The sequence below is a fragment of the Conger conger genome, chromosome 9 (assembly GCF_963514075.1).
Source record: "Conger conger chromosome 9, fConCon1.1, whole genome shotgun sequence".
Lineage (NCBI taxonomy): Eukaryota > Metazoa > Chordata > Actinopteri > Anguilliformes > Congridae > Conger > Conger conger.
In genome coordinates this window covers 10,112,639-10,184,727 of record NC_083768.1, presented here as the reverse complement: position 1 = coordinate 10,184,727, position 72,089 = coordinate 10,112,639, and the positions used below count along the sequence as shown (strand labels likewise).

General features: G+C 43.8%; 1 protein-coding gene across 1 annotated transcript; it reads right to left on the bottom strand.

Annotated features, from left to right (window-relative positions):
• Positions 1–14,147: 14,147 nt before the first annotated feature.
• On the bottom strand, positions 14,148–70,961 carry LOC133136765 (zinc finger homeobox protein 4-like). Its single transcript, XM_061254483.1, has 10 exons — positions 70,692–70,961; positions 58,767–61,342; positions 57,925–58,427; positions 44,275–44,506; positions 27,545–27,637; positions 25,997–26,127; positions 24,816–25,016; positions 23,584–23,710; positions 18,306–23,330; positions 14,148–17,885 (listed from the first exon to the last, which is right to left on the bottom strand). The coding sequence occupies exons 2-10, from the start codon at positions 61,294–61,296 to the stop codon at positions 16,507–16,509; spliced, it is 10,221 nt and encodes a 3,406-aa protein (XP_061110467.1). The 5' UTR covers positions 61,297–61,342; positions 70,692–70,961; the 3' UTR covers positions 14,148–16,506.
• Positions 70,962–72,089: the final 1,128 nt, after the last annotated feature.

Sequence of the window (72,089 nt, the reverse complement as noted above, 5' to 3'; positions counted from 1 at the left end):
GATTGATGGCGAAAAATAATGAAGGAGCGATAGGTGGGAGAATGCCCCTTTCTGCAGCCGCTCTTTTTAGGAGATGCTGTCAGATTCAGCCGCTCCGTGACTCCTCCGTCTCCTCCTACGGAAGACCGGGAGGACAGGGTTACAGTAAAGGGCACCTCCCGTAACAAAGGGCTGTTATTCAAAATGGCTTCAGCAGTTTTAACTCCGCAATTGCCTTCTTAAAATGCATAGCTGTCTATAGATAATTGTGATTTGAAATGATATTCTGGAATTGTTAATATGACAGTGTATATCGAAACAGCCACTCATAAACTTTCACTGGTTATTGTTTTCTACTACAAGAGCCACCTCATGTAAACCGTATACTTGATTTGAATGCATTTTACCAGTAGATGGTGCTGTTTAATTAGAGTTTAATTTAATGCGTTCCAGCTAAAATTAGTAATTTTTTATTGATTGCATTACACTGCAAATTCTGCCATCCTGTTTTAGATTTTATGTGTATTGTTTGTGCGATTTGTCCCTGGACCCCGCAGTCTTTACAGTTTACATTATACCCTAAAGACTGGTGAGAAGTGGACCAGGGACAAATAGCACTACTTCATTTAGCACAGATAAATAAATAAATAAATAAATAAAAGAGCTAATTAGGCAAAAAAGTAAGAAATAGCCATGGCACAGTTCACCACCGGATTTGTAATCCATGTGCTGACTTGAAATGAGCAATTATATAAAATATAGTAGCATTGGCCATCAGGAATTAGTCTACAAGTGAACTTGAACCCATACACACTTGCTTACAAATCAAATACCACCAAACCTTTATAACTGAACAAATGGCAAATGGATTTCATAGAAAATTTTAAAATGTTAAAAGTGAATGAAATGAACAATAACACCAAATGAAAATTCATAATATTAATAGTTACAACACCGAACTTATGGAAACAATAAGATTGTGTATGATATGCAGTGTATTACACATAAACACACACACACACACACACTCACACACACACACACACATGCTCACACACACATACACACCAGACACACACATGCACACACACACACTGATCCACTGATGGTACCCATGTGTAAACCCTGACATGCAGAGCCCTGATGGACTCTGACACACACACACACACACACACACACACACATACACACCAGACACACACAAACACACACACACACCCCTTGGCTGTGACTGGATGCTCCACTGATGGTACCCATGTGTAAATCCTGACATGCAGAGCCCTGATGGACTCTGACACACACACACACACACATACACACACATACACACCAGACACACACAAACACACACACACACACCCCTTGGCTGTGACTGGATGATCCACTGATGGTACCCATGTGTAAACCCTGACATGCAGAGCCCTGATGGACTCACTGTGGTAGCAGATGAAGGGACAGCAGGACATCTGATGCAGACAGTCAAAACGGGAGACTGCCAGCTCATTAAACAATCAGGCTAGCGAAGTGAGGCTCTGTTTGCTGCGATAAGTGCGCTAATTAGCGGGTAATTAACTTAAGCAGCCTGCTAGCGCACAGCTGCACACCCCCCCACTCCACATCTGTCTCGCTCACCGTAATGGATTGGCGGCAGACAGGGCGAATACCACCAGTATCACAGGTGCTAAATCTGCGGCAACTTCAAGAGCATTCTCTCGCTCAAGACCATAAACCCCGGAATACATTCCGTCACACCAACTTCTCCTATTATCTAAAATATTTCATATATATATACTTCACGCCTCAAACTGTCTGGGTGAGTCAAACACAATAAAACAAAAATAATATTTGAAAGAAAAAAATTAGAAAAATGAATTTAATGTGGTAATACTTAGTACTTTATCTGTGTCATATGTATATATTTAAATTGCATTGAATGTAGTAATTGCTAATGCTAATTAGCATTAGTTTCATGCACAATATCATTGTGCATACAGCCAGCATGTTTGTAGGTATTGATATGGAACTTGTTCTCAGAAAGCAGGATCTACCATGTGGTATATGGTTATTAGCCAAAATGGAATTGAGCATTCATCAAAGCAATGGTTTAAATATACAGTATCTGCATATGTATGACGTACAGTAAGCACAAGAAATGTTCCAGGGGGATAAAAAGCTGACATTTGGACTGACCGCGTGTAAACACGGCAAGACAGACTAACAGACAGACTACTGTCCGAGGACCGAGGCTTTCTGACAGATGATAAGCTCCACAGCACGGAACAGCACGGCACAGCCCTATTAGATCCACAGATGGACATCATAACGGCAACATCTGCTGTGTATTCATGGAGAAATGGAACATCTGTGTCACATCCAGGGTTCACAGACACGTTAAGGGCGGTGCATGAAATTGGAAGGATGTGCTCTCTCAATCCAGTTGTTTGGAATCTCGTCGGGAGACGGAACATCGTGTACAGTTATTACTCGCACATCTGGACACAAGCAGGCACACAGACAGACAGGCAGACAGACAGACAGGCAGACAGACAGGCTGATAGACAGACAGGCAGACAGACACGGAGACAGACAGGCTGACAGACTGACAGACAGACAAGCAGGCAGACAGATAGACAAGTGGACAGACAGATAGACAAGTAGGCACACAGACAGACAGACTGACAGACAGCCACACAAACAGTTCAGCCTAAGGTACAGACCTGTGTGATCTCCCCCATTCTAACACATAATCTGACAGACATCAGACGACAGACATTAGACAGTTTATAATGTTGAGGAAAATGTCTCCTATTTTTTATATTGCCGTATCCAAGCAACCAGCGCATACATCTGGATATTGACTGGTTCCCAGTTGAGGTGAACTTTGCTTACCATTAATTTGATTTGTGATTAAAGAATCCTTCCTGGCTATAGAAAAACCCCAAAATCTTGTCACGCTATAAACACTATAAATTATTGCAGCCATAATAGAGAGGTGAATTGTGGGAATTGCTCTGCAATAGACTGGAATCATGTCCAGGAGATGGTCTTCAACACAAGCCACTGCACTGAAAAAAAAAAAAACTTGGAGCAAGCCCAGACACGGTTTTTACTTTGCTCAAAGGTACAGGATGGCCTGGTTTAGCATTCTCTGTTATAGCTTTAAACATGCTCATTGGTCTAGTGGCCCAAGCCAGATCTTTAAACTTCACTAAGGCTGATGCAATTGGCCCAGAAATGGCTGCACACTTGGGAAATGAGCTAACAGTGATTTTTGGCCGGGTCTAAATCAACATTTGTCCTCAAATTTGACTTAAAAACACATTTGAGCATTGATTCCAGGCCAGGGCATTTGCATTAGATTTCCTCTTTCTGTTCTGTGACCTGCATTGCGTTCAGAAAGTCCCACAATGCCCCAATGTACAACACGGTCTCGGGCAGCTTCTAATGGAAAGGTTGCCAAAGACGCTTCCCTGCCACAATTATCCGTGCAATAGTTTGGTTCTTTAATTTATTTGTTTATTTGACAGGGCCAATGCACATTAATTACATTTCTGTAAATGTATCAGAGTCAGCTTGGAAGGCAAATGTTCATAGTTTCTGGCTGTAGGAGGAAAGGGTACCTGGAGGAAACCCACGCAAACAAGGGGGGAACACGCAAACTCCACACAGAGAGGATCCAGGTGCTAACCGATGCACCACGGTGCCAAGCAGTCTGAGGCCGGTCCATGGGCTGGTCCTGACCCTGCAGTAAGATGCAGCTATGACCAGCGTGAAATACCAGCTACCAGCTGTTTCAAAGCCTAGCTTGAGCTGGCCAAACCATGTTGAGTATGGAACTGGTCTGAACTGGTCAACCAGCTACCAGCTGTTTCAAAGCCTAGCTTGAGCTGGCCAAACCATGTTGAGTATGGAACTGGTCTGAACTGGTCAACCAGCTACCAGCTGTGTCAAAACCTAGCTTGAGCTGGCCAAACCATGTTGAGTATGGAACTGGTCTGAACTGGTCAACCAGCTACCAGCTGTTTCAAAACCTAGCTTGAGCTGGCCAAACCATGTTGAGTATGGAACTGGTCTGAACTGGTCAACCAGCTACCAGCTTTTTCAAAACCTAGCTTGAGCTGTTTTTTTTTTTCCAGCAGGGTACCGTTGGCACGGACGAGGTCTTGCGTAGACATGGCCAAGAGAAGAAACAGTCATGAAGCGAACCCTCGTGATCAAACGGTCAAAGTCACACTGATCCAGGGGGGGTATGTGTAGAGAGTGTCACTGACTTCAGCGAAACGTTGCTCAGTTAATGCTGCGGAAACAGTGTCCGTGTGTTCGGACGCCGCACTGAGCCCTTCCCAAAGCTCCTGGCGTCTGCTCGCTCCCGAAAAGAGCAGGAGATGGGGAGCGCGGGGCCGCGGGGGGCCGCGGGGGTGGGGTATGAGCGGGGGAGCCAGCCTGTCCGAATCAGGGTGGAAATTGGGTGGAAATGAGAGCATCTAAAGAGGGAGCCATCTCGCAGCATGGAGGCACGCAGACAGGCAGTAAATCAAATCTGAAATGGACTGATAGCTCTTATCCATACAGCAGACAGAGATTGCCATCATCTTTCACAAGCTTTCATATTTGATTCACAATGAAGAGTGAAGTCAAGGGTACTGTGGACAGTCTGTGAAATCCATTTCTATTCATAGTTTTTTTTTCCACAAATTATATTTTACAGCAATATATTCATTTAGCTAATGCAGTCGACCTTTATTTTAAAACCAATCGAATCTAACTTGGCTGGTGGAAATTTTAGGCAGACATATTTGTTGCTGTTTTTAAAAATTGAGGAGAGATGGTCTGGCTTTTCAATTGTCTGAAACTAACATGTTTTACAAAATTTCATTTTATACCAGTATGTATAAAAATATATTTTCCTTCTAAAAATCTAGACTGCAAGAACATATCGAGTTCCTCTGACATTCAATTCGTAGATGACTCAATGATATCTTATTCTTCTAAATAAATACCTTACTCTAAGTATTAGTGGTGGTCATTTTCACAAGTACTATTTTCATATTTATAGTTCCTGTATGACTTTATGTTCCCTGCAATTCTGTGTTTTTTCATCTATATTTTAGAAAGGGTACAGTGCATTTTAATGGAAAACATTTATTTTCATTATTCACAAGCATGTGGTGAGGACCAAGGCAAATGATAGCATTTTTATTTTATACTGCATTACATCAAACATAATTGGAAAGCCAGTGTCATAAAGCGGCAGTCTCAGAGAGAGATCTGTCAGCCCCTTAAATAAAGAAACAGAGCGCTCTTCTCCCCTTGTGTGAGCAGTGCGTAATGATGAATTGGCAGTATTACAGGAGTTCAGTTTCATACATCGCATTGACACATCTGTCAATAATCTTCTGTGCTATGTCGCAGCTGAGAGGAAATAAATGAAATGGCTGGGATTAAAGCCAGGGTTCATCTACCTTTCACATGGGCCTGGCAGGCACACGCGCTGTCTTTTATTGTCCCCTATTTGCTAAATGTGTGTGTGTGTGGGTGTGTGTGTCTGTATGTGTGTGTGTGTGTGTGTGTGTGTGCGTGTGGGTGTGTGTGTGTGTGTGTGTGCACGTGTGGGTGTGTCTGTGTGTATGTGTGTGTGTGCTTGTGGGTGTGTGCACGCGTGTGTGTGTGTATCTGTGCTTGTGGGTGTGTGTGTTTGTGTGTGTGCGTGCGTGTGGGGGTGTGTGTGTGTGTGTGTGTATGGGGGTGTGTGTGTGTGTGCGTGTGTGCGTGTTCGTGTGTGCATATGCGTGTGTGTGTGCATGCATGTGTGATGAGTATGTAGGCATTTTTGTAGGCAGATACTTAGTGTAAAACCATGAAAAAAGATTCACTGATATCCAACTTATATTGGAATCATTCTTCAGCAATGCAAAAACATAAAATACAAAGGAGGCATATATATATATATAGGAAACATGTGCATCATTAATAGAATGTATTTTTGCTGGGTTATTGCTGCTGCATAGAGGGCATAGCTAGAGGCTACAGGATATATCTGTTTATTAAGCATGTAGAGAGCCCACAGACTGTATGCATTTCTGCAGTTTATTTAGACTCCTGAAACACAGGACTGCGCACGTTATGTTCCTCTGTCGCATGCATGCTTATCAGAACCCTGCGTGTCAGAGGTCAGTACAGTGATCACCCATCTGCATGCACAACTTTATTGTCCGTACAGGAAAACGTGTGAAGCCGAGTCTTTATTTATGGAGGTTTAATTGAAGACAGCATAAAATGATAATCCAAGAAGTAACGCATGGATGACTCCAGCAATTCAACACATAAATCATATCGCTGTCCTGACAAGTCATCGAGACAAGCATTCTGGTGATAGATGACCCATTTAACTTTGATTTTGAGAGCAAAGTACTCAATGGCACTAACTCACACTGACTAATACTTCAAATGGTGACAAGTCCACCTTTCATTGGCATGCATTCTGTAAAAAAAAAACACAACTTGCATTACAGAGCACTTACAGGAACTAATAACCGCACAATAATGAATGTTTTTCATCATCATTATTATTATTAATAATGTTCATTCATAAACACACACACACACACACACACGGGGTGTTTATGAATGTTATATGCATGGTGTTATATTGCGCTGCAGATCAAGCGAACCAATACTTAATCCATGACTTGAATGTAATGTAATAAGCGGTTTCAGTTTTTATTTTTGTAATCAAAAAAGTATACACTTGCATACTTTTTTAATGAAACCAAAACAAAGTGGTTTAGTGGGTTTTCACCTACAAAACCTGAGCTTCATATCCAGATCATTTTTAAGTAGTATAATGCAAAAAAACCTTAACCTTAATCTTAACCTTTTTCCTGTAATGTTTTATTTTTCTCTCACAGGGAAATATTAGTTTGCTTTAAGTTACCGCTTGCTTGATAAGTGAAAATGTTAGCAATATTGTATTAAATATTTAGCAAAGTAAATATATGAAAAAAAATGAAAAAAAGATTGATCTACTACATGTTTTGGTTTTTGCAGTATACGCAGTGTAAGTGCTATGTATTAAATTGCCAGGGTACAGCTCCTTTTCAATTAAACGGAACAGATTATAATGAGAAAAAAAGTTTCTCAATGCAGCTAAAAAATTTAAACTAATCACAAAAAAAGAAGTAAACTAATTATAAACTTTGCGTGCAAGATTTAGACTTTAATTTATATTACCGCTCACCAACACCCAACATCTGTATGTGACACACCTATAAAATACGCAATACTCAATAAAATTAAGGTATGATAACACATAAATCAATAATATTACTTGTCATATCAATTTAATCAATATTATGTTTAAAAAGTATTCAATAATAATACTTATATTATGTTGAGTAGATATGGTGTATGATTTATACAGTCGGAGGTGGGAGGCAACTCATTCCGAAGAGTGACTCAGTGCATTCATCTTGTGACCCATTAAACACCAATTACTGCAGTTACCTTTGGTGTAATTTAACATTGTCTACTGGGACTGTGTCTATTGGCCCAGGCAGAACTATTATGATGCTCATGCTAATATTAATATAGTGTGGAAACAGTGTGGCTTATATTTTATTTAAAGTAACGCAATACGAAACCATAATCATATAAATATTTAAGTGTATAGTGTATCACAGTATATTGTGATGGATGACAACGACCCACAAACTGTAGGGAGGAACAACCTTCTTAAAACAGTCACTGACTGATAGCTAACTAGGAAGCCCCCCCATTACAGCATGGAGAACCATTTCAAATTCATAAATTCAGTTTGAGTTGCATACGGCTTGTTAACAACACAATTAGATCTCCTTGAGATTTGTAACAGAAACCATAAACAATACAACAAGAGAAGAGTGCCTATCACTTTCAGATTTCTAATCTTTTTAGGCAAAGATGTTTCAGAGAATACAACGACTATAAAATACAGCTGTACAGCTTGTAAAAGTAATGAGCAAAGGCACGCGATTTAAATCAGTTGTAGTCCCTTTCACTGCATCAAAACAGTTTCCACGTAATCAGGAATATGGGAGCTACACATTGGTCTACCTCTCAAGTGAACTATTTCCAATTTCCTGTCTGAGATTTTGAATAATCCTCCTATTCTGCTTCAAGATATGTGAGATTATTGCCACATGCTTTCATAAAATCTTACCCAGTTTATCTTATATCTTCCAGGGTACAGACTATGCTGGGCGGAATATTACACACTTCAAAGGATTATAAAACAAAGAACATAAAAGTGTGGAATTGATTATAATTTAATTTACTTAAATGAGGTTTTTATTGTAAAGATGGATGCATGTATATACTCAATATAATGCATGCACCTGTATAAATAGAACATAAAATGTACTGAAATTTGAAGACAATATTGCATACATTTTACAATGTGTGCAATGCTTTTGTTTAATCTCTAGTATAATCAATGAAGTAAACAAAAACAACTTTACATATGACAGGATAAATATAATATTTTCAAAGACAATAATAATACAATATCATGTAATTATTAGGTAAGATATTTTTTTTCTAAATAATTAACGGTTAGAAAATAGAGTTTAGTAGAAACAAATCAACATATCAATCATTATCATCAAAAAAGATAAGAAAAACATTTTCATGACTGAATGCATGTCTTCACAATTAGTAAATTATTACAATATATTAACTGGTCAAATAAATAAGGCACATTATGGAATTGAATTGGCATTTCATTTAGCATGTTTTTATTTAAGCAAGTCTTGAGCAAGTTAGATATAAATATCTTTTAATGTTATACCCTGCTATGTACTGTACTAATGATATGCTGTACATACAGTGCTGTGCAATTTGGCAGAATTGAATCAAATCAATCTTTTTTGTGACCCCCCTCCGGCGTTAAAACTGCATCGCTTCTCTGAGATAGCCAACGCTGTCCTGCAGTTCAATAAGACAATCGGCAGGGAGGTTGTTCCAAGCATGTTGGAGAACTTGCCACAGTTCTTCTGCAGACTTTGGTTGGCCTTGCCTCTGATCTCAGAGAGCCTTGATCAAGTTTTTATGTAAATAGTAGTCAATTGTTTACAGTAATATTTCCATCCATCCATCCATTATCTGAACCTGCTTATCCTGAACAGGGTCGCAGGAGGGCTGGAGCCTATCCCAGCATACATTGGGCGAAAGGCAGGAATACACCCTGGACAGGTCACCAGTCCATCGCAGGGCACACACATCATTCACGCACACACTCATACCTACAGGCAATTTAGACTCTCCAATCAGCCTAACATGCATGTCTTTGGACTGTGGGAGGAAACCGGAGTACCCAGAGGAAACCCACGCAGACACGGGGAGAACATGCAAACTCCACACAGAGAGGCACCGGCCGACAGGGATTCGAACCCAGGACCTGCTTGCTGTGAGGCGGCAGTGCTACCCACTGCACCATCCGTGCCGCCATACAGTAATATGTTCCTTTTTTTAATTAAATACAAATATGTCTCTGTAAAATGTAATCTTTTGGAAAATGAGTATTTGGAAATCTCAAATGTGTTATTTTATACTAACACACACACACACACACACACACAAAATGTATAAATAATAAAGTCTAGGGTGTCTAAGACTTCTGCACAGTACTGTATGGTAAATGGTAAATGGCCTGCATTTATATAGTGCCTTTATCCAAATTACTGTACAATTGATGCTTCTCATTCACCCATTGACACACACACACACACTCAAACAACAATGGCAATTGGCTGCCATGCAAGGTACCAATCAGCTCGTCAGGAGCAATTGGGAGTTATGTGTCTTGCTCAGGGCCACTTCGACACACCCTGGGCGGGATCGAATTGGCAACCCTCCGACTACCAGACAACTGCTCTTAACTCCTGAGCCAATGTCCCCCTCTGTGTAGTGGGCATTCTGTCAGCTTGAACGGGCCATTTACATAAGCAAAAGACCAACATTTTCCCCCATTCTGATGTCTGGTCTGAACACAAACTGAACCTCTTGGCCATGTCAGCATGCTTGTGTGCACTGCTTTCCTGCCACAAGATTGGCCGATTAGATATTTGCATTAACAAGCCGGTGTACAGGTCTATTGAATAAAGTGGTCGCTGAGTTTATTTATGCCACTCTTCAAGCAAATAATCCGGTATAAGAGTGTGACACTAAAGAGGACATCCACAATCCTTTACCAGTGCTCAGAGACGGCACAGTGACAAGTAGCACTTGGTAACAGCATGTCTAGGGAACAATAGTCTCATACAACCTACACTAATTTACCTCCCCGCTCCTTCTGTTTATCTCCCCCGGGTGATGTTAAAACACTCAATTTGGTACTAACAGAACAATTAGTTAATTAGATACAAGTGTCAGGCAAAGCAGGAGGCGCACACTGGCACCGTGCCAATCTGCCCGAAGGAGAGGCAGAGGGGATTGTGCAAACACAAAGAGGACAGCTGCTCCAGAGTTGCCTTATCCAGCCGATGCCAAAACTCAGTAGCTTGAAGGAATTTACGAAGCGAAGATACCTTCCAGTTTTTACAGATTTTGCTATTTTTAACCACGACATCCCGACTGGATTCCGTAATGCATTATCCGTGTATGCGACGGGATGTTAATAGTTTATGTGCGATGTCCTTGTCTTATGCCAAAGAACCCGTCTGTGAATAAAACCTGTAACCTTCTGGATAAGGTTATGAATCACTGCATCCCTTCTTTCTAAGTCGATTTGAACGTCCGGAATGAGAATTGCAAAGCTATTGTCTTGTTTCAATCTTCTTTTAATACGCTGCACAGATATAGTGTATAGGGCTGATCTGCCGATTATCATTGCAATAAATCCATCAATTGTCACGCCTGCATGATTTCCAGGAAGTTTTCCAGGTCATCAGTTAATAGCTTTCAGATTCATATGCTTAATTGCATAGGCAGTGCTCATCGATAGAAGCGCCAGGCTGAAAACACTTATGACAGAGACTGAATTTGAAGGGACTGGTAGAAGAAGAAGCAGAAGGAATACGGCACTCGCACCACCTACCGAAACATCCGCAAGATCCACAAAACCATTCATCATCCCTGGAAAGTCACAATGCTATTTACAGGCAGCTATCGAGAAAAGGCTTCCAAACAGATCAAACTGCCTTTGATGAAATCACGCATTATCATTTTTGCATTTCAAGGACGTGGATATGCGGAGGCAATAATCTTTCACAGCAATTATGAAGGGTGATGTCATTGTGTGTGGCCTGTAGTGTAGTGGTTAAGGTACATGACTGGGACCCGCAAGGTCGGTGGTTCTATCCCCGGTGTAGCCACAGTAAGATCCGCACAGTCGTTGGGCCCTTGAGCAAGGCCCTTACCCCTGCATTGCTCCAGGGGAGGATTGTCTCCTGCTTAGTCTAATTAACTGTACATCGCAAAATTCATAATTGTTTCACTTTGGAATGCTGGGCTCTCAAAAATGTAAACACAGATTATCTAATAATAATTGATATTATGTTAAAGGTCCACATTACTCACTAGTTAGCCATCGAGCTTGAAAAAATACCAAAATGTCAGGAATGACATCAATGGCATTTTCAATTTGTTCAATTGTAGGCCTAATCAGTGCCTGCATATATAGATCTGGGGGAAAAAAGTCTGCAGGAACAAATGTAGGAATACTATCTGCAGAAACAGAATACATTCAGGTCTGCATTCAAAAACACATTGAAGGTACAGGTTGCAGGAATGCAATGATACTTCTTTGTTAGATAGTTCTTCTTCTTTAGAACCTATTTTTCACCAATGAGACTGCAGTTTTATCTTGTATCTTTGTACACCCATCTTATATCCAAAAGATACAAGAGCTTACCCAGGCAAACATTCACATGCCGAACTGAACATGGTGCATCTTTTCAAAGGCGTACACCTGATTCTTTTGAACCCAAGATCGACCAGCAGAGCAGTGTACCCATTGCCCCAGAGGACTGAGCTCCTTCTCCCTCTGATGTAAAAGCAATACCTGACCATGTATGGCAAAATATGAGATCCAAAAAAAACACACACATGCCCATTTTCCCTTGCTATGCTTTTGTCACACTGTGCCCTTAAGACACATTTTTAACACAGTAAGAAGAAAGCACAGCACAACAATCCTTAATTTTAACTATTTGTTTTCCAGTGATCCACATTAACGTTTCCTCTACTATGATTGTGTAGGCAAGGGAACATGTAGTTATAGAGTACTGATAAACAGCAGCAGTAGTGCATTGTGGGGTATTAGAGTACAGTCTGCCCTGCATATAATGATCTAGCAGATAATGAGTTGAGGGTTTCAGCATTCCATTTTACGGATACCTAATTCGTACGCAATTACATTTAATCTCCAGGTACTCCTACAGATGGAAATAATCTTCATGCATTCCTGCAGTTTAAACTGAATCGACAAGCTATTCAACTTTTAGTATCTATGGCAAAATTGATTGAAGAGGTACACATGTGGTTCACATTTTGCAGATATTTTTAACTCAGGCAATAATGACATTTAAACCTGGCCAACGGGAATAAAAACATTACCGGGACTTATTTTCTTTTTTTCTTTTGGGGGGGGGGGGAGGTGGGGGGCATTTTGAGAAGTAATGAAATTGACTGTCTTAATACTTTCCCACAAAAAAATCAGAACATAATATTCTTTTTTTCCCGATTTTTCCCTTTTTCTCCCAATTTAGTAGCCAATTGTAACCCGCTCTAATTCAATTTGAGTTAGATACACCGTGCACACCCTGCTCCCTGGCCAGCCGAGGAAGAGCGGCACGCCTTCTTCAAGACGTCTCATCTCTCTAAACGTGTCCGTGGTTCCAAGGCGTCCGAGGCGCTTATTGTACGGCGATCAGCTGACCCTGCCAAGACCCTCCCTCTGGAGCGGCGAGCCAATTAATGCCGCTCCACGTGAGCCGGCCAAACTTGGCTTTTGGCAGGACCGGGAATCGAACCCCGCTCCCCAGGGTGCAACTGCTGCGAACTGCAACCGCGAGTCTGCTGCGTCTTAGCCTGTTGCACCAGCGCGGCCCCATAACATTATATTCTTATTAGAAATACATTTTAACCGTTTAATTTAAAGGTAAGCATGCATATGTGGATATTTGGCATGACTTCTGGGTGCGTTTTTACATGTATGATCACAAATACGTGACTGGAATGTTCTTAACTAAACTAATGTTCATGTAACAATCACTACTGGTAACGTAAACGCAACCGAATGGAACACGGGGAAGAGGCCGCTTCCACCAAACTTTATGTCCGCTCACTAGTAGTTCTTCGTCTGAAGAATGTGGTTTATGATTATGGTTGCTTATTGACTATCTAAGACACTAAAACACCTTGATTTATGTGATTTGGACCAATATTTATAGAGAAAACGACAAATAACTGCACAACATCCCTGTGTTCGGAAGACCGTGTTAGCTCACGATGGTCTGAACACTGCCATATAAGACTGCCTGGTTCGTAGCAACAGCTTCCCCACCACAATGTCACCATGGAGCACCATTTCCATGTCACTGCATGCCGAACTGGATCGCGTATGTGTTTTTATGAAAACGGAAGGAATTACACTTTACACACACACACAAAAACACACAAGCTATAAAGTAATTTTTTTAGTTATTCGTCGTGAAAGCTGCACTGTTCGGAATATGGTGAGCTAACTTGGCGTTCGGAACACGATGAGGTTACGTTACTGAAAACAATGGGGTGCTCTAGAACACTCACGCACAACATAAAAAACCCTCTATTCTTCAAAGGGTGAAGTATCGTCGCATGTTGATCCGTGAGGAATGTGAGAGTAAGATGTTTTGGCTTGGGACAGACACGGCCCTGATTTACAAATGTTCTTTTGTTTTTTTTTATTATTATTATTATTATTACTACATTCATCACAATGATGAGAAAATATGCTCGATGAATGGTTTACAGATGAGGCTGTTCAAATGCCATCTACAATGAATGTCATTTCAATTATGGTCAACTACAGATCTATGGTGAGAGGGTGGGGGCAGTGGGGGCATTTTCGAACTATGTTAGTATTGTAATATTTGAGACTTTGGACATCACAGTAACAAAAAAGACACAGTTTCCTTGATACAAAACATCAATAACATTTTTGGTTTAATTTTATTTAAAGTTATGTAACCATGTAGGGCAGATCTTAAAAAATGAGCTTTTTCCTTCACTGCCCAGGTATGAGGAATACTTCCTGTGGCATCGTGATGAATCCCAATAATGTTCAGGAGAAAAATCCCAATTTCACTCATTCTGAAATCCATCATCTTTAGCCTGGTTCTTCCATCCACAGATAAAGGTATTTAGATGCAGGCTTACTGCCCCATGTACTGTATATACATTTATATCCTACTCATCTGACTGTCCATCGCTCTTGAGTATCAGTCATTTTGCTCTTAACACGTTTGTGCAATGTTCTCAGGGGAGCTCCACCTTGTAAGCACGGATCCGCATTCAGGGAGAAAGGCAGAAGCAGCGTTCTGACCAACTTTGGAACAAGGACGGGACCGCACCATTGTCTCTTGGAAAACCATTGAAAGTGTCTTTGGAATTCAACTCATGATGTCAAAATATCAATAAGAACATCAAAATGTTTACATAGAAAGAGGAGATAATATAAACTGGAACAGCTGTGACACTGATATTTCTACATTTCTGGAGAGAGAGAGAGAGAGAGAGAAAAAAAAAACCTGTATTGTCATCCTTTAAAAAGACAAAGGGATTTTTACTTCACCGTCTTAAGCGAGATTTTAACCTGTCAAGCAGTTTGCATTTCATGCTACCTGTTCATCTCGGAACAAGAACAAATAAAAGAAATACTTTTTTTTTTTTTTTTTGCATTTACTCATATTAATACATTTGCACACCATGCACATCCAACTACTCGTATGTACAAGTCCCACAAGCAATGTCTTCCATTGGAATGAACAAATTGTTTACCTTATAAATCAATTTGGAAATCAGATTCACATTCTTTAATTATCCACAGCAACAAAAAAAACATTCAGATAAAGCAATTTATGAATTTATGAATCCACCTTTGCTGAAGTGTGGAAATGCTGAATAAAGAAATAACAATGTAAGCTATATAATGTTTCAGCAAAATTATGTTAATACAAGTCGATTTATTATGGATAATAAAACAAAAACAGAACATCAACTGAAATGCCCAGAGTACTAGAGGACATCAATTGAAAAAAGTATAGGAAAATGTACCTCCAAGCTGACAAAATCTTTATATTTTACAAAACACTTACATTTGTATCATGTTTAAAGCAGCTTCTTTGTTTACATGAAGCAATAATGTACACCATTTTCTTTTTTCTTTTTTACTTTGTTCTTTAACAGTTTCAAGTCATACAAATCTACTTTATGTACACAATCAAGTACAAGTTTGGCTTGTTCACAGTCAAACTCTTACAGATCAAACTGCTGTTCTAAAAGGAAAAAAGTAAGAAACAAGACACCGATTAAATGACCTATTATTTATGAAAAATACATCATAAAACAAATTATATAAAGGGTAAAAACAGAATAAGTGCACTATAATCCAGGTGCAAGCAAGTACCTCAATACCATTACAATTCACAAATTAAATATAATATTAAAAGAGAACAAAGTTATCCCTTCAGATAACTGGGTGCAAGTGGGGGTAAAAATATGAAGAAAGCAGCAGACTAAGATGTTCGGTGTTAAATTAACTCACACAGAGTATGTCCTCTTGGACTACATGTGCTGCTAGAGTTGAATTAACACTGGACATTATACTGTGTGGCACGGATCACAAGTACTCTGTCCCAGAAAGGAACAAACGTGTCACGCGTATAAGACTGACGCAATATAACCTCGGGGATACGCATACTGTTCCAGCACCATTCTTAATTCCTTCAGTGGCAAAACCATATGGTCCAGTTGGGCAACATGAAAGAAAAAAAAACACACATGTTGTACATCCCAAAATGTACATGTGCCCACGTGCTCCTGGTACAATTTTACTTGTTTTGGTAAATCTTCCATTTAATCAGTGTTTATGCTGCTTTGACAGACAAAGGATACTCTGTTATGACCTGAGAATTTAAAGTTACTGAATTACACCTTGTACGTATAAGACAAATTCTCTTCAAATGTTCCAAAATATTTCTCCATACAGTACATACAGTAAGTTTTTGAAAATCAATCTGAGGTGAAATTTGCGATCACAACATTGTTTTTGGCTTGAAACAAGCTCCACAAGAGCTGTTTTTTTTGTAAATTATTCAGTACAGTACACAATAGCTTGCTTAAGCATCGGCAACCATTCTGTCCATAATAAAAATCCTACCATGTCTAACTAGTATATCATTATGGGGAAAATAAAACAATCCTGAGTCAACCATTTGGTGCTGTGATTTTTTGGGTTACAACAAACTTTGGAACTGCAGTTAAATTCTTTATTTTATACAGCTTTCACTCCTACACAGTGAACATATCCATTCTGATACTTCTGAAATTGGCACCAAGGCCAGAGGTTGCCTTAGTCTTGATGTCCAACGACTTCCCAATGTTGTCAAGCTTCTGACTCAACTGGCCGCCCAATTTGTCCGAACAGATCTCGGCGGGCAACGAGAGCCGACCCTCCGCGGTACCCCGTGCAGATGAGGTAACCGCCGGAGGGGTGGACAGGGCAGAAGGGAGAGGGGCGGAGGGCGAGAGGAACGATGCGGCGCCCATGGAGGACGCTTGGAAAAGAACACTGGGCCAGGATGCCATGGATGTGCAAGAAATAAGGGGACGGTTATTGATAGCAGACTGTGAGGTAGATGTGGTGGAGGAGCAGGCGGAACGAGGTAATAATCTAGTGTGCTCTTTGGCATCTCTCATTGCTTGTCTTGCTGCTTTATCCTTGTGAGGGCTCGATCGAACGTGGCGGCTAGCCGCGTTGTCCGTGCTAACGGTCAGATTCCGCGGCGTGCAGCTGTATTTGTTGCTAGCCTCCTTGTGAAGCGCGGCATCCCGCAAGTCAGAAAACGACTGTCCGAAGCAACAGGACGACTCCCTATGGCGCAACGCAGACTCCTTGTCGGCAAAGACCGCCCGGCACTGTTCACAGGTAAACTCACCCTTGTTTGAGGAGTTGATGAGACCATCTGGAAAGTCCACGTTTCTGGCACCCGCTTGCAACTCTTGGTCTGTGCTTTCGGCAGAAAAGCCAGTCGTATCCTCCTCTTTTGGTTGGATTCTATCGCCGGGTGTGTTCAATGGCTCGGCAGAGGCTGGTTTGTGCCGTTGCCCCTCTCGCAGCTTGTCCTGTTTCAGGGTGTCTGGGAGTGACTGCTGATACTGCTTGCACTGCTGAACCAGGGCGGCTGTCGAGAGACCGGCGATGGCCTGTGGCAAGCCCGGTCCGTACGGGAACAAGTTCTCCAGTCCGCACAGAGGCGGGAAGGATCCGCCGCCTTGAGCAAATCCGGGAAGTTGGGGAGGCAGGTACGGGACAAGCCCCGGGACAAAGTAAGGCAGGAACTGTCCGGCTAAGAAGGCTCCCGTATCCCCGGCGACAGTACCCAGAAGCCCTTGGGATTTGGCTCGTTTTGTCTGAGTTCTCTTTTCTCTTTCCCCTTCCTTCCTCTTCTTCGAATCAGAACGAGAGCCGTTTGCCTCCCTCTCCTCGTGCGGCTGTTTTAGCTGCACAGACGTCTTTGGCTTGTCCGGGTTCGGTGGCTCGGTTTGATGGCTTGTCGATGGGGTGGAGGGAATGGGAGATGGAGTGGCCGGAGTCTTGGTCGGGGTGCAGCCGAGAGACACGGCAGTAGTCGGGGTGACTGGAGAGGGGTACGCATCACCAAGAGTTCCTGGAGTGAAAATAAAAAAAGCACAATGTGTAAATATTGAATATCATCATGTAATTATTAGTGTCAATCCAATTGTTTAGATTAGAATTTGACTAAATATCTATAAAGTGCTTTGAGACATTGGTCCTCAATGAAATATGCTACACAAAAGTCAATTGAACTGACTTACAAGATCATTTGGTTACGGATCAACATGTCAACAAAATGTGACGTTACATATATTTCTTTATCTTTATACACACACACATACACTCACACACACATTGAACTGAAAGTTAAGGACTACCCTGACTGCAATATTTCATTGACAGATGTCACTGCATCGCATGATTACATGTATAGATAGGTGAGTTTATACTTGTACTTGTGTATATACTTATATCCCTAAATTATTCAGTTGTCGAGGTCATGAAAACTCACCAGGTGTGCTTGGTGGAAAACTAGGATGTTTTAAATTCCCATTTACACCAGATGGGAGACCAGTGATTCCAGAGTAACTGGTCGGCCAGCTAAGACCAAGAAGTGCATCAGTCATGGTTTGCTGCTGAGTGGCGGTACCAAGGGAATCCACTGTCCTCTTCTTGAAGCGTTCGAACTCCTGCTGTGCCATCAGCTGACGTACGGTTGTTGCCGTGAGGTGGTCCTTTTCCCGATCCACATGGCCCCTCAGTCTGTCTTGCAGTTTGTCTACGTGCAGCTTGGAAAAGATGTGCTCCCGTATGGGAAATGTAGTGGTGAACCTTGTGCCGCAGAGTGTGCATTCTGGCATCGGACCGTCGGGCGATTCCTGGCTTACCACAAACGGCTTTCCCACCGTTATTTTGAACTTCTTCTCTTTGGCACGAGCATTTTGAAACCAGACCTGCACGACCCGCTTAGCTAGTCCAATCTTGTCGCCGAGCGTCTCGCATTCATGCATGGTCGGCGTGCGGCAGTCGCTAAAGCAAGACTTGAGAACCATAACTTGCTGGTTGCTCATCTGGGTCCTGGAGCGCCTGTGGCCTGGCTTGTCTACACTTAACCTTCCATGATCCAAGGGGCTTCTGTAGCTGAAGGGGTGAGGTGAGCTCAGGTCTACCACACTCAAGGTCTCACTCTGATCTGTACTGTCATCCAGGTCATCGCCTTGGATGCTGTAACTGTGCTTGCTATCTTGAATTGAGAAATTTGCTGGGTTGACTTGAACTTCTCTGTGTAAATCATAATTTTGAAAGGGATTTGTTTTGCCTTCACCTTGCTCAATTTGTCCCCTGTGACCTGTTGATGCATCACTCGTGGCTGTGGTGACAGAAGAGGTCTCATCTAAATCTCCTTTAGATAGGTCATAGAAGACCTCTCCAAAATTATCACTTACCCCTTCGGGGTCCTCAGTTTTTTCTGTTTTTGAGCATGAAGAGCTCATGAAATACTTCAGATGTCCTTCAGCTGCTTTAGCGAGGCTTGAAGATGCAGCGGTCAGGTCAAATTCAGGAAGCTCAGATTCACTAGTTTCCATCTTAGTGAACTGGTTCTCAAAGTCATTGTGCCTGGGCAGGATCTCGGCTCCATCATTGCCTGACATCATGGAACTTAAGCACAAGCCAAAACCTGCCTCCTTAGCTTCATGCCAGTGCCTGGATCGAATATGGCTTTCAAGAGCTGACAGGGCCTTGAAGAGCGAACCACAGAAAGGACATTTTTTGTGAGACTGAGCTGCACCCAGTGCTCGAAACTGCCCCTTGCGCTCCCTGGCACGAGTGTTCTGAAACCAAACCTGCACAACTCTTTTCTTCAGGCCCACCGTGTTGGCAATGTGTTCAAGCATTTTTCGGGTTGGGTTGGAGTCAAGGAGATACTTGTCATACAAGATCTCCAGCTGTTCTGGTGCAATGGTGGTCCTAGGGCGTTTGTCCCTCTGCTGGTCTTCGATAGTATTACTGCAGTCTTTATCGCTGGAGCTGTTTTCCTCTCTGTCGTCTAATTTACGTTTCAGAGAGGCGCTACTAGGAGGTGAGGAATGGATGGAACTGTTCAGCACTGGCATTTGGGAGAAAGACCCAGAGAGTAACTGGCTTGTTATGAGTGGATTGCTTGGGTCAAAGATCATGTATGGCATTTCCAAGGATCTTTCCAGGAACTGGGAGTGAAGAAACTGGTTTTGGGTAGCTAGCAAATGCATGCGCTGGTGCTCCTGCCACAGCTCTGCAGATGGGAAGATGATTTTACACTGCTCACACTTGTAGTGTAGCATCTGAGGAAGTAAACTATTTGTCATAGTTGAGGTGGTGAGAGGAAGATGACTGGATGTGATGGCCGCAGACTGCAACCTAGTCATTAGTTCTTGGGGTATCTTCTGCCTGGCAGGTTGTGGAGTGAGCACTTGGGCCGCTCGTAGTTCTGGTATGTTAGTTAGCACTTGAGATGAAGAATCCTCAGCCTGCTTTGAATTATCAGAGGCTAATTTTGGCTGTGGGGAGGCCTTTTCAATACTGGACTGAGGTGAAGGTACTGGTGGAGAGCCTGAATCTGAAACTGTAACTCTTCCAAAGGCATGTTTGGATGAACCTGCATGTTCCAAGAGCTTTGGTATGTTTTTTAGCTGTTTGCTAACATCCACATATTCCTTATCTTGCCAATCACTGTCTGGTGCATCATCATCTTCAGCTTTGCAAGAATGAGCAATGCAACTCTCATTAACCTTTTCCTTTCTCTCACAGTCTTCAGTTGAATCAATCTGGCTTTCATACATTTTTCTTGCCTTCTCACGAGCATTTTGGAACCAGAAAATTATCACATGACTCGGCAGATTAAGAGCAGAGGAGAGCTGATCTATTTCATAGTCCTTAGGGTTAGCATTTGTTTCAAAAAAGTCCTGAAGGACTCTCATCTGATAGTCTGTGATGTGAGTTCTGGAAGACCTATTATTCTTGGCGAGATCCAGTTTGTAAAAATCCATTCCATCAAACTGGGACTCCAGTTTTACATCTTCCAGTGTTGCGATAGGCGGAATGCTGAAGTTGTAGGGGGAATCCTTGCATCGTTGTCTCTCTTTGAAGAGGGCATTGCGGAACCAGTGCTTGATAACTTTCTGGCAAAGGCCTAACTTCTCAGCCAGCTCTTGAACCTTCTCCTCCCCAGGGTAGTTGTTAATTTTGAAAGTGTCACGGAGGATTTTCAGCTGCTCATCGGTAATCCGAGTACGTGGTCGTTTGGACTCCACTTGCTGGAGAGACACGGGGTCCGGCTCCTGCTGACTACATAGTTGTGTAAGATCAGACTGAGGTGTAGGATCTGAAGAGGGAAACTGGAGCATGAGATTTGGAGGCAACCCAGCTTGCTGTGCCATCATTGACAGGAGAAGAGGCAGGTCTACAGATGTGGGAAAGTTGATTTGCGGAGACGCGACCGGCGGAGGAGGGGGCGGTGGAGTTGGTGGTGGTTGTGGAGCCTTTGGCGGTACAGGTGTCTGCATTTTCCTTATGGTGGGGGCAGGCTCCGATGGAGGTTGGGGTGAGGGAGGGGGAGGCGGAAGAGGCGGGGTGGTTGGGGGCGATGGAGGAGTCGCAGGAGACGATGGATTAATTGGATACAGTTTGTCATACGCTTCTCTATACTGCTGCGCAAACTTCTCAAGATCTCCATTTGGAAAGATCTGTTTATGCACATGCTCCTGGTGGTTCTTGAGGATCAGGATGTTGGAGAAAAGCTTTCCACATGTGCCACACACCAGCTTGTCAGCAATGGCCTCTTTTTCCGCACACTCGTTTTTCCTCTGATTCCTCTGTCTGTTCTCAATGTACTGGATCACCAGCTCGAACCCAAAATTCTCCAGCAGAGCTCTGGCAGCATTCCCCCTCGCACCCAAGATAACACGTGGAGGTAGGAAGGACGGCTCTGCTGGAACCTGCTTTTTAACATCTCCGTTATCCTCAGTCGTGACACTGTTGTGGCCTTGCTTTTTTGGCTCTTCTTTGCTCTCCGGTTCCTTTGACTGCTCTTCGGCGTCCTCAGATGTTTGGGCATCAGTTATCGCCTTGTCATTCTGCTCCACCTCGGGCTCGTTGGTCTGCTCCTGCTCCTGCTCTTTCTGCGACTGCACCTCTGAGTCACCGGGCAGCTTTTTAGTAGCCTGTTGCTGCAGCTGCTGAAACTGGCTCTGCTGAAGCCTGAGGTCCTCCAGCAGGGTCTGAGTCATTCCGGGCAGCCCCAAAATGGGGGATTGCGATGCCAGCTCTGAGTTAAGCTTCACCTCAGCACCGGGCACATAAAATGGAAAGAGGAACTGGGGTTGCTGAAAGTGTAGCAGGACACTGGGAGACATTGGGAGGGGTGGCCAGAATGCCGGGCCTAGAAGCTGAGACTGAAAGAAAGCGGCCTGTTGCGTTAGGTCGTGCTGCAGCTGTAGCTGTCCTGGGGTCAGGCACGGCTGCGGAGGGAGAAGACTGGAAATGTTTTCAGCAGGTTGTTTTCGGTTTTCTTTGGCTTTTGTCTGGTTATCTTTGGGTGTTGCGGCAGTTAAGTTTGTAGCGTCCACTGCCTCTTGGCTAACGGTGACAGGCCTTTGGGGTGTCGCCCCACGGTTTGCGTTTGAAATACTGCTTCCGGTTTCCACTTTGGAAGTCCTGGCTTTTGTCTGGTGAAGCACGGACCTCATGTGGATCTCGAGAGTTGAACTTTGGCTATAGGCAACGTTACAAACATTGCATTTGTACGGTTTGTTGTCAAACCTGTTGCTGCTTTCCTGAAGCAATGGCGACGTGGTCTCGTGCATGACCTTTTTCAGCTTGTGTAAATGCGAGACTGAATTATAGTGAACCAGGAGAATGTTCTTCTGCGTGAAGGATTCCTTGCACACAGTGCACTTGTACGGACGCGCGGGATCCAAAAACTTCTCCACGAAGAAATTTGTGCCTTTTTTCAGGGAAAAGGTTCGTTTAGATTCGAAGTTGGCCTCATCCAGGGGAGATACGCTCTCGCTTCTCGCCGGACTGTCCTTCCTTTCCTGGACCAAGTCTTTGAGCAGCTTGGGATCGAACATCCTCTCCGCGCTCTCGGTGCTGAGTTCACTCGCTGGCGGGGTCCTGCAGAGACGCCCGACGTCAGCTTGGCTCAGCTCCGGATGAACGCTCTCCAGGTGCTTCCTGAGCTCAAGGACCGTTTGGAAGTCGCAAAGGCACAGGGCGCAGACGACGGCGGTGCGGAGTTGAGAATGTGCCAGGAGCTCCCGCGGTTCCAGGCCGCTGTGGTCACTCCGTTGCTTGTAAGCGTGGTGATCAGAGCCCAAGAGCTGCTGGTTTTGGAGCCCACTTTGATCCTTCCATGGCCAGACCTGGTTCTTCTGGTCCTGGCTCCTCTTCCAGCTTGGGGTGTCTGAAGGGGCCTTTTGTGGTTTGACTTCCAGAATATTCTGAAGGCCCTCTAAGCCCCTGTTTTGAGCTTTGCTTTTCGAAGCAATGGAACCGCCACCTGGAGACAAACAGCAGAAGGAAAAGGGTTTATGTTAATTCTGGGGTTACATTCCTGGAATTCAGTACGTTTCAGAATCACACTGAATGTTGTAATCTTTTATAGTGATCCTGCAAATTGCTTGCTAATTAAGTATGATGGCACCATAACTCGCACAGTTAATGAATCAATCGCTGCGTTCATATAATTCCTACATAAGCTACAGCATTCAAAAATAAAAAATACTGAAAAAACTACGATGAAATGCACTTACCTTGGGGTTTCACTGATTCTTTCTGTGTCACAGCTGAAGTGTCCACATTACACAACAGCTTATCTTTCACAGGTTCACACAGTTTTTCAGCCATGTTTCTGGGCATTAGGACATTGGTTTCTGAGACCTATGAAGAAGTACAAATATTAGAACAAATACAATATACCAGTCAGCATAAAAATAGTTTGTAGAATTATTACTTTTGACTCAGTACCTGGGGGGCAGGGAGATGTTCACAGGGGGACCCTTCTGGCAACCCTTTACAACACTTGAGTGCAGTATTTTCACACGGTATTTCTATGGCTGCTGCTTTTATTAAAAATTGAAAGAGGTTTTCCTTCTTTGTATGCATGGACATTGTAGACTTGGCAAGACTTGAAATTGCTAAAAATATTACAAGGTCAGTAACAGATAGAAATTCTGTGTCGTTAAAATGTCTGCACAGAGTATATCCATGTCGATAGACCTTCGTTGTGTTCCCAGGATTAAATAAATGCTGTTTTTTATTTGTTTTTTTTACCATATATAATAATAATACCAGCCCACTCTGCCCACTATACCCACTATACCCATCGTTTAAACACACCAAGGTTTCTGTTTTTATAGCATGACCTGACAAGCTGTTCCATGCATTGACAACTCTCGCTGGAAAAGAGGAACTTCCTAACCTCAGCACGGAACTGACATTTAGTTTCCACCTATGTGCCCTTGCACTGTGACAGCATTCAAACTGAAAACCTTTCATAGTTCAATTTGTTAATCCCCTTTCATGAAAGAAAAGAACTCTCACTCTGCCAAGCCTTGAATAGGTTAAGTGTCTTACATCCTTTCTTCACAGCCTTCATATGAAGTGCCATCCCTCTTTGTAGTTTTCAAAAACTTCTTTCATTTTGTATTGGGCTCGGAACTACACACACGATACTTTCAATGTGGCCTGACAAAGACACTGTGCACATCAATGGAACCTACTCTTGATTTATGCCCAATACCACTAATACTTGTCTGTCTACATTCTCTCTTGGCCTTTTTAGCGCAAAACAACTGTGCACCCTTTCAAAATGCGCCCCACCCATAAAATAACTGTCCCATACTTTCAGTTCCCGCACGCACAACTGCCACAAGTCGTGTAGGCTGAGGCACCGTATCTGTTTCGGGGAGGTCTGCGCCATCGTAAAACAAGGGCGCATTTCTTAATGTCCAGACCCCAAGCGGTCTGGTGAGCTCACGCATACCCCCGCGATCAGCTTCTCCACGCAGTCCGCGGCCACGCTGTGCAGGTGGGTCAGGTGCAGCTGCAGGTGGATCTTGCTGCTGAGGACGTCGTCGCACAGCGGGCAGCAGAGGGCCGACCGCACTGAATGCTGGGACAGCACGTGCATCGCCATGCGGCTGGGGTCCGCGGTGCTGTAGCTGCACTGCGAGCACTGGTTCTCCTGGAATAAAGAAAACCGAGAAAGTTAGGATGGTAAAATGGTAGATGTCTGCATTTATCGGGGCACCGTTATCCAACGCGCTGTACAATTGATGCTTCTCATTCACACACCAATAGGCTGCCATGAAAGGCAACAACCCAGCTCGTCAGGAGCAATTGGGGGTTAGGTGTCTTGCTCTGGGACATGTCGACACACCCAGGGCAGGATCGAACTGGCAACCCTCCGACTGCCAGATGACTGCTCTTACCGCCTGAACATATTCCATTTGCAAAAAATTGCTAAATTATTTTATAATAATTTCATTCATTATATTTGGAAAATAGAGTCTAAATTGCTGGCGACCTGTCCAGGGTGTATTCCTGCCTTTCGCCCAATGTATGCTGGGATAGGCTCCGGCCCCCCTGTTCAGGATAAGCGGGTTAGGATAAGGAATGAATGAATATTTGGAAAATATTCCCCCCCAAAAAAACCTACTCTTCAAAGGGGGTACAAAATCATAATGAGGAGCAGAAGTAACATCAAGCGCAGTGACGACTGAATGAAAGTTAACGGCACAAGTAAATGGAGCCGAAGCGTTGAGTCACACCCTCGGCCCGCCAAACATCTTTCAGATGTTATTAACGGAATGTGATTTGTGCGACTTCCTTATCGGAGGATTACAGGCAAACAAAAGGGGGTGAGGCGGTTCCATCTCGGGCCTGCTTCTCATTAACATAAACACATACTCCCACACGAGTGCTTCCAACTGCATCCCTTAATGTAATCCACTCACATTAAAGGATTGAATGACCTGGGCCTCGATCAGTACCACATGACACGCACATCCTTCATTACTTAACATATTAAACCAAATGTGATTATGCAGTGAGATGGAGATATGGGGGGGGTGGGGGGGTGGGGGGGGGCCCGGAGAGCCATCACACCAAAACAGGGGGAGCGGCACGCTGCTTTCTGTGACGGCGGTGAGCGGGGGGGGCTACCTGCTCGTTGCTAGCTGTCCCCTCTGCCGATTTCGGTCTCTTGGGCGTCGTGTCATTTCCATTTTCTGGCAATAGACTTCGCTTTCCAAGAGCTGTGGTCCCGGGAGGTTCCTTGGGCAGGGTATTCATTCCTGAAAGTCGGCAACAGACGATGGTTCGGGCTCGTTTCATTAACATTTCAGAACATAAACACGAAAATATGAATCGGGAGCTGCGGGTGCTGATTGAGGGTGACTGACGGTTGAGTCGCTAATCTGGAAAGACCTGATCAAGTCAATCAGGTAACGAACGGTAGCACCTTCATTTATGGTAATAAATCACAGAAAAGTATGCTGGAATACAAACGGAAGACATTTTCTTCTTTTCTTTTTTTTTACAGCATAGTCTATCTATAGTGTTTTTGTACAGCTATACTATGAATAAGTTGTCTTTATAAATGAGCTGAATAATGTTCTTATATTCAAGGAACATATTTTCAATATATTATAATATAGTGTAATTTTATGGTTTCCCATACACCTTTCGATATAAAGCATCAAGGAAAATACTTAGCAGAAAAGTGTGTAAAACAGCCCCTGTGGCACATATATTTTAAGATTATTTGTGCCCCTCATAGGACAAAATAATGTTATAAGAGCTGAACATCCTCAAGCTCGCTTTTGTCTCTACAAAATGCTGTGCCAAAATTCATATTGAATCTTTTGCCATCTGTCACACTCAAGATTCTGAACAGCCCGTCCTGCCAGTACAAGGATTTATCCAAAGAGTATAAAAATCAAGTCATTGAGGGATCTGTTTGGCTCTAGGCACTCATTAGCTCCTACGTTCACTGTATCCACACCCTCAGAACAACACAAGATCTCAGTGTGACTTTTCTGTCCAGTGTTCCTCGGACACGGAACCATTTTCCGTTTGCTGTTCAAATGCCAGTTTGTTTTACACGCTTAGGCCCTGATTTCCTAATGCGTGTGCAACACATTTTAGCACACATACAATTATTAACGCACACTCAATTGCGATTGGAGCAAAACAAGTACCGTGACCAATAACTGGTCATGTCATTGGTTTTCTGTGTATTAACAGGTTTCGCACATGCTAAAGGTCTTCGTAAAATCAGACCCTTAATGCAGGCTATAAAACAGAAATTTCAGATTCGTACGCTTGTCTAGGCGAGGGACAGACCGGTCGGTGAACACATCCTCCGATACCACTTACAACTCCTCTGCTGGCTTTTATGTCTGTGCAACTCTGGGACACATCACACATCCCACACAATATGACAACGTGTGAAGCCTCATCGAGTAAGACAGTATGGCACCAGTAACAAGCTGCACCAAAACACCACACAGATGTGTTCAAATATTCAATGTTTTCTCCAGCATGAAAAACAAAATACAAAATTTACATTCTCACCATCCAAACATTATGATTAAAGTGCCATCAACTGTGAATCTGCGGTTCCGTATTTCTAAACAAGGCGGTCAGAAAAATGTTATCTAAATATCAGAGGGCATTGAAAAGAAAAAAATATATTTTAAATATTCTCACCAAGTTTAGACTTCTTGAGGACTTTAATATCCTTCTCAGTCTGGTCATTTGTTGTAGTCTTGGCAGGGCCTTTGATCTTTTCATCGTGTTCCTCTGCAATTGAATAATTTAAAGAGATCAGGTTACCTAACTACAATCGTCCATGCACAAAGACATTAGCTCTACGGACAGTCAGAGTGGTCCGCGACGTGACAGCGATATCAGTTCCGGGAGTTGAAACAACAGAAAGTTAACCTCGCGTAAAGAATGTTTGGCCACGTACGCGTCGGCCCTGACAAGACAATTTCACAAACGGTTTGCCGTCAACCGAACGCGTTCCCTGGGACGTGGTTCACACTAGGCGGCTACTAATGTTAGAGACTAGAAGAAATACAACATCATTCAAAATACAGAAATACAGACAAACAACCTGCAGAATTATAAGAGAAGGCGAGGGGGGGGGGGGAATTCACAATTTCTTGGGGAACTTATTAGCTGAAATCACGCTCTCCAGATGGTTAGGGCCCGGGCGGTGGCGTCAGCTCGGCCCCTTTGTGCGCCGCCGCCGCCGCGCGCGTTAGCGCTGTCGCAGGTGGATTAACCTGCTCTCGCTGTCAGCGCCCGCGTCGGGGGGCTCACGCAGGGCTAATCCCCGCAAGGCCCCGTGGTACCTTTGTGCCGCGATCCTTTTGTCTCTCGCCGTCGCATTTTAATGAATTACTGCAGCTGCCCCCCCCCCCCCCTCCCCTCCCCTCCCCCCCCCTCCCCTCCCCTCCCCTCCCCTCCCACCGACACCAGCTCACAACCCCCGCAGTGCTTCCGCTGCGCTACCGACTTTTTTTAACAAACTTATGTTTTTTTTTTAAACAAACCTCATGTTTTAAACTTCCGACAGCCTGGTCTTCAAAAAAAAAATGCTTCGCAGAAATTTTTTATGAAAAAAAATAATAAATTGAGGGAAAGGGACCGCGACAGAAGCCGACGATTGGCCGACGGTTTCACGAGGCCCCAGTCAAAACAAAGAGTGACCGTTACTCGGTGAAAGGTCGCACGCAGTCACACAGCGCCGCGTCGTTCGTTACGAGCGGATTCCTCGGGGCACAGATTCACGCGCCGTTTAGGCACAGTATGGGCCCACAGGCGGGCCTCGTTTCCGTGTCAAAAACTACAGGCCCGGACAGGCTGTGGTAGCCCTTTTCATTATCTCTCCTTTTCGTTTTCCCTTATCTCTTATCCTGGAGAATCTGCACTCCGTTCCTTATGCGGGGTACACTGAGTCGTCACCCTTCCCCGGCCGATGATGGAAATCAAAGGTGCCAGCATAGCAGCACGGTGTAACACACTTCTGGAAGCATTAACAGACCACCGCGTGTCAGAAAATCAGAGTAGTCGTAATCATTATTGTCTTTGAATGATTTTCTATGTATTCATCATTATTATTGTTATTATTATTATTATTTAGTTATTGTTCTTATTATTATTATTATTAATATTATTAGTGTGCATGCATGGATGGTTGTGGGAAGTGGACTGTGGACTTGCAGAGAAAGTAGAATTCCCAGACATGCTTTGCCAATACATCAGCACAGTGTCTGCTCTTTGCACGACCCCAGCTACAGTCATGAGTAATCACAGTCATGGACAGGGAAAAAAGGAAAAAGAAAAAGAGTCTGTTCTGAATGGGGTAGATAGACTATGCTGTAAACTTTCACCCATCAAGAAGCACCGGGGCGATGGGAATTTACAGCTCTCTGCCAAAGCACAAACAAACAGTGCTGACCCCTGGAGGTCGGAGGTCAAACTGTCCTGCCTTCGCGATTTTCTCAGCCCTCCACCAGTCCTTTTTATCTGACCGAGCACACTGTCTGCAGGTAAACAGTGCTGAAGTGGCGTGTTCAGTCAGCAGAGTGAAGACAAAGCCACTTTGTTACTGGGGGGGGGGGGATCTTGGCTCATATAAAAGCTTCAGAATCGATGTGCAAAATGTACACCCAGTGCTCGGGAGTGTGGCAAATAGAGAGTTTATGCGCAAAGTACAAGATTAAATGTACACATAACCCAGTATCAAGAAGTGGAATGTCTACCTTGGATAATCTGTCGTGTGCCAAATTCATGAGGTTTGGTGGGCCAAATTCATGAGGTTTTGTGGGAAAAAATGTTTTATTAAAAACCACTGTTGTCTTTCAGTGAATATTTTGGTTGATTAAAACATTGGGCTTATTAGACATGACCCATGGGGACAGTGAATGCATTAGCTTATTATTAACCACCCAGCACAAGAGACCCATTGAAACCTATAATAATGGATTCACTCCAGAAGTTCATTATCTTAAAGGCAAAGCTTAATTATCGCATTTACCTCCTTAGTTGCGACGGTAGATGCCTGGTTCTTCTTTCCTGGAAGCAACAAGCACCACCTAACTTTTCCCAGATGGATTAAAGCAACTATGCACTTTGCGAAAGAAAGGAGAAAGAAAACTAGATATGCCCACAAAACTTCTGCACAAAATTCTTTTGAGGATTTGGAGGTCCAAGAGAGCTTACAAATTGAAGGAAGAAGGAAGACAAGTTCTTTTTTATTTTGTTTATTATTCTTTTAGGATTTCATATTGATCCTTCATCGTTGCTACTGTAGCAGTGGTTCTCAGCAGTCGGACAGGTTATGTGGTGGGTTCTGGGATATTGCTGTGGACACGACAGGCCATGGGAACGGCTGAGGTAGGACATGGACGCTTTCCTCCGCCTTCACTCAGGCAAACCCTAAAATCCAGTCCAGCCTTCTCCAGAAAGGGCCAGTCCAGCGCCCGACTAATGAAATGATCACGCGCAAATATTTCTGTAATCGTATTATTAATACACTGCATCAAGCTGGCTTACATTTATGTCCATTACCTGCTGCAAACAGAGGACTTGAGGTCGAAGTGAAAATGGAGAAGAAAAAAATAATAAACTAGTATAATAGGCCAGAACTACCACACAGTTTGAGAAGTCTGAGAAGTTTGACACATGTGTTGAACATTGGCTTTCTGGACGTTTCTGTCAAAGCTCTGCGTCGTCATACAGATTTCAACTTCCCCACTACAGCTCCCGGGAGTCGCCTTCCTCCTCTAACAGAGTTTCCCAGGGCAATTTTCAATTTACAGTCCAACTTAAAAGATCCTTTGAAACTCTATCCCTCTCTGCAGTCAGTTAAAAGGGCAGGTCAAATACCTTAATGATAACACCCTCTGTCGAGCTGTAGAGTTCCCTCCCACTGAACCCCCCCGCCCGCCCCCCTTGTCTTTCCCAAAAAAATCCAGTGCATTTAACAAGCATTCAGATCTCTTCCAGATGTCGTTAGTGTACCGTGTCTAACATACTAACATCGAGCCACGGCTACAGACCTCACTTTCACACAGGGACTTACAAACTCCCAACCAGAAAACGTCACGGAAATCTCCGTGAATCACAACGTAAGCATATACTACGCTCTACCATACGTTATTATACATTACATATTTTCTGAAAGTTCGACACATTTATTTTCCGCTTGGAATGAAAAAGAAAAGGAAGAAAAATGATTATAACTGTATCTGTGGGAAAAACAAAGCAAGTGATCTTGCACTGAAATCAAAATGGGTCAGATTACTCATTCAGTTTATTTCAAATCTGACACACAGTGACAAAGGACACCAGTTGGTATAACGCAAAAGTGCTATTTGTGCTATCCTGTGATTTCTTTTTCTTTTTTAATTAGATGACTTAACACACATAACCTCCGCATAACCACATTTTTTTTTTTTTTTGGAAATGGCTTTTGTTTTGTTTGACGCACTAAAGGACTGTGTTGAGCGTTGAGTGCAGAGGCGTGTTCCTCCGACAGGATTCTGGATAACCACAAAGACCTTACTCATTTGAAAACCAGGTCATTTTAACAACTAAATTGCCAGTGACAGAGAAGGTAGCATGAGCAGACATTATTATTATGTGAAAGAAAATGACAGGCTTGTAGGTGAAACGCTTGTATCAGCATGGTCAGGCCCTGGCTTTGTTCAGACTGCTTATTATATCCCTGCTACATGAACAAACCTTTCCTTGTTATTTTACACCCTCATACCAAGTACCTTCTGGACTCCTTTAATTGGTTTGTGGATAACACGTCAAAACGAAGACCTATTATTTTTATATCTCATGAATACATATTATTATGATGCAACTTCTGCTACACGCACAGAAAGTCCACTGTTGAGTTCTGTTCCCTCTGTACAACTATTAGAGGAAGTTCTCATTTAACAACTACAAAGGGTTATAGGGTACACCTAGGCAGATTCAAAACCAGGAAAAGTATTGACTGAAAGGTATTGATTGAACCAATTCAGACCAACTGTTGATTGAATTGTGTTGGTTGAATTGTGAAGTTTGATTTAAGTATTTTAAGAATAATTCTGCTTGATATGACAGAAATGTACATTTTGGAGCCTGACAACCATTGTTGGAGTCTTATTGTTTAACAGTTTCAAGGCCAGTCCCTTTCACACCGCACCTTGTGCCATTTTGCTGGGGTGCCTGCATGTCTGCAGACATTTGACAGCATTTTAAGAATCAGCAATATTAGGCACATTTAATTCCCATGTCATTGTTCTGTTCGAGTTCACTCACTGAGGGGTTGACTTCCAATACGAATCAATTTTTTCCAAGAGAAAAAATGAAAACCCAAATAAGATAATGGAAGTTAAACAGACCGTTTTTCAGTATCAAAGACAGATTCTTGGAAGAATAGCCACAGCACAGCTCACGCCATCTGAGATTTGACCCTTTGAGGAGCAGTAATACCAACCCGCAGTTAAACATGTCATCTTATTTAGCACTCCAATACCAGCCATTACCGTTTTTTCCCCCATCTGCAGTCAGTTTGTATTATTCTATGTCTAATGTAGGCTATTCATTTGCTATCTTAAACAGCTGCCTGGATGCCCATTGCATCTGCATAGGCACTGATGTGGATACAAATCTCAAATGTAACACAAGTCTCACCCATTCAGACAGGACTACTATCTGACTTCATGAAAAAAAAAAAAGGCAGCTCAAGTGAGTGGTCAATCCGGGAACGGTCCGAAGGCATTAGTCCCGGAAAGTTCAAAAGGCATTAATTCCGGTACGTTCAATATATTCCGGAACGCTCAATTATTCCGGAACGCTCAACTATTCCGGAACGCTCAATTATTCCGGAACGCTCCAAATGCATTCATTCTGTCCCATTATGTGTCGCTACAGGCCATTGCCCTCCAGGACCACTGCAGGGCCGTTCAGCTGGTGAGTGTCAGTAAATCTAACGAAGCCAGTGGTTGTGGCTTCCTTTTGCGATACTGTAGACCCGGCACATCACTGAACCCCACCCCCCCTGCTAGTCACAATTAGCACAAAAAGGCCAACAGTCCAGAAACAGTCCAGAAACCCACTCTCAATTCCTTTAGTTCCTGCACCACGTTACAGAATATTTTCATTCCCATGCCAATCTCTTGTGTGTACATACAGTACTTATATTTTCCAAGAAATTACATGAAAAACCTTTTTTAAAGTGTGTGTGTGCGTGCGTGTGTATGTGTGCGTGTGCGTGTGCGTGTGTATGTGTGTATGTGTGTATGTGTGTGTATGTGTGTATGTGTGTGTGTGTGTGTGTGTATGTGTGCGTGTGTGTGTGTGTGTGTGTGTGTGTATGTGTGCGTGTGTATGTGTGCATGTGCGTGCATGTGTGTGTGTGTATGTGTGCGTGCGTGTGTATGTGTGCGTGTGTGTGTGTGTGTGCGTGTGTAATTATGTACAATGGCAGGAAGACAGGAAATTCTGACATGACACACTGCGACCTTTCAATGCCCCATTTTCTGCTGATCTGACCTCTGCTGTCAGTTTACAAAAAAAAAAAAGTCCCACTTCCTCTGTCTCTAGAAGGAACAGATGTCAGAAACACAGGACAGAAAAGAGAAATGTGAGATTCACGTTCATCTGCAAATTATGTATAATAACAGTACCACTCTTAGTCCTGCCCGTTTCCTGTTCTCCTTTTTCTACAATAACAGCTTCATCTCCTTCCACACAAACCCAAATGACAACATTTTGGAGGAGAAGCAAGAATCATGACAGAACTGGAGCCGCATCGAGGTGGAGACTCGTCTCAGATGGAGATTCTCATTTGTTTAATGTCAGGTGTACGGCGGGGTGGCAGAGTTTGCGGGAAACAACACAACTTTGCCGTTCATATTATGCCCCGCTTATTATGTGTCATTACAGCGACGGAAAGCTAATACTCCGGGATACCATCTTATTTGTTCAAGTTTCAGTACCAGTGATCTTTTGATAGTCACCGGGGCGATGTGTAAAGCACGTTCAAACGGGCTACGCACGCAGTGCTTGTTTACCTAGCACGCGGTAACTTGCTCCGCACGCTTGAATGCTACCGCAGTGGATTTCTAAAGGAAGGTGGAGGTGTTACTCCTGTTCCCCCCCCGATGAGAACGGCTGTGTGAGAACGTCAGCTTGTTAAAAAATTCCCTATGAGAATGAGATAATTCTGAATATAATATTTGGCACGGACAGAGCTGGGATTGTACATACAGCTTCAGTACAACTCATTTTCGCAAATGTTGCCCCTTTATTTCTTTTGGCGTGTCTATGGCATTATAAAAACTTAGCTGGAGTCACAACTACCAAATACATATTCCTTTCTTAGCTCTCTTGATCAGGTGAAAAATACGTTTCTCTAGGTGAGGAAAGAGGCTAGGTGAACCATGCCATTGAGTATACTATCTTCGTAAGGGGAAAAATACACAGCAAATAAAATAATAAGTCAATCTTAACAAGTGTTTCAGCCTAATATTTAGAATTCAAATGTTTACGAATAAATGCCTATTAAAGACAGAGATATTTCCACGGATGTGATCATTTTACTCGGTTCAGAATCTGCCAGAGCACTGCCTTTCATCTGGTGGTGTAGGGGAGTCGGGTGAATTCACCGGAGAGTCTCGGGATGATCATAAAATGGATTTGGGGAGATCAGTGACGGATTAAATCTGTATATGAAGGCTTCATATCCGGAAAAGGAGACCCAAATGATTGGGTGTTATGTATGGAAGGAACAAGGCATGGATTTGTTAACGGCACAATAGGTAGTTTCAGACTTCTAACGGTCAAGAGAGGAATTGCAGCAACAAACACGCTCAAACCACAACACTGTTTATCCCTCCCCATCTCTGTGAACATGCCGACGTTGAAACGCCATTGGCTGTGGCAATTAGAACCAATTTTCAACCAATGAGCTTGAATTATGGTACAGCTATACGATGTTTGGGTACAGAGTGCCAGCCCGTCAACTGTATATTTTGAAACCCAAATTTAAGGACTATAAACACAGGCAGAGGGTGAGTCAACATGTCAGTGAGACTTTCTCAATGATAGGAAGGGATTTGTCTTGTAACAATGTTTTAACACAAAAATATTACCTATTGTACCTTTAATGTTTTGCTCCTCAAACCAGAAACCGTCCCTGAATGTAAATCTACACAGAATCACTGTACATGACTTGTAAACAGTGAGCAATTATATATATCAGATTCATTATTTATTGACTTCTGGATAAATGTGAGATTTATGTCAAAGTCCTATTAAAGTAAACGTGGGTGTTAAAAATTGCTTTGTAAACTGCACACAATTCTGCAATTTAACAGGACTAATATTTCTCGACTATTACTTTGTTCCATTAAGACAGAGCATCCTACCATGAAAATGCCCTCGGTGTTCATGACCGGTGTTCACGCCAGTAAAACGAATAGGGAACGATGCAATTACTTAAAATGAGAAATTAAGCATAAAAACCTGCCTCCCCAAGCACTTTAGCTCACACCGCTAACGTCGCGGTCTCCACAGTCGCCCAGCTGTCACAGAATGACGGACATCTTTATCCCGACGGCGGCGTTCCCAGATTCCCCAGATCAAAGGTAGCGGTATGCAAATGTAATGTTGGACCCCCCCCCCCCCCCCTCGGAGAGGCCCTGATCACAGGACGGAATAATTATCTCCGTATTATGACAGGAGCAATTACATAAAGGCGCGCAACACCATTATCTCCAATTGGAAAAGGAATGATTATGCTAATGGTCCACCGCCTGACAGGTGGCAGGCGGTGTCATCATCAACGCTGGCAGCCGCGCCCGTCTGCGAACGCGGTCTCCCCGCGTCGGAACAATGGGAGGCAATCACCCCACCCCACCCCCAACACGCTGCGAGGAACCGCCTCTTCAACACATCAAAACCCGTCGGCGAACATGGAATTTTCGTTCCGCAAAAAAAAAAAAAAAAAAAAAAAACCCCAAAGACGTCAGCAGGAATCTAAGCATAGATTTGCGCCGACATCTGGGATGAAAACCTCTTACTTCCACCCACTGAGAGAGCCGTAAAAAGCTCCGGCAGTGTCATTTATTTGCACATTACCAACACGCTTCAATGAGCCCCATCAAGAGGTTAATGAGGGCGCCCGATGCATCTGCATTTTATCTCCCCACGTTCCTCTGCCTCCCGCAAACACAGATCTCATAATGGTGTAATATTTCGCCGAATCTTGTCGGGGGCCACATACATTTCCAGCAGGACAAGCAGTGTCACACTCTAAAATGAATCTCATTATGTTAAAAGCAGAGAGAAAGCAATAAGTCCAAAGGTCAGCCATTTTATATTCATTCATTTAAACTAGAATTGCCCGTTGCTAATAACTAATCTCAGTTGTGCTACCTCCTCTCTGTAAATGGCTTTGAGTCCCGTGAGCAAAAATGTTATAAAATTATCATTTTTTGTCATCACTGTTCACAGACTTTATTGAAGTGCACTTTTATGCAATACACAAACTGAAAAGGTGTTGAGGTTTAATAGCATTAGCACTGAACATTGTCTTGTGAAATATTTGTCCTACAATACTTGAAAACAGTCTGGAAAATCAATCCACTGGTTTATATTTCCTGGAATGCCCCCTGGCCTGGCTTGGATATGAAGGCAGATTCCTCTCTTAGGTTCAGCAGAAACATATCATTTTAGAAGTCATATTAATACTGAGCAGCACAGGGGTAAACGCACCAAGTCATTATCCTTGTTCAATGTGCTCCCCAGATTTTCAAACACATGAAACACACACACTTATACACACAGGCACATGCATACACACACACGTCCACACACACACAGGTCCACACATAACTATGTGTGTACAGACCTGAAGAAAGGTAATCCAGAGATTTTTTTGACAATTGCTATATTAGCCCAGTGAGTGTGGGTGTGTGAGTGTGAGTGTGCGTGTGTGTGAGCATGCGTGTGTGTGTGTGTGTGTGCGTGTGCGTGTCTGGTGTGTGTGTGTGTGTGTGTGTGTGTGTGAGTTAAGTGAGTGAACGAGTAAGTGAAGTGCAGAGTGTCCAACAATGGCTTTTTTTTGGATTTAAAGTCGATTAATCACGTTACTCCTGGGTTATTTATTTGTTAATCTGAACTGAGTTATAACATGCACATACACAAATATCAAAACATACACACATATCCAAAACAGCACGGGTAGTACACAGCGGTAAGGATAAGAGCAGGTAACGGTGCTTCTGCACTGAGGTAACCATGGCGAACGGCGAGAGACACAGCTGCGCGTCTAAATCGGGCAGACGGGCCGGCCTCGCGTTTCCTGCCTCCTTAGCGCTAATGAAGAGGCGTAAGCTCCGACAGAATCTCCCTATAAACAGAGCGCGCGCGCGGGTTTTTACGGGCCGCCGCCGTTTTATTGGCCGTGAAGTGGCGGTTTTTTCGGGCGGGGTAATTATTCACGGCGCGGCCCCGGCGTGATGGCGGCTGGCAGGTTAAAGAGCGCGGCGGCGCGGGGAGAAGTGACAAGGTAGCGCGCGGGCGTCTGAGAGACGCATTCATCACCGGCGAGGCAGGGCCCCGCCAGGAGCGCCGTTTAATAAGCGCCGATTGTCGCCTCCCCGGCCCCTCCACGGGCGCCGCCGCGGGCGCACAGCGCAGGGCGCGGCGTGTCACAAGCCCACCGGCGCCCAATAACCGGCCTTCGCCACAAACCGGCCTCCGTAGCCGAACGGGGGACGCTTTGCGTTCCGACTAGCGCTGCTAGCGTTGTTCCTTCCAACGCATCACACTGCCACTGCGCACGGAGATGACACAGTCACACGGACGCAGGGGATGGTGGAGTGTGGTCAAATGCGTGTGTGTGGCTCGGGGCAAAATATGAATTTATTAATGTTATTATTAATGTTATTGTTCCACGTCAAATAAAGGGGAGTGGCACCCCTGCGTCATACCTATGACAAGATTATCCTACTGCTTTTGAAAAGGTAAAAGAGGATTTACATTACAAAAAACATTTTTCCCCATTTTCACACTGTAGGAATGAACATCCAGTTTTAAGTGAACATAGCAATAATTATTGCTTGAAAGTTATATTTATGCACATCTGTATAGGACCATTATTTTAATTATTATTGATATTGCTATTAACTTTACTGCGGCTACACTGGTCTCCACCAACAAGCACCCCAGTGACAAATATAAACACAGCCTCCTCTCTCCCCTCCCCCTGTGTGTAAAATCAGCCCTGCGTAATGGCGTGTGTGTGTGTGTGTGTGTGTGTGTGTGTGTGTGTGGGGGGGGGAGATGGTGGATGGAGACCCGCTCTCCTGTAGCTCTGAGAAGGGGGCTCATCACTGGGTGCCCCCGGGGCATCAGGAGCGCTTTCAGACTGCCTCGCTCTGACACACACACACACACACACACTCACACACTCACACACTCACACACTCACACACTCACACACTCACACAGACCCGCACTGCACACACACACACACACACAGACACAGACACACACACACACCCGCACTGCACACACACACACACACACACACAGACACACACAGACACACACAGACACACACAGACACACACAGACACACAGACACACACAGACACACAGACACGCACACAGACACGCACACAGACACGCACACACACCCCCCCACACAGACACACATACACACATACACACATACACACATACACACACACACGCACAGACATACACACACACACACACTACGTATTTGCTTAAGTGGGAGATGTATGTATTTCCAGCTAATGTTTCTTCCCTGGGCTCTTTAATTCTTTATTTTCTGTATTTAATACATTATTCACTTAGCTAGTACTTAGTATTATTGTATAAATTATCTCTGCTGATAAAGAGTTCCTGTAATAGAGAGCAGAGAGCTGCTAAACAGGCGACAGCGAGAGTCTCCACTGGACTCAATCTGACCTGAAATGAACTGCAACCTTACTTCGTTATGTCCTGAACAACACCTATGCTGGAGGAACGAGCATCGTGATCACTAAGTGGGCAAATTAGCAAAGCTTTCTTTACACAAAGCATCGGTCTCTGCTACAGATAATCACCAACTCCCATCAATTCTATACACTTGTTTATTTTAAGGGGTGTAGGGAGGAAAAATAAATAGAAAAAAAAAAAAATTTTAAACCTCAACCAAAAAAAATTTATACAAAATATGGCTCACCCCAATAATGAAAATGACAGTGGAAAATGAGAAGGCCAATTAAACGGCGATCTCTTTTCATGAAACAGGGCCAGCGCTGCACGTAGGCCCTCTGTAATTGCATCAGTGAATAACTGAGCATTAACACGATTTACAGTCATCGCCACTGGGCGCGGCCTGAACACAAAGGCCAGACGGGAGAGAAAGGGTCTGACTCAGACACAACCTGGCAGCCCGCGTCACACAGACCAACTGCCAGATCAGTCCACCTCTCAGGCCTGCGTCACACAGACCAACGGCCAGATCAGTCCACCTCTCAGGCCTGCATCACACAGACCAACGGCCAGATCAGTCCACCTCTCAGGCCTGCATCACACAGACCAACTGCCAGATCAGTCCACCTCTCAGACCTGCGTCACACAGACCAACAACCAGATCAGTCCACCTGTCAGGCCTGCGTCACACAGACCAACGGTAAGACCAGTCCACCTCTCAGGCCTGCGTCACACAGACCAACGGCCAGATCAGTCCACCTCTCAGGCCTGCGTCACACAGACCAACGGCCAGATCAGTCCACCTCTCAGGCCTGCGTCACACAGACCAACTGCCAGATCAGTCCACCTCTCAGACCTGCATCACACAGACCAACTGCCAGATCAGTCCACCTCTCAGGCCTGCATCACACAGACCAACTGCCAGATCAGTCCACCTCTCAGACCTGCGTCACACAGACCAACGGCCAGATCAGTCCACCTCTCAGACCAAAAAGAGTGACAAGTGGTCACCGGCACAGAGCTGATCTGCACCCGGCGCACTGCCTCAACTGTAACACAGTGTCAGTTGTGCCACCGTGCTCAGAATACCAACACATCAGTGCACGTTGTGTCTTCTCTAGAAATACACTGGGCCTCACAAGGAAAAGGGGCATGTATGCCACACATTACATAACGGCACATTTCATTAAATTACAGTCCATTACATTACATTACTAGCGTGTAGCAGCTTGTAGCGACACAATACACTCCCCTTCATCCTGTATACAGTACAGTACATTACATTTCATTACAATACAGTACATTAAAGTACATTACTAGCATGTAGCAGCTTGTAGCTACGTACTACACTTCCCTTCATCCTGCATACAGTACAGTACATTAAATTACAGTACATAACTAGCGTGTAGCCGCTTGTAGCTACATACTATACTTTCCCCTCATCCCGTATACAGTAGGACTGGAGAGTGTCTGTGTCTCGTGTGACACAGACCAGTGCACTTCCTGTAGGGACAAGTGTTTACTGTAGCATGTCACCACAACGCAATCTGCGATCCATACACCCCTGCCGCCCGCTTACAGAACCGGGAAGGGGAATAGACGAAAGAGAGGGATTTAAAAAAAATTCAACCTGAAGAGAGAGAAACAGGGGCAGAGAGGAGGAAGGCAGCTCGAGCCGCCGGTGGAAGCGCCCTCGATGCTGACCGACGGCGACGTGGAAGAATTAACACGCATCCACGCGCAGAGGAGGCGCGTGGCGGAGCCAGAAGTGAAAAGGCTCTGTGCGCCGCGAGTAAGAATCATGGCTGCTGTCGAGCGCCAGAATGTGAACCTCTGCCTTTTTCAGCAAATTACAGCCGTCAGCGGACACAAACAGTTTATGGAAACATAAGGGAACAATTTTGTTTTAATATTGCGCTTTTCCAAAGGGAGAGCTTACCGCAGGAAACCACTCGAGTGGGACACACCACAAATAGAAATTTCCAGGAAAAAAAAAATAAAAAATCACACTGCACAGAGACAAAAAGGTAAAAATTTGTACAAAGAATCAGCAGATGCCATTACAGTATTTATTATTTCTGTTGGCTTTGGAAATTCTTACTATCAATTAACATGGAATCATGGAGATGAATTACAGTGCACACTATGTGGAATATCAACCTCAGCCTGCATATGAATGTTTTACACATCCACAAACATGACACATTAACTAGTACTTTAAAAATGCTATTTTCTAATTCTGCAAAAAAATATGAGAAGTTTCCGTACGATTTAAATAAATGCGCGACAAGTTATGATATCATAATTCACTGCACACTGCAACGCCGTAGAATATATGAGCACGTATTATATTTCACAGTCAGAAAGTCATAATTTACTTTCCGTGCCATTTCAAAGCAATTACAACTCCGCGCGGAATAGTAGAATTGCCGTGGTGACGGCAGTCTCAAGGTGATTCATAATGTCGCAGGACTTTAACAAATACCTGCGCTCCAGACAAACGCACCTAAACCGCAGACTCATCACATCTCCGCAGGAGGAGGAGAGGTGGAAGCCAAACCGTGATATACCACACAGAGGACAAAGAAGCATGCGGGCAATTATTACGAAGGTGTACACAGACACTATGTCCGCACCTGAAACAATAACGCACAGAGGGAAATGGCACATATTCATAAACAATAAAATAAAATAAAACTATTTTATGTGTCCTCCATATTTATCATGTAATAAGTTAAATCTCTGGACATGAGGACATTTTGGGAAGACGGGTCCTCTCCTCGATGTGTATCTCGGGGGAAGCGAAAGCTCCGTGCTCTTTAAGGCTGGCGAATGGCCTGATGATGGCTCTGTGTCCTTTCATTCTTACAGATGGGCTTTTGTCCAAGTCCATCGCAGAGCTGTTCTCCTTTCCCCTAATCGCTTGTGTGTGTGTGTGTGTGTGTGTGTGTGTGTGTGTCTGTGTCTGTGTGTCTGTGTGTGTGTTTATAAAATATGTGTCAGTGTTCTGTGTGTTCTGTATTTTGTGTGTGTGTGTATGCATGTGTGTGTTTAGAGAGAATGTGTCTGTGTGCTGTGCGTGTGTGTTTATATGTGTGTATTCTGTCTTTTGTGTGTGCCTGTGTGTGCATGTGTGTGTGCATGTGTATGCATGTCTTTATATGCATTTCTATTCTCTGTGTGTATGTGTATGTGTGTGTGTGTCCTTATTTACATTTCTATTCTCTGGGCGTGTGTCTGTGTGTGCATGTGTATGTTTATGTGTCTGTGTGTGTGCATGTGTCTGTGTGTGTAAGTGTATGTGTATGTTTGTGTCTGTGTCTGTGTGTGTGTGTGTGTGTGTGTGTGTGCGCGTGTCTTCATATGCGTCTCTATTCTCTGTGTATGCCCATGCCTGTGGGGGAGGGGCAGCATGATTACCTCCATAAGATCCCATCTCTTTTTTTATTTGTGAGGCGCTGAATGGAGGATGATAACCTACAGGATGTGAAAAGCCTTTGTGCACAGTCCAGCCCGTCAGCAATTTACAGCTGAGCTACAGGCTGGAAGAAACGCTCTCTCTCCACAGACACGGCTGATTCCCCTCCCCCTGAGGGGAAGGTACAAAAAGCCGTGGTTCTGCAATCCTAAATGCACTTTGACAATTATTTTTTTACATAAAGTGCATAATTTGCACTGATTTCAAATTAAATGTGACTGCGAAGAAAAACTAAATCATTTTACAGAAATGCATAAACGCTGTATTTGCTGGTGGATCACTTGGGGCACCAATATTTTTTTTTCCCCTCACATTTAAATATTTCTGTTCTCTTGCCAAAGAAAATAAATAAATATAAAAGGGAGAGGAGGCTGGTTGGGGTCGTGTCCCTTTAATGCAAAATATTGATTTATCCGAGTATAATTTTTACTGGTGCACCCGGGCGACGACCCACCTTTGAGCCAGTTATAATTAAAGCCAAGCACGCGGCAGTCTCGTTCAATTCCAAAAATGGCCAGTTTCACCGCCGAAAGTTTAACATGTGCTCCTCAGCTCAAGGCCATCTGTTTTTGGCTTCGGTATAAAAACAGAAATCTCGGGGGAGCGGATTAATTCCGTTTTGGAATGCCTCTCAAAACGTGTTAGCGGTTTCCCTCGACCTGGTAAACCGAAGCCAAAACAAATTATCCCGTTCATGCCATAAAGCAGCATTAGCATTTGAATTATTATATAACGGATCCTGACTTTGTCCTGTGGTTAAAATCACTGGAACTCCCTCAAAGAGAAGCTTTCGTTTATTTATTCTTTTCTTCTTTCTCCGTTACGTGTCTCTGAATGGTTTAGGCGTGTTGTACTTTATTAGTTACTGGCAGCACAGAAACACTAAAATGAAAGACAAATTGCTTTAGTCATGAGAAAGGAAATTAAAGCGTTCTCTGAGAATGGGCGGGGGGGGGGTATTTAACAGTACGACCCTCCCAAGGTAGTTTCGCAACCTCCTGCTTGCCTGCTAAAGATGTCACTAACACAGGAGAAGGCGTCTTCTCTGTCCGCGAGGAGGGGAAAGAGGGTTTAATAGGAACATTGTGTTCATTCTGAGGAGCTGAAGGCATCTGGCACGCTGCTCGGAGTGGTGGGCAGGGTTGGGCCGGGGGGTCGGGGAGGGCTGGCAGGCTTCAACAGTGCAAGAAGAGCAGGGGTGAGGACCCAGGGCCTGATATTAGCACATAGAGTATCCTGGGCGGGGCCCATTTCAGTGGCCGGAGATATGGACCTTAATACACCACAGGCCTTTACACAATGGCAGCCACTGTGATGGAAGGGTGCCGGCGATGAAAATAAGTCCATGTCAAGATACACCCCTGTGTATGTCGCTACCCAACACTGTGAACGCACCAAGTCAGGGCTGCCCAACCCTGTTCCTGGAGATATACCATCCTGTAGGTTTACACTCCTACCCTAACAAAACACACCTCATTCAACAGCTAGAGCAGGGCTGCCCAACCCTGTTCCTGGAGATATACCATCCTGTAGGTTTACACTCCTACCCTAACAAACCACACCTCATTCAACAGCTAGAGCAGGGCTGCCCAACCCTGTTCCTGGAGATCTACCATCCTGTAGGTTTCCACTCCAACCCTAACCAAGCACACCTCACTCAACAGCTAGAGCAGGGCTGCCCAACCCTTTTCCTGGAGTCTACCATCCTGTAGGTTTTCACTCCAACCCAAACAAAATGCGTCGCATTCTGGGCTAGAGATCTCTGAGCCGCTAATCAATAGCATCAATTTAGTGCGCCAAATTAGTGGTGAAATGATCATTTGCAGGACTGCTAGATCTCCAGGAGCAGGGTTGAGGAGCCCAAGGACTATGTGCTCAACAGCTCCCCGTGAGAAATCTCTCGCTCAGCACGCGAAACGCCTGCAGCGCGTGTACTCACCCGACTCTTTCTTGGGACGGTCCTTGACGTAGAACAGATCCCCCAGCGCGTCGGGCTCGGACCCTGGCCCCCGCTGGAAGAACTCCAGCTTGTGCGACCCCAGGGCCTGCTGGTGCTTGGCGGAGTGGAGGTGCTGCACCAGGTGGAGCTTGGCTTTGGTGGAGTAGTCGCACAGCGCGCAGTAGAAGTAGCAGGACTCCGAGTTCAACATGCTCTCCTGCTTCTGCAAGTGCTGAGGGGGAGAGGAGAAACGGACGAAGGGTGAGCAAACGTCCCCGTGAAGGAGGCGACGCACGTAAACATCATCGGAGGCACTGCCGTACCGTCAGACACACACGGGCACAAAGGTTCCTCACATTTTTGGAAAATGAGGCATTCCTTAAGCTTTCAGAACAATGAGGTGGCGAAGAGATTCATAACACCTTTACTTCAGATTCTCTCAGAAATAAAGAAGTGATATCTCAAACACCACGCCCCTAAACACGCATTTCCCCTGTTTCTGTGCCAATCTGGGGTGGGGGGAATTTATATTCGTGTGTCTGTGAGTATTTTTATATGTGCCAGTTTGTGTGTGCGTGTGTGCATGTAGGTGTGTGTGTGTACATGTGTGTGCAAATGTGTGTGTTTTTGTATGCATGTGCATGTGTGTGCATGTAGTTGTGTCAATGCTTGTGTGTGTGTGAGACACTGTGTGTGTGCGTGCGCGCGTGTACTGTGTGTGTGTGTGTGTGTGTGTGTGTGAGAGAGAGAGATAGAGTGTGTGTGAGAGAGAGAGATAGTGTGTGTGAGAGAGAGGTAGAGTGTGTGTGAGAGAGAGAGAGATAGTGTGTGTATGTTTATGTGAGAGAGAGATAGAGTGTGTGTGCGCACGTGTACTTGTGTGTGTGTGTGAGAGAGAAGTAGAGTGTGTGTGTGTGTGTGCGTGTGTGTGTGAGAGTGTGTGTTTATGTGAGAGAGAGATGGAGTGAGAGTGTGTGTGTGTGTGAGAGAGAGAGAGAGAGAGAGAGAGAGAGAGGGAGAGAGAGAGAGAGAGTGTGTGTGTGTGTGTGTGTGTGTGTGTGTGTGTGTGTGTGTGTGTGCGCGCAGACATGTGCCTGTGAGATCCAAGCTCCCCAACACGGTGCCTTGCCCCCCCCTGTACTGCATGTGAAACTGGGGCTCTGGGACCCAGCTCACGCCCTGAGCTCCAGGCTTTAATGTGGGGCACTGCGTCAGTGTGAGCCCAGGTCTGAACACTCTTCCCACAGACACAGCTGTGTGTCTCCAGCAGGGCCGTTCACCAGGGAGGCCTTACCGCCTTCGGGCAGAACCAGGGTGAGAAGTGTCCTCACTGTTCTCCAGATAATGACCAGAGCACCCAACAGCACTGCTGCCTTTATCTCCACTTCCAAAACAAACAAAACAAAAAAAATATCGGCTTTCTACCAGCGTTAAGGATGTTCTGAAGTACCTACAGGTCCTGTTCAGCATAAGCCTGAGACAAAAAGATGTTTTAAAATGCTGGGATTAAGAATTACGATAAGTGGCAAAGCATATACATATTTCTTGGCGAGAGAAAAACCGACAGTGTTTTCTCAATGACTCCCCTCAGCAACACGTCTCCGGAGGACCACTAAAATGTCTTTAAGTTTTAATTAAGCAGGGGTTTGTCAGGGGAAATATTTTTGGCACCGATCCAGGGTAATTAAGTCCCGCTATCTGTGTTTCTTTCCCCAGAAAGGCCTCAGCAGACATTATGTAACAGAAACAGACAGGAGAATCTTCATTCCTGCAGATTACTATACAGTACAGACTACTGTACTGTATAGTACAAGCAAGGTACAGTTAGCTACTCTCTGGAGTTGCTGGGACAGAGTTGCTTCAAAATCCTGGTAGAACCTGCGTTCATTTCAGAATGAGTCGTTTCGTAAGCTCATTGTTCTGTACAATGTCACAGTCAAAACCATGCTTGTTCATTCATTCAGTCATCATACAAGGCATCTCATTAAGTATGGCAGTTGACCTTTCTTTTAAAAAGCAACATCTGAATTATGTCCACACTTGAATTATGAACCATTTTGCAAGGGTTTGCACAGTGTACTATTCTCGCTTATTAAAATGGCATTTCCGAAAAATAAGTTCACGTTTTTTTTTTTTCCTTTCACAAGATAAGAAAAGAAAATATCAATATCCCAAAAGAAATATGAACTTTGAATTAACAAGGCTGAGTGTGACCACGCTCTGCTAGGCAGAGATACAGGAGAGGTTCACAGTCGATACCAGACACACTGAAAACAGGCAATGCACACGTCACAGTAATTTAATTCCCATATTTAAACAGAATGCATTATCAAATTAAACAATAAATAAGCACTGTCATAAATGAAATCGTGTAATGTGCCAAAATCATTAAGTCATTAAAAATATGAATCACAATGGTGACATTCCTGCCAGTATCTTTGAGACCTCTATTATTTTTAAAGTTTATTTCTCCATTTAAACGCAGCAGTAACGTGATCTATTCAGAACACTAATGGATTTTAATTTATGAAGTTTTAACCGTGTCGTCTCTACACAGCAGTAGACTACGGTAAAATAAATACCCGTGCCATTCTGTCACTTCTTACTGCTCCCTAATAAATATCACCCACCGCAGCATGCTCAAAAAGTCAGCTTGATTTAACCTGATTTGCATTGCGATTTATAAAAGTATTGCATATCACATCTGCCATACTTTCTGAATAAACTACATTCTGTAAGACTCAAGTTATGAACGAGGGATAAACTACGGTGGCATGTGTGAATCCCAAAACAGATGCGTATTTTTAAAAAAGACCTAAAACATCTGTATTGTGCTTTTCGTGAACTTTTCGTGAAGGCATACTCTACTCCACCATGACCATTAGGACGTAGTCAAATGGTCTGCATTTATCCAAAGCAGTTGTACAGTTATTTCCTCATTCACCCATACACCCACCCACTCGCACACACCAACGGCGATTGGCTGCCGTGCAAGGCACCGACCAATCACACCACTGGAAAGTCACTTCTGAGGAAGGACTGTCATGCAGCTGAGGAAGTCAGGGGGATGGCCGTACTTGGGAAGGCCCACACCTTGCTAACCACACATACTTGTTCTCACTTAAAAGAATGGGTCCCTGAGGGGAGAATACCTGTAACAGGTAACATCTAAACGAGTGCCATGCATCATAAAAACCGCCTTTCACGGGGAGGAAAAAACAAGCAGCTTTTCAAAAGCAAATCTCTCGCCACGGCACTTCCGTATGCGTACACACACGTTTTTGTTTTTTTTACCCGTTTACAAAAGTAGAATGTTTACAAGCCAAAGGGAAGTTACACATCGGTACAGTATTAAAGAAATACTTGTTAGCCGCATATCATGACTGCTACTTCTTAACATATGCTTTGTTCCAGACATATCTACGCCCAGTAATACTCATTTACTGGAGACCTTTCTGAGCACCAGTTTCTGACACAAAAAAAATACAACAAAAGCCTGCTTTGTTTTCCCCCGCTCTCTCTCTCTCTCTCTCTCTCTCTCTCTCTCTCGTTCCATCAATACTGACACCCTGAAAACACGTGTAACCAGAAATCACTATTGAGCCGGGGGGGTGGGGGTAGGGGGGGGTTGTAATGCGATATCACTGACAGAGCTGTGGCTGCCAGGCTGAAGCTTTACAGAATGGTATGCACTCCACGCCAAAGAAACTGGTAAATCAAAGAGCTGAAAACGACCTCGGTGACTTGCCCTCTGTTCCTCAGTACAAACATCCAACAGAGTCACAGAACAGAGCAAACCTAAAATACCGCTGCTAGCTGTTGATTATTATTATTATTATGATTATTATTATTAATACAAACATCCAATAGAGTCACAGAACAGAGCAAACCTAACATACCACTGCTAGCTATCGATTATTATTATTATTAACACATAATGTAAGCCCAAGAAAATATACCAATTACAGGTACTTCTAGGAGTGTTCAGAAGTAAAAAGTATTTGCAGCTTCACCACTGACAAGGGATTTATATGCCAACTACAGATCACTATAGTCTATCCAGAATGAAGAGGCCACAAAGACACTGAATCGTCTGTGAGTGCAATGCTAAAATATGTCATTTAGAGTAATCATTCCTGTCACCGACAGAGCCTAAGATTTTCCAGTCTGGCTTCCAGCAGTGAACTGACGGAAGCAGATCTCTACTGCAGAAATGTGACACGTTTAGGCATATTAACCGAAGGAAAGAATAAGAGCAGACTGCGGAATGCAGTCTGGAATGGTATAGCCCCGTTAGTGACATCACAACAACCGTGGCTTCTACACGTCTCCGAGAACTGTGAGGGAAATAACATAATTAACCCCCTAAAGGTGTGAGGTCGCAAATATGCCACTGGAATGTTCTTAGCTGAACACTCCGATGCATGCCGATGTAACAATCACTTCTGGTAATTGAAAAGCAATGGAGTTCTAGAACGCTGACCCTGAGAGAGAAAAAAAAAAAAAAAAAAACCTACCCTTAAGAGGGTTAAGAAATGACAGCAGACAGCAATGCCTGCCATCCATAACTGCAATGGTACAGTCCTGTTACTGATGTCACAGGGTGGTACCCAATCTATCATCTCAATGGTACAGACCCGCAAGGGCAATTATAGCAACGTTTTTCATCCATCACTGCTTGGCACCATCATGTACTATTAGCAGGAGATATGACGATACTGTAAATAATATTATTATTGTATGTTACACTATTATACATGTATTTTTATAGTAGCTAAAGTATGAATTCCTTTAAACTAATTTTATATCCAGAATTATCTCCTTTAAAAGTCCACCCAAACTGAAACTTTGTTTGGCCTCTGTTGTCATAATCCATATGGATTAAGATATATGGATTATGTAACTTTTACAACAGATATATCTGTAAATTATACTGCCATAAAAAAAGGCGCACAAGGTATAAATTAATTTATTTGGTGGGAGGTGAAAAAGTCGATATTCTAACACTCATACACACAGACACACACACACACCATGGGATTTTGCCCCGGACATGGCTAAAAAAGACATTCTGACTTTTATTCAGGGCTATGAAGTGCATTGGATACTACAGTCAAGTATGAGGGTCATCTTTTTCCACTTTTAATTGTGGCTGATTTTCCTTACTTTAGCCGGTTTGTCCTTAGTTAGAAAAATAATATTTAACTAAAGCATTTTTTTCCCTTTAAACGCATTTATTTGATTCACGCATTCCAACATGCCCCCAGCCATGCGGGCCACCTGTATATGGCGCGCAATGATCTGCCCTCTTCATAATCAATTTCAGAAAATCTATGACATTCCCCTACCAAACCAACCTTCTACCCCCAGACCTCGTCGTAATCGTTGGATCTTGTGTTATACATCGCTGTAAATCTATCTAAATCTATTTACGGGCGAGACTGTGAAAAGACAAGCGGGGAGGGGCTCTGATCAGTGTTGGTGACCAGACGTCGCTAACGAGTCGTCACTGGAGACTCTACCCGCATCGCCCCGTCAGCTGCTACAGACTTCTACATCTTATTATGGCACCTAAAACACAGGTTTATCTGCTACTGAAGCGCTGGCTTTCTGAAAAGATCACTTCATATGGAAACTCGCGTTCTAAATTCTAATCGATTGTCTAACTGATTATTTGCTTCTTTAAATTTGCCTACATTTCAAGATATATTTTCCTATCATTAGCACAGCACATAAACCATGTCTAAATGCACAGGAATACAGACATAACAAAGCCAATGTTTGTGCAGTCATCATTCCGAATTTAGAAGGTACTTCACTTTTTTAAAATTGCATGTAAAAAAAAATAAAAGCAAGAAATAAGCATTCATGAACTGTATCAATGAACTGCACTGTATCAGTGTCCACATCTAAAGTACCTGGCCACCTAGCCAGACTAACAAATGCATATAAGCACAAACCAATTAAGGATAATAAAACATCATGCTAATTTAACTAAATGTGCTCTAGCTCAAAATGGCAATCCTGGAGAAAGCAGGAGTGACCTCCACTGGGTGTATTTCGCGGTATTATGGATTAGATCGCTAGTAGCTGGCTAATCCTTCCGGAGCTAAGGGGGCTAACCCATACTGCGTTTCAGATGCAGTCTGTAGAGAACAGGAGGTTAACTGCATCTCTTATGCTCTAATGGAATATTACGCACGATCATCTGCCTACTGAGGACCTAATGGTTAAACTCAATTACAACGCGAATGCTGATCACTGCATACACTACGGCTGTTTCTTCGGGTCCATAGCCATGTAAAAATAAGACAGATCTATTATTTTAAATATGACTCCAGGATTTAGAGACAGTGTAAAACTTATATCCAAATATTCTGTGCCAATAAAAAGGCCTTGTATTATTATTCTCCCCCCCCCCACCTTCGATTTTGTGCACCTCTCATAAACTTATGCGGGTACAAGTTCACCGTGAAACTAGGTTAAAAATCCCACAATGCACTGGGCGTGTGGCGGGACTGATCGTAATTATGAGGGAAATGCCCAGCATCCTCCGCTGCTGGTGACGTGGCCAACTCTGCAGCCAGCTCCTCCCCTACACGGCTACCCTTAAAATCTCTCATGCTGATCACTGAAATGGCTGAATATGCAGTATATATTCAGGTTATGTAGTTTACATTAAAAAAAATAATAATAAAAAAAAGAAGACTAATATTGCACCTACTGCACTTGAATTTAAGACCAAAAAGACAAATAAGCCTAAGCCTTTTTGGTGCATGTCCTCACATTCATCTGTCCTCAGGTTTAAATTACACTTATGTTAACCCCACACAGACACAGGCACAGACACAGACACAGACACAGGCACAGACACAGGCACAGGCACAGGCACAGGCACACGCACACGCACACGCACATACACAGACAAACACATCACTGAAGGATTAATACTGGAATGTATGGGGAAGTGAAAGTTGGCATGACTGGCAATATCTAGCCCCCCCCCACCTCCCCCCACACACGTACATAAGAGCAGACACACATGCGCACACTAATGCATTTAATACATCTATTCCTGGAGAAGGATGCAGACCTGCACAGACATTTAGAGTTTCAGTACTTTCTCTCTCCTTTGTATTGCGTCGAAAAAAGAAGTACCCCTGTTTTTCAGAATTATTATGTTTTAATATTTTAAAAAAAGCTCTTTCAGTAGCCATACACCGAAAAAATATTTCACATACCTACATTTTCACAATGAGCCATTTCAATGCTTAACAATATGAATGCATTCAATTTCCACAAAACACAAAAATTTCTTCTCCAAATAAAGGAAAAAATTGTTTTGTCATGAAATAAAAGAGCTCGGGCAAGAGTTATTTTAGCCACCGGGCGAACATCACCCCCCCCCCCACAACCGCAAAACCCTCCAAAAAAAAAAAAAAAACGATATGAAGACGGAGCCTTTTCTCTTTCTGTTTTAGGCGGGGGGGGGGGTACGGGCGGCGGGATGCCTTTCCACACACACACCGCGCGCCCGCCTCCATCTGTCCTGCTCCCGGAGCTCAGAGGAACACAATCAAAGCCCAACGGTAATGGCGGCGGCACACGTGAGCGGTTTTCATGTTCACATTAGGTGGGTTTGGACCCGACCGCGGCGGGCGGAATGAGTGTGGCCTGACAGCTGCAGTCGCGGTGTGCAGTTAATAACACCTGTCACCGCACCGCCATCTCATGATATGAAGGTGAACGAAGGGAGAGGGCAATAAAATGGGGGGTGTATAAATGCGCGTCTCTCTCTCTCTCTCTCTCTCTCTCTCCCTCTGACGCGCACACACACGCACACACAACCATATACACACACGCACGCACCCGCAACCATTCATACACACACACACAACCATACACACACCTACACACGCACACACACACACAACCATATACACACAGGCACGCACACACAACCATTTATACACACACACACAACCATACAAACACCTACACACGCACACACACACACAACCATATACACACACGCACGCACTCACAACCATTTATACACACACACACAACCATACACACACCTACACACGCACGTACACACACACAACCATATACACACAGGCACGCACACGCAACCATATACACAATTACACATAATATTATTCATATTAAATTAGCAACACACAACATAAACCAAAAGACACTGACAAAAAAACTACATACAGTATACACAGCTAACCATGAATATGCAGAAACACAAAATAATGAACACACGTGTATGCACACACCCTCCCATGGTCACACACAACCCAAGCATCAAAATACTCAAATATAAGTACTAAAATTACATTTCAGTCATTTCACAGATTTAATCCACAGCGAAGATGAAGACCACGCAGCATTTTAAAAAGAAAAGGACCATTTACACACTCTCTCACACACACACACACATACACACACGCACACGCTCAAACACACTCTCTCTCACACACTCACACAGACATGCTCATACATGTTCTCACACACACACTCTCACACACACACACACACACACACACACACACACACACACACACACACACACAGGGACAGCTGAGGAACAGGTGTGCCATGCCCATTTCCCCCTCCCCCACTGCACCCAGAACCCGGAACATTCTCAGACCACCACGCACCTGCACAAACCCTCCCTTTAATGAAAACGGCTATAGCCCGTCCGCCATTTTCTCAAAGCCGAAACACAAACCTCAACGGGCCTCACAGATGTGCCCTTAATTCATGTGTGTGCATGCCTGAGATTATTTTTACTATGAACATTAAAATGTTAACTATATTCAGCGGAATATGGCCTCTGGCCAAAGAACTATGTCAAAGAGCCTCTTTCATAGACATCAATGGTTCACCTGTGCCATCTTATAATTCACTTTTAAAACAAGAGTCTAATGTAAACAAACTGAATGTCAACATGCACAAGTCAAGCACCATCAGAACTACCAAGTGATTTGGACACACGTACGTGTTGCAAATAAGGGCATTTGGTATATGCAGTTATAAAATACAGTGGTTATGAAACTGGGCACGCTTTCATCATTTTCCAGAAACTGTTTTGTACACCACAAATCATGTGGAAAGGTTATCGCCCGTCCCTGTATACATTGAACTCTATATATATCTATATATATATATATATATAACAGAAAAAATAGCCAAAAAAGATTTATTCCATCCTTTATTTTCCCTACCACCTCCACAAGTATGTGCATGAAATAACAGCTTTCCTTTCAAACAAAGCCCACAAAAATATAATCTGCAGGGCTGGGGCTTTTTTTTTTTTTTTTTTCATCCTAAATGTAAGTGGGGAACAGTTGGTGCACATTGCCGGTGGCGTAGGAAGCCCTCCAGCACCCTCTCCCTTCCTCTCCGAGCCCGGATGCTGGATCTCCACCTGCCTCCCGCCCACTGAGACGGATAAATAAAGGTGGCAGCAGGAAGGAGAGCTCCACAGTCTCTGTCCTCCGGTGTTAACTATTTACAGGGCCTTCAGAGTGACCAGCGCTCGCCGAGAAGAACACAGACTCAAAACATACAGAGAGAGAGAGAGAGGGAGAGGGAGGGAGAGAGGGAGGGAGAGAGGGGGAGGGAGGGAGAGAGAGAGAGAGGGAGGGAAGGAGGGAGAGAAAGAGGGGGGCAGAGTAACAGAGAGAAATAGAGAGAGGGAGTGAGAGAATGCAACAAAGAAACAGAGGGAGAGAGGGAGGGATTGAGAGGGAGAGAGAGGGCAACAGAGACAGAGTGAGAGATTTTATTTATTAAATAATAAATCCATATTTTTATACTTATTTTATTAATTTATTATATTTTTCTGTGTTGATATTATAATTATTATAATAATTATAATAATAATAATTATTATTATTTAGTAGTAGTAGTGTAATAGCTGTAGCATTAGTATTATATATGGTTATTACTGTGATATAGCCTAGTCACCGTTTACATTAAATGTATTCCTATATTTCCGTGTGTACACTTTGGCAATATTTACACATGTATTCCATGCAATTGAAGCATCTCAAAGTCAAATTCAAGAGAGGGGTGGAGAGGTGGAGAGAGAGAGAGAGAGAGAGGGGGAGAGAGAGAGAGAGAGAGGGTGACAGAGGGAGAAAAAGAGAGAGAGAACAGGAGAGACAGAATAGGAGACGCAGAAAACAGATGGGAGAATGTGCACAGTAAATAAAAGACAAGGTTGTTTGAAATGCCGAAGACGAAGACAGAGACGTGGCCTGACGCCTAGTCTGAAAAGCGGTTGCTCAGACTTGATTAACAACAAATAAATTGTTTACAGAGAAAACATTCAAGTTCGTACCCGGGGCAGAGTGAAGGAGTGGATTGGTGTAATTGACCCAAACATTGAAGAAATTGCAACTAAACGTGAAGTGATTAATAACCCTGCAGTGAACACATTTCATTTTTTAAGTGGCAGCAGAACTGTCAGTAGCCTACTGTATATTGATTTCTCAGACCCACACATACTTCTGTCTTCGCTACGCTCAAAAGATGGTCAAGCGGGTTGTGTGCATTTTTACCGCATCCTTTTTAGCAGCGACAAAAAAAAAAAGAAAAAAAAAACTCCAACGAGTGAATCAGAGGTGAACACGAAATCGAACCTTACCGTACCTTAGTGTTTAAAAATAAAAACACAAGAAGAGATTTTATTTTTCCCAGAATTCACAGAAAATTACTCGGCCAGTGGTGGCTACGCTCAAGTCTGAACAAGGAGGGTGACCATTAGTTGCTAAAATGAACGACAGCAATGTCTCACTTCTAGCTGAATTTATTTTTTAGAAATCTAAATTTAGGTTACGTTTCAGCTTAGGACTCACATTTTGTGTCAACAATATGCCATGAGTGGCCGCTGTTGCTAGGGGCGATGCTGTATCAACCAGGAGAGCTAGCAGAGCAACATAGCTAACTAGCTAGAAATCCTGTATTAAATCAGTCAACTGACCACAGACGCACAGGGAAACGCTGATCCAAACCTGAACCTCCACTTACCGTCAGTTTTATTTACATCTGTGACATTTATGACTGTAGTTAAAAAAGCCAAAACTGCTGGCAGCTAGGGTCTACCACACACACACGGGTACATATGTGTTCACAAAAGCGCACACTCATGCATATACAGACATTCAAGCACACAGAGTCACACACAGACACAAACACTCTCACGTATGCAGGCATTCAAACACACACAAAAATACCCCCTCAGACACACACACATGTACACTCACACACACACTTGCGTATTCAGGCATTCAAGCACACAAAGAAATACCCACTCGGTCACACACACACACGCGCACACACACACACACACACACACACGTAGGCAAGCATTCAAGCACAAACAGAAATACACACTCGGTAACACACACACACACACACACACACACACACACACACGCATAGGCAAGCATTCACTCACACACAGAAATAGACACTCTGTCACAAACATACATACGCGCACACACACACACACACACACACACACACACACACACACACACACACACACATACATACATACATACATGCGTAGGCAAGCATTCACGCACACACAGAAATACACTCATAAGTACCAGCGGCACACAGAGCACACTGAATGAGGGTTGAGTCGACATAATGCCAAGAGAACCGAATAACTTCCTTTGTGTTCCGCAGGTGACAGCGGCCGTGTTTGTGAAAAATGGCCGTACTTCCAGAGAAAACAACAATCATTTGTGATGGCCCAGGGGGTAGTAAAGCATATCAGGTTAAAAGAAACCATACAAAACAGAAAATACAAATGAAATCGTGAATCTCCATATACATTTTTTTTTTTGGCCCTAAGGAAGAAAAAAAAAAAAAAAAAAAAATCATCTACTGTTGAGTAGGTGCTAAAATGTCGTAGTCACTCAGCAAGAGAACCACTAACAGTTGCACATGCACATCCACAGGAACATTAAAGACGTGAATCAACATTAAAATTGTCCGCATGGCAAACATAAACGTGCCCTTGCGCACACACACACACACACACACACACACACACACACACACACGAAAACCCCTTGGCGCAGTCGCGGACGCACCCCGGTTAGGCCATTCTAAATGATCTTTGTTGCCATGGCGCCTTTTGTTACCCCTTTTACGGAATGACCGAAGCGTATAAATTCAAACTGCCGTGGCTCCCTCCACCTTCCCCACAGACCCCGAGATCTGGGCCTCAAACTCCCACATGCAATTCTTTCAGTTCAGGACCTCAATTGGCCTCTGCTGGCTACAGTCTTCAGCCTGGCTGCTGTTTGGTTACTGAATACCACATTACTTACTCTCGCTGGACTGAAAGCTTTTTTTTCTTTTTTTCTTCTTGTATTTCACCCCCCCCCCCGCCTCCCCAAATAAGTGGTTCTGAGATTAAACCCTTTAAACGTAATTTCTTTGAAAAGCTTTGAAACTCTTGCGTATTTTCTTAAAGTTGTACTTCCCTAAATGATTATGTTTCACATGATCACAAATCTTTCTAATTAATTTTAATCGCCACCATAAAATAAGATTTCACAAACTACCGCCAGTTTTCCACACTCTTATTACAGTCACTGGCGGTTCATAAATTAAGTTTCCTAAATAAGCAGTCAGTCTTTTTTGATTCATGCAGGTTAATGGATGCTTGTTATGCTAGCAGAATTTACGTGGGAGACGGCTAATGTGTGCGAGATGGACTGTCGGTCTATTAATTTAGGATATCAGCTCTTGTTGTTTCAGGCTGTGCCCCCATGTCACCATGAGTCAACTCCCAAATGGACATGAGCAAACAGCGAACCGCAACTAGAACGAAGGGACCTCCTCTCCGTTTCAGCCATATCTGACATCCTGCCATCCTCTCCACAGTTGGAATAGGCCACATATCCAACAGGATTCTACACGCACTCCAAAGCACCATCAAACTTTCTATAAAAAAAGCAAACATGTCTATAAATCTCCCAAATACACATGAGCTGATACAGACATTTCAGACACAATCTCAGATACACAAAAAAAAGATGATACAAAATCTTATACAAAAAAAAAGAGAAAAGCCAATGTGCACACGCACACACTCAAAAAACACCTTATACTCAATTCCAAGGACAAGTGAATTTTCTGAAAACAAAAAAAATTATATCCTTGGCACTGATTTATACTGTTTACCGTTTACAGTTATTTCCACCTGAAAGAAATCCTCTGGCCTGATACAGAATGCCACATGCTTGTTTTGTACATTTTAGCACATTGTGTACAATTTACATTCTTATTCCTAAAATATTTATCTTTGATATACAGTATGATTCACCACTTCCACCTACCACTTCATACAACTAAACCTGAGAGAGATACTAGAGAAACGAGTGCTTTATGTACAGGACAGTCAAAAAATCGACACTTAAGGACCAAAACACCATTCTCAAAAAACACCCACTCTCCAGGCTCTTAGTCTACGTGTGACTCAGACAAATTATTTTCTCTATCGCCGCTTCCTCCTCCAGCAAGTACAGTTCACAAACTAACAAAAAGCGAAAGGAACAAACTTCATCAATCCAAACAGCAGCAATTCCCCCACAGACACCCCATACATACCTTGTAGAGCCTCATTGCTGCTTCGTGCCTCTGGTTGGCAATGTGCTGCCGCAGCTTCTCAATGCTGTTGCTGTGGTATTCACACACGTTGCACTTCAGGTGCACGGGGTTGCTGATGGCGACGTCCTTCAACCTCCAGTAGTTAGGCTCCCCCGCCTCCTTCAGGTGGGCCGCCAGCTGGTACCTGTGCAGGTGCCGGTCGGTCTGGCAGTGGAGCAGGAAGTTGGCCCGGAGCTGGGTTCTGTATCCGCAGAGCCGACACTGGTAGTGGTCACCGACGATGGTCCTCCAGTCCTCCAGGGGGAGCACACGTTCCTCACTCACGTGCAAGCCCAGGGCCTCCAGGCTGTCTGAGGCGAACCTGTTGCACAGGCTACACTGGTACAGCTTCTGTGGTGGGTCACCGACGCGTGGCGATAGCTCCCCAGCAGAAACGAGGGGCTGGTCGTCACCTTTTGACTGACCGCTGGCGAGGTGGACGTCCTTTGCCAGGTCATCATTGACTAAATATAAAAAGAGAGAAATGGAGGATGGTGGATGGAGGAGAGAATAGGAGAGAATGAGAGCAATGGAGCAAACAGAAGATAGAAGATGAAGGAAGAGATGGAGCATCAAAAAATGAACCAACAATGATCCCTTTCAGTGCCCAAGCTCCTTTGATCAAAGGTGCTACTTGGCATCTAGTCTCTCCGGACTTGTCTAATCTACATCTTTACAACAAAAAGCTCCTAGACATATTTAAAACACCCTAGGTGTTTCCCAACAACTACATGTATCCCAATAAATATGTGGTTGAGGATTAAAATGTTTACTCAAGGACTGAAAGAAATTGGGGTGCTCACCCAGTCCCGGGATCAGCCCTGCGGTTGAAAAGGAACTGCACTGGAAGGGGTTGACCATCATGTGGGGCAAATCGGGAGGATTCTCCAGCTTCAGGCCCGGCAGACCCATGTTCTGGGCCAGGTAATACTGGTAGAGCTGGGCCTCAGCAGGTGCCATGCTGGGCTGTAGCCCGCCCCTCATCTGCTTCAAGGTCTGCTGCAGGAGCATGATGTTGTGCACGTGCTTCTCGCTGGTCATGTGGATCCTCAGGTTGTGGGCCACGCTGGTCTCGTAGTCGCAGACCTCGCAGCGCCAGCTCGACCTCTGCTTGGGTTTGGTCGGCGAGGGAATCCTGCCGCCGACCCCGGAGACGGGCGAGGAGTGGGTGGGGCGGATGTCCGGCATCTCCACGCCGCCATTTTGAAGAGTCTGGATGTTGGTCAGGTGCCGGTCGGACTGCATGTGAATCGTGAGGTTGCCTTTGGTCGTGGTGGAGTAGTTGCACACCTCGCAGTGGAAGGGCTTGTAGCCGCAGGTATGGCTCTCGCCCCTGGACAGTCGAGGGTGCGGCTGACCCGTTCCGCAGTAGGGGCAGGAGCTGCCCATCTCCGGGTGCTTCTCCTTCACGTGGGCGTCCAGGCTCTGCTGGTACTTGTAGTGCCAATTGCACATGGGGCATTTCAGGGCCTTGCAAGGAATACCGGACCCCAGAGTGACCGGGTGATCGCTCAGAGAGTGTGACGAGCCGACGTCAGAGTCAGATTTGCGGTACCTGACATCCCTGCCGGGAGACACCCCTCGCCCTGCGCTAGCGTTGTCAAGCATTGTACTGGGCTTGCTGGAAACCTGCTGGTGAGGAGACACAGGGCTCCTGTCACTACGTCTCAGCTCGTCCAACAACAAAGCCGGGGTGTCTTCTTGAACCTTCGTGAATTCCTTCTCACTTCGACTTTGGCTATCTAGATCACTGTTCTGGTCCTTTGGGTCAGCTGTCTGCTTGGTCATCTCTCTGTTAGCGGACACAGTAGCAGAATAATCGGGGACCCCCTTCACTTCAGGTTTCGGTGAAGAGGACGTCAAAAGAGAACTGCTTTGGTTGGAGACGGGGAGGTCTTTGCCAGCAGCAAAATCGGCCATTTTGCCGATGCAATCGTTATCATCCTCCTCGCTCTCACTGTAATAATATACAACATCTTCCTCTGTGTCAGTTAACTCCCCGAGTTCACTTTTTATGGAGCTCTCCACACACGAGAACGCCGTTGTGCTGCCACCTTCCGCTTTCCCGAGTCTCTCGCTCTCCGGTGACTTGCCCGCCTTCCCAGACAACAGGCAACCTTGGGGCAGAGTGTCGCCTGAAGGCGACAGGGTTCGCAAGTCGACTTCAGCCTTTGGCATCGCTGACTCTTCTTCTGAAGATACAGAACTCACACTGCCCTTAACGGAGGGAAAGCCTGCATGCAGGGAGCCCCCACTCTCAGTCTGAAGAGCCCCCCATGCACCCTGCAGGCTAGGATCCGGACATACAGGGTCTGAAGCAGAAAAAAGCGGGTTGAGACAGAGGGGTTTTTTTGGTTCCAGAAAGCTTATTAACGGTTCCCTGTCCTGACCGATCCCTTGTATAATCGCAGAGACGTATTTATTTGCCAGGACCTTCTGCTCCTCCTGGTTGAGGGACATCCTATGGTCCTGGATAGCGTGGTTCACAAACGACCTCACGTAACCAAAGGACATCCTGCACAGGAAACACATCAGAACTGGCTTGTTCTTGCCGTCCTTCACAAAGCCATCGAATCTGGACAGGTCCAAGCCATTAGGGACATCTTTGGATAAGCGGGAGTTTTTGGAGCCGCTATCACCAGCCCCACAGTCTTGGTCACCCTTGTGTCGGAGATCGTAGACGCGGAAGCTGTGCAACACCGGACCAATGCCCGCCAGCGATGAGGTATTTGGGGAGGTCGGATCGGCCGCCAACTGTCTTCTGAGAGAGGAGGCGATATGGAAGGTGTTGATGACCTGTGGGAAAAGGGGCACAGAGGTTTGGTGGTTCAGAAAGCCCGAGGGGGAGAAGAGGGCATGCGCTCCGGACGGGGAGCTCCGGACACCTCCTCCAGACTCCTTAATGATGAAGGCCGACCCGTTGGGCTGGTACACGATCTCCCCGTCCAGGGCCTCCACGTCGCTGTCCTCCTGGTCGCTGAGCTCACTGTCAGTGTCGCCGTGCGGAAGCGTCCGGCGGGCGTTCGGGCAGCGGTGCTCCATGTACACTTGTAAGCTGGCGAAGGAGACGCCGCACTCCCGGCACGGGATCCCGTCCGCCGAAGGGCCCTCGCCTGCAGGGACATTCGCGGCGGCGGCGTTCGCTCGCGCCGCCGCGATCTCCATCTGGCCGGCGTCCGTCTTCAGGCCGCCGTCGACGGGGTCGTCTCTGCCGTTGGACCCCTCTCCCGCGCCTCTCTCCAGAACCTCGCCGAGGAGCAACGTCTCGCATGGCTCCTGCATGGCCTGTCTATCATCCTGCCTCGGGGAGGAAGAGGAGTCACCAGTTTCCATGGTAATGGCTTTTCACAGATCTCATCTCATCCCACCTGTAAGGATCCTATATAAAAATACAGTAAGAGATATGGTATTAACAGATGGCATCCTTCAACACCTCAATGCTTATATATACACACTCACTGAGCACTTTATTAAGTACACCTACTTATTCATGCGATTATCTAATCAGCCAATTGTGCGGCAGCAGTGCAGTGCACAAAACCATGCAGGTACGGGTCAGGAATGTTCAGTTAATGTTCATATCAACTATCAGAATGGGAATAAAGGTTAATCGAAGTGACTGACCGGGGAATGATTGTTGATGGCAGAAAGGGTGGTTTGAGTATCTCCTGGGATTTATCAGTCTAATAAATACCTAAATAAAGTGCTCACTGAGTGTAGGACTACAATACATTACAGTCACTATAACATTTTAATTTATAAATTGTACAGGACATACTACACAATATGAGCAGATGTATAAACAGAATATAAACACGCACACACATATTGAATAAAGTCACAAGCACATGAAAACAACGTCATCTGAATATCGAGATCACATCACCCCCCGTTATAAAAAGTGGGGCGGATGTTGCTTCCTTTGGTGATACTGACCCAGCCCATGTCAATGGACCATGAAGAGGCTGTGGAGCGTTTATAAAGGATTAGATCTTCCCAGCAGAGGAGGGGGTGTCACACCAATGGAATGCTATTTTTGCCAGTGGTCTGGGCTTCCAAGTAGGAAGCCTAAAAAAGGCATTTTGCCGTTTTTTTTCCCCCTTTATAACCTCCCTCGCTCTATCGCTCTATCGCTCACTCGCTCACTCTCTCACTCTCTCACTCTCTCACTCTCTCACTCTCTCACTCTCTCACTCTCTCACTCCCCCTCTCTCTCGCTCCCCCTCTCTCCTTCTCTCTCTCTCTCCCTTTCTCTCTTCCTCTCTCCTTCCAGTCTTCCCGTTTACTTAGGAGATGCACAACGGAGGAGGATTCAGAGAACTCAGGATCTGTTTAGGTTTCCTTTCCCGGCTCTAAAAAAAGAACCACTTTCAATGCAAGATGAACACCCACACACACATGCACACGTACACTCACACTCACACTCACACACACACACACACTCACCCACATCCGCACAGTTACACACACACCCTTGAGTGATGAGATTCATCATTCACATTTTTCTCCTTGACACCTCCTCACAGCTCTGAGACAGAGGCAACGGATACCGAAGACTGCAGTATATTTTGTACAGGCCACTGCAGGTCTAATTGGACTAGTTCATTTGTACACAACTTACAAGGCAACACTATCAGACCTTTATACCTACCTGAGACAGACTTAATTACTGTGCTATGCTATAAATACATTAAGGCCCTCCAACTAACAGTGAGCAGACAGTAAATATAAACAACCCATTAAAAAGCCCACACAAAAACTGCACCTGTCATATGTCTCAACACAATACAGTTTCTGTTTGATTAGTCTGCTTTCTGCTTTTAAGTGGCCATTTAAAATATACCACACTGAGCATGACAACATGAAGCATGCATTGCTTTCATAGAGTGTAACGTTCACAAACTAAAGTGTGACCGACTGTTTCATTCTTTCTCCTCAATCCAAACGAATCCTGGCGAAATGAAAAAACAAGGTTTAGAGTCCCTTCTGTCATGACTAGAAAGTGTAAATATTTATGTTTATATGTACCAGGGCTGACTTTTTTTTTGTACAGTGCATGTATGGCCAAGGCTGGTTCGAGAGAGATTTTGCTTTAGCACCGAAATTCTGTTCCACAAATTGCTTTCCTCAAATGATTTCAAGGTCTTGTACTTCCCTTCCTAGCCACCACAGTTGCCCTTATAAGAAGCAGAACTGCTTTTCTGTCATAATTTCCACATTTCTGTGGAAGCCCCTGAGGAAGGTGAAATAACATGCCAGTCTGTCCATATTAAAATAAACATTTACCAATTACATAACCAACTAAACTACAAAGAAATAAGGAATTCAAGAAATAACACAGAAAAGGCTAAAAAAAATAAAAACACAAATAAGGAATAAAAATCTTTTTCATTCTTCCAGGTCAGACATTTTAAGACTAGGTACATCATCATAATGGAACGTGTGCTGTTGCGTTAAAATATGTGTGTTTCACTCTTTAAAGAAATCTGGAAGCACTCGAGAGTTAATTGCAGCTGATTGGAAATGGACCGTGCACAGAAAGGGCAGTCTATGTCCAGACAATTAAACCACATTAACCGGCATAAGGAGCAGCGATGAAATCCAATTGATGCATCCTCTAAGTGCATGATGACCTCTGCCGCAAACTTTAAACTCAGGTCACGACAAAGAGGAGAAAGTCACCATTCTCAAGAGTCCTCAAGCAAAAAGCCACGAGAATGTAAATAGCTTGTGCAATGTGTAGTGGTAAATCACACAGTGAGCTTGTATACACTTTGACTTTGAGGAGGAAGAAAGGGGAAGGAGAGAGAGAGAGAGAGAGAGAGAGAGAGAGAGAGAGAGAGAGAGAAAATGTGTGATACTCAGGGCCGTGAGTGTAACTTGGACCGAATGAAAAAGGGAGAAAAAAAAAATGTGAAAAGGGAAAAACAAGTTTCTGTTTTAAGCTGTAGCTTTTACTGCAGTGGTGTTGTGTGACTTTGTGTGAGATCGTGTTCAAGAAACTGCAATTAGTTATGCAGAAATATCCCATATACCGCACACAGTGTTACAGAGCCGACGTTGGCTCGTTCGGTAAGAGCAGTCGGATTCGATCTGCCGGTTCGATCGCACCCTGGGTGCGTCGAAGTGTCCCTGAGCAAGACACCCCCAAATGCTCCTGACAAGCTGGTCGGTGGCTTGCATGCCGGCCAATCATCGTTGGTGAGTGAGTGTGCATATGAATGGGTGAATGAGAAGAATCAATTATACAGTGCTTTGGATAAAGGCGCTATATAAATGCCAACCATTTACTTTTAAAAAAGAACATTCTCCATACTCCACTTAGGTTTGCTAGCACAACTAGTGGCTATCAGCAGGTTCTGAGTATGATTATTAAAATAGTTTCAGCTGATATTATGGATGTACTACATTATTTCCTGGAGAGAGTTCCTCTTCCCCATAAGAACAACAGCCAAATCAGCTTTGTTAACTATAGCTATATTTTAATGAGAATTTCAGCTCACTGTTTTTTTGAATTTGCTAAAAAAAAAGCATCGGCATTCTCCGACCTTATAGCTAGTTCACTTCCAATTGTTTAAACAATTCGCCTCAATATAATCCATTAAAAAAAATATAGCAACAATGCGCGTTTTAACATCCCTAAATCCATACGTCAGCAAACTCTCTATGCCTCTGTGCAGTGTCAGGCCAGTCTGATGTACACTATAATTGACCCAGGCTAACGGCTTCACAGGTGCTATTAAACACACAGGACACAGGGGTTAGCGTGTGTTTGAACATCTCAAGATCCATATCTCCACACTGTGCCCATTCAGCGGCTAGACTGATGCCCGGCGTCAAAAAGTCAAAAGAAGTCCAGAAGTGAAATATTTGCATATTTTGACACATGCGGTTTTCCAGGTGAACGAGCTGGATCATCACCACGCTTTTCAACCAAGCCTGCTCCCCGCTCTGAGCTGGGCCTGCCTAACCACAACAGCCATTTTTATTATTTTTATTAAAGAATGAATGAAAAAATGCAATGTCTAATGAAGTCAAAAAAGGAAATTAATTGGATTACCTTTATTATTGAATCAAAACATTCTCCAGTAGTTCAAAAGTTACTGCAAGTCTGTATAAAACACAGATTGGCCATCTAGTCCAAAACAAAAAAAAAAGCAAAATCCTATCAATAACAAAGCAAAGGTGATCCAAAGGTTGTCGCATTTTAAGGAAATGCACAACGTCACATGAGCACTTTGTTTGCTTGGTTCTCTTTCACTTGGAAGCCCTCATTTGCCCGTGTAATGGAGAACGGCTAACTGCTAGTGGCTGCGAGATAGAGAACATTAGCGATAGCATCTGTACCACTGTAAAAAGACAGAGAGCCTCTGTACTGCCTCTGACTCACAATCTGAGCTCCATCTTTGTTTACAGGTTCACAATGCAGCTCCCAACACCACATGTGCTTATGCAAGCAGAGAGCGTGCGGCAGCCTGGAAAAATGAAAATATCTAGGGCCTCGCAGACAAAATAGTTCAGTTTAAGGAGAGCACCTGCATAACTTGGATGATCAAACAGTTCCCTAAAGTATATATTATCCATAAAAATAGAAAATGTGCAGTCTGAAATGCAAATGTAGCCTACATTAGACTGCTCAGTTTGCTGATAAAAAGTGATAATACAGTGTTAAGTAGTCAAAGTTCTGCAGCTATTAGTTTCAGACTAGAACAGGCACACTGACTCATTCTAAAATGGTGGCAACAGAGAAGGGATTCTGCAAGTTCCCTATTAGTCATTTAAGATCATAGAAATAAAACCAGCATGATTTGCTTCTCATTACATTAACACAATACATTACTGTTATAATATGTTATTGCTATTTTAGGTGTTGTAATAAGTGATAATGTGAACAACAGATTGTTATTATGAGTATAACCAATGGTAGCCTGAATTGCTGCAATAGACTTTTGGGCGTAAGAACTGAACTGGATTCCACCAATTGGTCAAAAAAATTATTTAAAAAAAAAAAATAAAATTACATTAAAAAAACACCAATAAGTTAAACAAACATAATGAGTTCCCATGGAAAAGAATACGCAGATAATGACTCCTATGCAAATTATTACACAAAGAAACATACAAACAAGCTTCACCCTTAAGTGAATTGCTGTGCATTGAAGGGAACACAAACACAGCTTGGTTCATTAGTTGGCACAATCGACCAAATCACCAGAGAGGCTAATGAAAAGTTGCTATGGCACATCTCTGCTGACAATCGGCTATGTCTCCGCGAGTCAAATCGCAATCCATTATCCCAGCGCAGGGACAAAGCGCCGGTTTGTCCCGAGCTGATCTCTGCCAACGCAACAAGACACCGGGTCGAAGATTTGCATATGTTAATATAATTAAGGACTAATTACCGCGGACCTTGTTCCTTGGGCTCTTCGGTGGCAGTTTTGGACCCCGTCCAAAAAAAAAATCTTTAACCCTTCGCACAGTTGCTAAGTCAGTGTGGGCCTCGCCGGGGTAAAGTGCAACCGGGCTGATGCCAAAAGGGTTGAAAGACCCCTGAGGTCTGCTTAAAGACCGCCTGGGGCTCCCCTCTGAACAATACTTTCACCTCTTCATTTAACACATGTACATAATCAAAGCCCGGCTGTTCCGCCTGAGCTTCCAGATTATACTTCAAAACCTTTGTTTTCGCAGGAGCCGTTTAGCTGGGTGCAGCTCGGCCTCAGCCAACACTGAAACAGTGCCCCCCGCGCCAGCCCGATTTACACACGCGCTGGTACAGCCAACCACAAAATTATGGATTTAAAAATCTGCTTGTTGAGAGTTTATATAAAAACACTCTCCCCCGCCCACCCCCACCCCCCCACCCCCGTTTTAGAATGCTTTCCCGCACAGTTTAGAATTCCTGGTTGTTGTTGTTGTTGTTGTTGTTGTTGTTGTCCGGGCCTGTTAGCGCAACGTCCTCCGTCAACTTGGGAAAATTCAGACCATTGGACACATACGTCCTCCAGCCTCCGGCTGCGCAGAAACCCGTCCAGCCGCTCGAGCGCATGCGCAGCCGACGCAGCTGAAGCAGGCCGACTGCAGGTGGCCGATTAGCTACAGGGCCTGCCCCTGCGGGCTGGGGCGGGCGAACCCTTAAAAAAAACCGAAGCCCTCCCTCCACGGATGTCGCTATAGCCAGCTATGCGCCATCCCTCCCTACGGTATCCTAGCCGCAGTCAGCGCTAGCACAGTCGGGGTACGAGTCAAATGATTTAGCGGATTGTGCCACCGGGGAGGCCAAAGCTTTCATCTTTTCACGTACCATCCCTCGGGGCTAGAAAATACATTTTAACCCAGCATCCTGTCAAAATAAACATATGCCGTCGTCGACAAAGGCAGACCATTCCTTCAGTGATCTGATACCCAGTAGACATCCATTCTGAACATGGAACAAGCATCTGCCTCACATATGAACTGCTGGGAATGAATGCAAATGGCATTAGGCAGAACTAATCACAGCTCATCACAATTACACTATAATAGCAATTACATAAAACAAATAATGTATTTATTTAATCACGATTTGAAATCCATTTGCTGAGCAGGCTATGTTAAGATAGCCAGAGACTAAAAGACAGGAACACTGAAATGAAATGGTAGAAACGATAACACACACACACACACCTTGGAAACATGTGGCATTAATAGTCCTAAACCAAAATGGACAGGAATCTTTAGGACAAGCAAACAGCTGGGATACGATTAAAGGTCTTTCTCCTCCACTCGTACGTATTTATTTTTGTAAGAGCAAATAAAAGATCCTGTTCTATGCTCTGGGGTGGAACATTTCACACAGAATGGAAAAACAGAATGTTCTCTCACACGAGCACTGTACACATCTGTGCATAAGTCAGCCTAACGGCAGGGGGGCTATAGAATAAAACAAATATGAAATAGCCTACCGTCTCTACTGGGGTAAGGAAAATAAGCAAAGGAAGACAGGAACTATTTCATCCCACTGTTACACTCTCTATTTTAACTCGTTTTGCGCAGTTATGAGGGTTTTTTTTTTTTTTCCCCTTCTTCCAAATCCAAGCTCAATATAACAAGTGATAATACGGTAAGACAATTGAGAAATCTTTCCCTCTTTGCCTTTTTTTTGGCATAAGTTGAGATTCTCAGTCTCCTGCAATACGCGCCTATTCCTGCCCCCGAGTAACTGCATGCAAATTATTCAGATGGGCCAAAGGGCTCGTAACAGGCCTCTCCATGGGGAGAGGGGTCTGAGGAATCCAGTCTCTTCAGCGAGACTTTCAACCTACTGAAGTAGAACCCATAAAAAAAAATGAAGGGAAATTTAAGACCTGAAATATTGATTCGCACATAAATGTCATTCTGGAAAAGGGCAACATTGGAATGGCACACGTGGGCTTTTTCCACAAACCGGGAGTGCCACTAGAACATGGGACCTCGCCGGCCGAACACCCCGCTTCGCCGACAATCCCCCTATCTCTCTCCGCAGTATAATAAGTATAACCTCACATGAATAAATAATAACATGAACCCTTCCACGTAATATACGGTGAATTCCACATTTGTGGTGTCAGACCACCAAGGGCAGGTGCTGCGTACATCAGTGGATTTTATCTTTTCTTTGTATGAAAAATTGAACAGTACACCATTATATTTTCTAAATTCACCAGTTTAATAACTATGAATAGACAATGGGTCAAAACATTCAGTAAAGACCCCACGCCTGTTTTCTTGTATTAGCCTACTCCAGCTGTCAGAGTGTTTTCCAGTTGATCTGTGCAAGTGTCAACAGTCGAATACCAATGTGTTATAATGCTTTGCAAAGTAGAATTCCGGTCCTATGAGACCATAGCTCCAAAACTACAGTAGGTACAATACAAATGGATAGCAAAATTTAGAAACCTAGTACACTTGTTAATTATGCAATAACAGCAACAACAAAAAAGTACAATTATAATGTTGAGAACTGAATAACAACAATATACACACACATTTACAGAAAAGGTAGAACAAATAATGATATTTCCAGAAACGGCATAGCACTCGTTATTTTTTAATCATCATGTTATTTGTTGTTGTTATTCTTATTATTGTTCTTCTTATTATTATCATCATTATTATTATTATGATTGTAGGAGAAAACCCACGTGATGGCCAACATTCCTCATTAATAGTCAATAATCGATAAGATATAGGTCATCACAATATTTCAGTTAAAAAAAAAAGGGAATTAACATTACTTAAAATAATAAAAATGTAGGTTACGCCATACGCAAAGATACGCGGTTCGTTTAAAGTTCGTGTAAAGGGAAATCTCCGTGTTAAGAATAAAGTGTTATCTATGGGTATTCTGGTATGTGCTAATGAGCGGTAGTAATCAAATAAACCAAAGCATTTACGTACCCCGGTTGTTGTTTGACCAGTGTTATGTTTTTTTTTTCTCTCCTCTTTCAAAGCAAACGATCGATGTTAACTATTGTCTCTTCGCAATCTGAGCAATGTCTCTTCCTCTTTGTATCAGCCTACCAACAATAAAAAACAGGACTTCAACTGTATCCCACGTTTCATTCGAATCAAATAAGCGTCCGTAACTAGCATTAGGCAAATAAAAAGAAAACAGCAGTTAATTTACATTGATAAACACTTCGGGGAGAAAGACAGCGTACAGGGTGTTGCTCTGAAGAAATGCAAAACAACTGAATGTTTTGATTAAAGTTCTGCTGCACCGCAGTACTCTTTAACAAATCAATTTTGCTGCTACCGCCGCTCTGTACGATTCTCTATCTGGGACTCGGCCTGTTCTGCTTGCTGGACAAGACATGCTAGAGGTCAGGGCTGTATTCCATCGTCCGAACTCCTTTTTCGGTAACACTGTCATGCCAATCATCGTAAAGGGAGGAACTACTTTTCTCATTGCAGTTAATAGCCTACATATGATCAGTCTACAATGAAAAAGAACATCAAAACTTCAACTACAGTAGCCATCAGTGTCAGTATTTACCAAAGCAAGAGACAAGGCGGTTCGCAATAATAATAACAATAATAATAGACTAGTAATGATAATAACCCTTCGGATAAACCTTGAGCGCTTTTTTTGTTAAAATGTCCTGAAAATTGACTAAAGGGTAAAGACAGATGTAACTACCTTGAATTACCCTCTAAACTCAAACGAATCCGCTGCTATTTTGGTCTAAATAGGTTCGTTCATGCAGACTACTTCTGTGGGTTGGGATTAAACACGGGCCGAACTCTTCTTCTGAGAAAACAAGCAAAATCCACATGCCTGTGACATCCGACTTGTCAGGTAAATCTCGATGTTCTTTTTTGACGAAAATAGTGCAATAGCCTAGTGTAGCAACCTAATTCATTCTCGTTGGTAACGTTATCAGAGAGCTCCAGAGAAGACGGGATAAATTCAACCAGCTAGTTTTGCAGTGGTTTAGGCAATGATGCCGCTGTCCCTCGTATGGCAGCCTGTCTAGTGACAGTTCCCAGACCCCGAAATAAGAGGAAAGCCCTTGAGTAAACAAACTAATACACGTTCTGAAGACACTATCGTAAAAATCGAATTGAACAACTGTAATCTGTAGAGAGTTGAATATAAAAGATCGAGCTTGTTCAATTTAGAAAGAAAATCAATACTCGACCTAAATTTAACACGAACTGCTCGATAAAGTTGAAATGGAGAAAGAGGAGGAAGAAAAAAAAAAACTTACTTTGTATCCCCACGCAGTTTCCTTTGTCTCTCCTCTCTTGATATTGCGTTACTTGTAGCAGGTCGCATCCAATCGTCACGAAAGTTAACCACAAGAACGGGAAATGACAAATAATCACAGAAAATAATCCAACTTTCATAAGACAAGAAAATTGTTTACAGAGACGCGAAGTGGTCCTTCCTGTTCGTTAATGAAAACGCGTCCACCGCTGCGTTACAGTTAAGGTTGTGGGGGATTGGGACGAGGAGGACAGGGAAAGCATATCCAATGTGTCTTCATTCCGCTAATTATTATCGTTTTACTCCTGTTTTTAAAAAGATGGCTGATTAAGTAGAGTGCGCATGTCTTTGTGTGTCTATTCCCGATATGCACTCTGGGAATGATAGAGGGAGAGAAAGAGAGCGAGAGAGAGAGAGCGAGAGAGAGAGAGAAGGGGGTTGGGGGGGGCAATTAGCCAGGTGATCAACATTTTCAACATCTTTGATGGCGAGCTTTTTCAATTGGAGCGGAGGGCTTTACGCCCCATATAACGGTAAAAATGAGAAAAGATATAGCCCGAAGCGCAGAGAATGCACAATGCTCTGCTGTGCAACAAAATAAGATCTCCTGACATGGTGGCCAACACGAAATTATTCCTACATATGCTGAAAGATAAACAGACTCAAAATAGGCTGACCAGTATATCCCGTGAAATTATTATGCTCTCAGTTTATAATTATTTTCAGTTCAGACTATTGCTACTGCAGAATGTTATTGTATAGTAAGCTGCCATATGTGATCAAATTTGAAATCACCAAGCCTTATTCAACATTGTGGACTTGCATGTCCATAGATAGCATTACAACGTATGTTTTTTTTAGGCTGTATATTCTTAATTTAAGTAATACAATGTGTTGTATTGTTCCTGTGTTGTTGGACGACTAAAGCATATGTTCAAAATGATGTCATTCTCCAGTGAATAACGTACTTTAGATTAAAATAGGTATCATAGGCCCCTAAAACCCACATCTGTTACAGAGAACGGATTAATATATTTTACAGGTACAATCTGTAATGTATTAAGAAAATATTGGCTATCATGGAAAATGACCGCAGCTACAATTCTTTGTGTAATCTCTACATGTGAAGAGAAGACGTTAACAAGCATCTTAAGCAACTCCTTATTTAATATTGTATATAAAATAAATAGTATTTGCATGTTTAACGTGGGCAGAGCCTATATGCCTATAACCTAACCTAGATGCTGTATAGGCTATATGGTAAAATATTGTGTAATGTATGCAATATTATTTTGGAAAGTCTATGCACCAAAAAGGCTAAACCAAGCGCAAGGTTTCTAGTAAAATGTATTAGTCTACATAGGAACTTTGTTGCGTTATGGTGGTAATAATTTGGAAT

Coding starts and splice junctions, on each gene's coding strand:
- LOC133136765 (XM_061254483.1), bottom strand. CDS start 61,296: ATGGAAACTGGTGACTCCTCTTCCTCCCCGAGGCAGGATGATAGACAG. Junction 44,507..57,924: donor CAGCAATGAGGCTCTACAAG/GTATGTATGGGG, acceptor TCTCCCCCTCAG/CACTTGCAGAAGCAGGAGAG. Junction 27,638..44,274: donor CCGTCCCAAGAAAGAGTCGG/GTGAGTACACGC, acceptor ATTCAATTGCAG/AGGAACACGATGAAAAGATC.